Source organism: Thalia democratica, chromosome 1 (genome assembly GCF_965202585.1).
Source record: "Thalia democratica chromosome 1, ktThaDemo2.hap1.1, whole genome shotgun sequence".
In the NCBI taxonomy this organism is placed as follows: Eukaryota; Metazoa; Chordata; class Thaliacea; order Salpida; family Salpidae; genus Thalia; species Thalia democratica.
In genome coordinates this window covers 69,735,744-69,797,960 of record NC_139165.1, presented here as the reverse complement: position 1 = coordinate 69,797,960, position 62,217 = coordinate 69,735,744, and the positions used below count along the sequence as shown (strand labels likewise).

General features: G+C 26.5%; 1 protein-coding gene across 6 annotated transcripts; it reads left to right on the top strand.

The window, feature by feature from the left end:
• Positions 1-13,851: 13,851 nt before the first annotated feature.
• LOC145849202 (uncharacterized) lies at positions 13,852-51,577 on the top strand. 6 transcript variants are annotated; one of them, XM_082954318.1, is made up of 50 exons: positions 13,852-14,011; positions 16,137-16,198; positions 16,605-16,694; positions 17,021-17,098; positions 17,518-17,610; positions 18,289-18,455; positions 19,047-19,073; positions 19,976-20,091; positions 20,405-20,514; positions 20,724-20,903; positions 23,309-23,514; positions 23,785-23,923; positions 24,782-24,924; positions 25,067-25,379; positions 26,208-26,417; positions 27,017-27,213; positions 27,568-27,727; positions 28,918-29,088; positions 29,376-29,591; positions 30,700-30,899; positions 31,202-31,376; positions 31,580-31,786; positions 32,027-32,242; positions 33,015-33,220; positions 33,453-33,798; positions 34,746-35,581; positions 36,559-36,739; positions 38,271-38,450; positions 38,766-38,864; positions 39,256-39,276; positions 41,261-41,398; positions 41,505-41,657; positions 42,635-42,796; positions 43,735-43,868; positions 44,702-44,774; positions 44,917-45,042; positions 45,157-45,326; positions 45,517-45,676; positions 45,948-46,055; positions 46,256-46,453; positions 46,772-46,822; positions 47,654-47,818; positions 48,045-48,217; positions 48,358-48,476; positions 48,614-48,804; positions 49,054-49,216; positions 49,545-49,702; positions 50,263-50,373; positions 50,605-50,722; positions 50,813-51,577. In XM_082954318.1, the coding sequence occupies exons 1-50, from the start codon at positions 13,912-13,914 to the stop codon at positions 51,229-51,231; spliced, it is 8,535 nt and encodes a 2,844-aa protein (XP_082810444.1). In that variant the 5' UTR covers positions 13,852-13,911; the 3' UTR covers positions 51,232-51,577. The 6 variants fall into 6 exon arrangements, with proteins under 6 accessions (XP_082810444.1, XP_082810446.1, XP_082810448.1 ...); XM_082954320.1 differs by lacking the exon at positions 19,047-19,073; XM_082954322.1 differs by lacking the exon at positions 38,766-38,864.
• Positions 51,578-62,217: the final 10,640 nt, after the last annotated feature.

Below are 62,217 nucleotides of genomic sequence, written 5' to 3'. Positions count from 1 at the left end.
TTACTCTATCGCTCTTGTTATCTTACCCTTACAGACTTTTATAAGTCGTAATCAAACTACTCTTTAAAAACTTGCTTGCGGGCCAATCTTTATTAAAACGTCTTCCGCAGGTCTAGTTTTTTCAAATTATTTTTAGTGAACAACAAAAAATTATACTTTAAACCTAAATTGTGATAAAATAATCAATAGTAGAGCACTAGTAATGAGTAAGTATAAAATTAAGAGCCTAATTGTAAGCATTTAACACAAAAAATTTCTTATTACTGTTTTAAAAGAGGTATGTTTTGAGCTGAAAAGTATCTCGTAGGCCGCAGATTTTAGCTTTAAGGGTCACATTTGGTCCGCAGGCTGCAGTTTGCCGACCCCTGCTCTATTTAAAACAACAAAACATTAAGAATACTCTAAAGATAATGAAAAAGTCAAAACCTATTTCATATTAGCATTTTATATTTATTTAAGTCTTATCTTCTTTCCAGTTTATAATTAAAATTGTTCCTGTGTCTGCATGAGTTCATTATTTCTGTTCTATTTTTGAATATAGTTCCTGTCGAATTCAAGTATTTATAGGGCTTCTTTTAAGCACAACCTGCATGTTTCTGTTCCTGGTATTTTTCAAGTTAATTTGTAATTCTTGTATTCAATTTTAAATTTGATTAGTAAAGTTGTGTTACATTTATATTATTTCTGATTAAACGATTGCCTTAATTTGTTAATTATTACTATTGTGTTAAATTTAATTTGTTTTCTTAAATACTTAGTTTTATTAGTTTTTCATTATTTCAGCTTGCTTTGACACGAAAAAATACTGAAGAGCGTGTCCGAAAAGTACTTCTATTTTGTATTTTGTTTGTAATAAACTTTAATTTTAAATTTGTGTATTAGTTTTAAAAGTTCAGTGGCTTGTTTGTACTGGAGATTATTTTTGTCATCGGGTTTACTAATTGTTATTCTGTAAGTTGCTATTAATTTTTTAATGTATAATATTGATTAAATTTCTGTTTTATTTATTGCCTGGTAAATAAAACTTTCGGCTTCACATTTTACTCCTTCCAGGGGCATGTTTGCTTCTTTCTACAGTTACATGAATTATCTTTATTATCTTTATTGTGTTTTATCGGTTTTTCGTTATGGTTTTTTATTTTAGTTTCGGTATTTGGCTTACAGCTGTAACTTGGTTTCATATTGTTTTTATTTAAGTATTTTTTTAGTTTACTATTTAATTTTTTTTTTTTAATTTACTATTTTCTCTAAAATGTTTATTGACTATTTGAAGATTTTTTTTAACCTTTGTTTGTTTTTACGGATTTACAGTACGGAGGAGTAAACTATATAATTTTTCTTTTTGTGATTCTTTTTTGGTTTTAATTATTCAGTATAGTTAAATCATAATTGTATCCGTTTATTCTTTAAAGCATTATTATAGTCTTTCGTTATGTTATTGAACAATAAAATAAATTTATTATTAAATTAGTTATTTGTTACTTTTATGTTTAGAAAGTCTTGTCTCTATCATTTTTGGGATTTGTTTGAGTATAGTTGTTAGGTGGTTGATTTTAAATTTTGGTTAAGAAGGTTAAAATTAAGATCTAAGAGGGGTTTTCTATAATTAAATTTAGGCGATATATATAGTAAGTTTTTGCATGTCTTTCTTTATTTTTTCTATATCTACATTGCTAAAATTCTTTTCTATAGCTATTAGTCCATCGTCTCTGTATAGTCCTAAAATTAATTTTGGAAAGATAGTATATAGTCCTGTAGAATGCATAACCCAATTAATTTATAAATTTCTGCTCCTTGTTTTCCACATAAAAACTAAGTTTTAATTTTTTTTTCTCTATACTTCTTTTTGGGTATATAATACTAATTTCTATGCATTTATAATTAACTCAACTTTTTGATTTGTACAACTAAAAATAAGCCATATATACAATATAACATTTGAATGGAATTTATAAGAATTTCACTGCTGATCTAGAAAAAAGTAAAGTCATTCATAAGTTCAAATGCCACTGTGATAGTGTGTATATCAGCAGAACTTCCCAGAGACTTCATATTAGAAGAGACCAACATATTTCAAAATTCCTTAGAAGCTGGATGGACACGGGTTTGAATAAACCATTTAAAAGGTCATCAGCGATTGCTGAACACTTATCAAACAATTATGACTGTGTTACAAATTATAACAATGTTATTTTTCAATTTTAAGTAAAGCACGTAATGAATATGATCTAAGAGTTTTAGAATCTTTATTTATAAAAACGTTTAGACCTAATTTATGCAAGCAAAAGTATGTTTATAAATCTTATCTATATAAGTTGTTATAATTTTTTTTGCCTTTGTCGCTTTTTTTATCTTATATTGTGTTATTTTACTTACTGTTTGTTTTAAGTTTATTTTTGTACGTATGCTTATGCTAGTTAAATTATTTATTAATTAATACTATGTAATTATAAACGGTTAATCTATCTCTTATTAATTTCGCTTAATTTTGCTTATTTTTACCAATTAAGTATTTTTGATGAAATTATAAATGTTTACTTACTCAAAATTGAATTTAAAAATTAGTTGCTAACAAAAGTAGTTGATAAGGGTTAGCTGAAATATTTTTTACTTGTTTGCCCAATAAAATTTTTTTTGTATGAATCTTGTCTCAAGTTTTTATTTAGTATATGTAGTACTAAAAAGTTATTAAAAAGCTCAAAAATATTTTTTTTACATAATCGCACAGTTTACTTTTTTTTTGTTTTCAATTCTAGTTTAATATATTTACTTTTCAAAATATAATTTAGCTTAAGTTTGCAACAAATTATTTATCAAATGGTTTTTAGAAAAAAAAATTGTTTGAATTTATTTTAAAGACCTTTTTATCCATAAAATATTTTTTATTTGAAATATGTCACATTTTTATTTAGCCTAAGTTTTGTTACTTTTAGACATAGTTTTTAAGTTGTTTTTTCTACTAAAAACTAGAAGTAAAATTTACTTATATAAAAACAGAAATTCAACTTTTATAAAATAAGTAACTTTAGAACATCATTTGAGAAAAAAGTAAATTATTAAAACTTACTAAAACAATTCTTTATTCATATAAAACTTACTGTACACAGTTATCAAAATCCAAAGATAACTTAATTAAAAATTATTGATAATAATTATTCAATTCAAACTAGCTATTCATATGAGATATTTTATAGCTAAAAAAATGTTTATTTTAGTTTTAACCAATTATTTTTGAAGATATTATTTACATTTAAAAAAAGTTTTGGTATAAGCTTCTTAATATGCATAATTTTTATCATTGTTGCTATGCTGTCGTTGATGAATTAACATTTTCCTTAAAAATTAAAAAAAAGCATAAAATAAACCTTTCAAAATTAAAAAAAATTTTTTTATTCTTGTCTTGCTGCTTTATACAAGTTTCGAGTTAATGATAATTACATAACTATAATAATAATAATATCAAACTTATGGTATACATACTATGTTTTTAATATGTGATTGAAAATTTATAAAAAAACTAATTTCCACAGTTTAATGAAATATGAGTTTCATTATTTATTAATAGTATGTTGTAAGCTTTAAGAACAAAAATTATATGAAACTTCAATCTAAAAGAGTTCCACTATTAGTAAGTTTGCATTGTCTTTATTAAATGCTTAATTAGTTTTAAAAAACAACAATTATTGCTTTTTAATGTGTTATTTTAGCTAAAAAGACATATTATATTTATCATAACCTTAAGTCTTAAAAATTAACCAGTTTAAAAAAAAAACAAGTAAAAAAAAAGTTGTTGTCAGCAAAAAAACGAATTTTTAAATCCAAATACTCTTTTTATTTTATTGGCGTAAAATAGGCAATTAGCTGTAATTTAGATTTTATTTCAATTTTTGTTATTTTATATAGATTCAAAGTAACACTTTGTATAATCTCTCGTAAGGTTTTTTAGTTTACAGTTTATTTTAAAAACTAAAAAGACGTGTACTGTACGTACTTTTTTTAATTTGAGTAAGTTCTTAAAAGTAAATTAATGAACGAGTTTATGACTATTACAAAATGCTTAAGTAGGTTTTTAAACATTCTTTTTGCGTATGTAACAAAACAAGTTATTATAATTTATAAATCGTTATACACTAACAATTTAAAACAAATGTAATTAGCTCATTGAAAGTAGTCTGTACAGTGGTAAAACAATACAAACTGTTTGTTTTAATTTAATTTTGAAAGTTTTCATTAGTAAAAACCTTTAAGAAGTATAAAAAGAGATCCTAGTTAGTTTTGTTATCACTTAAACCAGGGATCGGCAAACTGCGGCCCGCGAAGGTTAAATCTGCGGCCCGCGAGCATGTTATTTTTTTGAATGGAATGCGGCCCGCAATAGAAAATTTTGCGGCCCGCGAGCATGTAAATGTGGCCCGCTGAGCAAAAATATATTTTAAGTTAGATTTGTTTGATTAATTTAGTTTTAAGTTCCTGTCTAACATTTTAAACAACTAAAAGGCTTTACTGATTTAGCTTAAAAATGTGAAAAAGACAGGTTAGCATTCCACCAGGTTTTGTTTCTCAATTTCATAATAACTTTTTTCATACAACAGCAAATTATTTTCTGAGAAAAGAGTGTAAAACGTGCTTTAAATTAGTAAGATAGTTGTATAATACCTATTTTGGAAAAACTAAATGCAAATGTTTTCCATTTTGTACAAAAGTAATGCACAATAGTTAACTGAAATATCATTTCTTTACAGTTTTTTTTTCACACGTTTTTTATACTTAAGTTTCTATTACAGATGTTCTAATACTAAATGTTATATTCTACTTTACACTAAAAAAGTTAAAATAACATAATAATAATAGTACTAAAAAAATAAGAATAATTATAATAATATCAATAATAATAATAATAATAATAATAATAATAATAATAATAATAATAATAATAATAATAATAATAATAATAATAATAATAATAATAATAATAATAATAATAATAATAATAATAATAATAATAATAATAATAATAATAATAATAATAATAATAATAATAATAATAATAATAATAATAATAATAATAATAATAATAATAATAATAATAATAATAATAATAATAATAATAATAATAATAATAATAACAATAACAATAACAATAATAATAATAATTATAATAATAATAATAATAATAATAATAATAATAATAATAATAATAATAATAATAATAATAATAATAATAATAATAATAATAATAATAATAATAATAATAATAATAATAGTAATAATAAGAAGAAGATATAAGTTTAATTTTATTTTGGTCTTGACTCTTTTGATTTGTTAGAAGTTTTCTTTGCATTTTAAATTAATTCCTATGCACACTAATAAACAAAGATGCTCATATTTTAAACTAATTTTCATTTGATACTTAACGAGATAAAATTTAGTTTGTGCATAATTTTCTAACATTATTGTTTGTACATGTAATATCTAAGTGTGTACAGACACATTTAAACAATATATATGAAAAAAATTAAAAAAAGTTTTTGTTAGGTATACTTTTTGATTTTTCAAAGAATGTTTTTTGGCAAAATAAATTAGTTTTTAAGCGTTGCATACTAAACATTTAAATTATAAACAGTTGCTGTTTTTTTGGAACTACCTATTTAATACAAACTAGATTGAAAAATGGTAATTTATTAAGTTTTACATTTTTAATCAAAATAGCTAAAATTCGACCAAATAAACAAATAAAAATTCTCACACTTAGACTAAGACTATTTGAAGACTTCAAATCTCAGGCCAATTTAGTCATTTTTTAGTTTTTGGTTTGAATTGTTTTTGTTTTATAAAATATCAGGCTAGTTTTGGTCCCTCGGACTGACTTTTTTGCTTTAAAGAGTGGTAAATTAGATTTATGATTAATGTTTTGTTCAATGCAAAATGTTGGTTTGAATTAAAACATATTTTAAATTTTAAGTCTTGCCGCTGATATAATTTGAATTATTATTTGTAGTAAATGTATATGTACATAAAAGTGTGAACAAATAAAGTTGACAAAAAATTCCGTTAAAGCTTTAAATTTGACAATTTATACTTAAAACATCTGTAAAAGCTTTGAATTTAAAAATTATCGGAAAAACCTGGAATTTTATTTAATTGTTACATGTAAAGTAATGAAATTTCGATTTGACAGCAAAAATGTACCATTTAAATATTCTTAATAAAAAAACCCATTTATAGTAGCTAAACCTTATCTTTTGAATTTTTTTATATTATCTAAGGAAGGTTTTTTTTTTACCTTTAACTAATAATATGCTGAAAATAGAAGCAAAAAGTTGTACTTTTAAAAACTTTATATTGGTGCATTGCACTTTTGCTTTTAAAATGTATTTACCTATTGTTGTGCTTTGTATTTGAACTAAGCCTAGAAATTCTTCTAAAATGTCAAAATTAGTAATACCACCTGTAATAAAAACTCTAAAATGAGCAATATCTGTCGTATCAGTTTTCACATCTTAACAGATTGATTTAAATCCTAATTTGGTTTAGTCGGCTTTATAATCTTCAGACATTTCTTAAACACAACTTCTTGTTGATATTGAAGAATTAAACATTTTTTTTTACTAATCCAAACACAAATTATTTAAATAAGTTTTCAACTCTAAATGGTATCTTTTTTAATCACTTTTGCTACTTTATAACTTGCCTTAACAGTTTTTTTTATCACCCTGTAGTTACTGAAAACAATGATGTGCGTTGTTGAAACTGACTTAAGCGATTTGTTTTTTTTTTCTCTCAATAACTCCAAACTAAAGTATTATAGTTTTCATAGGTCCTTTTATAATTCACATTTGCTCTTTTTAAATGCAATACTTTTATTGCAGACAAATAATTGCTATAATGCTCAATAAAAAATAGGTTTTTTTAATTCATTAATAGCTTGATCAATTTCTATACATTTTTTTAAAAACTTAATTGTCAATTCAAGCTGAATTATAGTAATTTTTTTAATTATATAATTGATTCACTGTTTATAAACTTCGGTATGAGCTTTGTTTCAAACAGCGTTGCCAAAAAAACAGGCCAGTTTATTTTTTTTAATTCAGACTAGGTTAAAGCTGTTTAAGAACTTTTTATAAAACTCAGGTGTATCTGAAACTTATATTTCAAAAACTTTGAATAAATCTTCGAATTCTCAGAAAAGTTTTTATGACTGTAATGAAGTTTACTAATTGTAATTTTTTGTCTATTTACATATTGTGCATTTTTATAATAATGATATTTTAGTTATGTAATTAAGCTTGATTAACAGAAACTTTTTAGCTATTTTAAATTTTAATAAACTTGAAATATAATTTAAGCGTTTTGTTTTTAAAGTGGCAGCTGTGTAAAACACTAATTAATAAGTAATAAGGTATTTTATTGAAGTATTCCAGCACTAAAAAAGTTGATTTAACTTATCTACAAAATAAACAATTATTAATTTTATTTAATTAACTATTTACTGAATTTTCTAAAGAATGCAAACTATTTAAGACGCAACACCTATTTTCAAAAGTTAACCTTTTTTAAAATATGAAAAGTTGGTTCATAATATAAAAAATTTATTAAAAAAAACCCATAAATGTTTTTCAAGCTCGGTTTTTATAGAGAGTTAGGTTGTAAGTAAAATAATAAACATATTTTATAAAGTTTAACTTACTAAGTGTTTAATAAAGTACATATTTTATTAAGACTTAAGTATAATTAACAATTTAAATTCTATTCCAAAGATATTTATATATTAAATAGGCATTCTATGTGTATGTAAAATTCATTTAAAATAATAAAGTGAATAAAAGTAAAACCATCTCTGGTGTGACAAAAACTAAAGCCAAAAGATTACTCAAATACCACTAAAACTAAAACTGTGGCCCGCGAAGACTTTGAAAACTTGAAATTTGGCCCGCGAGCACAAACTGCCTGCCGACCCCTGACTTAAACAATAACATTTACCTAAAAAGCATCAAAAGTTTAGTGTAGGAAGAATTTTTTAAAGCTTTTAAAAACTTAATAAAAATATTCTTTTGTAAAAATTAAGAGTTCGAATCGTTTCTTTTAAAACTTAACTGTTTTGTGTCAAATATGTTTTAATTTTGCATTATTTTAAAATATTAAACACGAAAAGTTCTTAGCTTTCTACATTTATAAAAAGATTAAACTAAAAATTTACTATTTAATTAAAGTGTTCTTTAATGTTACAACAGTAAACACGAGCTTTTACCATTGTATTCAAAACGTGCATATTTCTTAATCATTGATGTTTTGAAGGAAGGAAAAAATAAAAATAGCAGCATAAAAGTTTAAGTTATTTAATGAATTTAAGATAAATAGCAAAAAATAAAGAACTTCATTTTATACATAATTTATTTTTTATGTACTAAGTTCATTGTTTACAGATTACATTTAAAATGTTAGTTGTACACACAGCTACAGAAAAGTTTTAGTTTTAAAATAATTAATTTTTATTCACAATAAAGTAATGAAATGAGCATATTAAAATAACAACTCTGCATAAAATAAGTTCATTTCATACAACACAAAATTACAACATTGCATACAAAATTTTTAAACAAAATGTTAGTAATGACTTAGAACAATAAAATACTTCTGTTTATTTGTGTTTTAAGAAAAAGATTTCAACTTAAAGTTGTAGTAATCTCATTCTTCGCTTTATATCTGTTTTTCTTTAAAAAATGTTGCACTAAGCTTTTGAAGATTTAGATTAAGTTTAAAACTTTATGCCTTTAAGTTAAATATAAACACAAATATTAGAAAACTGTTATATTTACTTGAATACTAGAAACAATGATTACCAGTTGTATTGTCTATTTTTCTTCATAGTTTATAGTTTTAGACAATGCTCTTTTAAATTTTCTACGAAGTCTTTGAAAAACTGTTTAGAAAAAGAGACCAAATAAATTTTACATAGTTTTTCTAAATCTATCAAAATTTGAAACATACCGACCTCTGAAATGTAGTAATTTAACAAAATAGCTTTTAATGGTAGTAAATGACAATAAATCACATTATGCTTGTTTATTACTGTTTGTTAAGTATAAAAGTTAAAATAAAAGAACCTATATTAATGACCTACATACAATTTGTCCCGGACAAGACGTTAAAAGGTATTTGTGTGTGCGACTTAATAACTGAAAGGTTTTTTCGTGCACCGGCTTCTAAGACAAAATATTTTGAGCGTCTTTTTTTGTCTTTCAGTAAACTATCACATAACAATAATATAAATTGATCAAACAACATTAAATAAAAACAGCAAACCATATTAAATGAGATTTATATTGTTTACAAAAGTTTAACTATATGTTCTGTTTTGAGTTTCTTGCGATTCTTATAAGAAATTTAAAATATACTTTTAGTTATTTTTAAACAAGCAGTTTAATGATTTTCTTTTATAACAAAAAAAGTACTAATTTCAACTCTCACCTAAAATTTAAGACTCTTTCTTAAGTATATTAAAAAAACTAAACGTGTAAAAAATCTGTTAATAAACATTTATTAAAAAAGCTTAAATACTTAGAGTTATGTTATGCTTATATACCGTTTGAAACTAAAAACTTGTTTTCCTAGTCTTTTTATTCCGTTTTATTGCAAATATATTTTGTATAAACTTAATACAAAATATAAACATAAACAACTAGAGAAAACGATTTTCTTAGTCTTAATTCACTACTAGTACAAAAAAAGAACAAACCCTTATTACATAATAGCAGTTTATTACTAAAGTCGGGAACTTTAAATTGTTTAATTCAAAACAAGTTATAATATTATAAAGATCATAGAGCAGAGCTACATCATTAGTAAAATTAAAGCACAATGATTACAAATTTGGGTTAAACTAGCTTAATGTTAGTTTAAATAACTTAGATTCAACCGCATGCTGTCTAAAAGATGCTTTTTGAAGTTATGCATGACTAAGGGTTCAAATAAAAGTTAAGAGGGAAACTTTTCTCACCATTAAAGCATGGTAGCTAAAAAGTACATGTACATTTTGATTTTATTAAGCATCTTAAAGATTAAAAGTTTTAACCTAGATATTGAACAAGCTTGTGTTGTATTAGCATGTTTTATAACTTTAGGCTTGAGAGTGTTTGAAGCACTTGTGCAGCAAATTTTTAAAAATATAGTTTGATATAATTAAAAGTACGTATATATTTTTTGTTTACTAGTAAGTTTTAATCAAATAAGGTTGAACTACTACACAGTTATTACTGAAGTTACCTGAAGGAAACTTTTAAGACCTTAACCAGGTTAATAACTTTTTGATTGGGTTTAAAAAATTGTAAACAACCTTTATTTATACCTTTTCATAATTTTTATATAATGGTTCTACAACTTTTTGGTTTCTACCTTAGTTTAGTTTTCCTACATAATTAGGTTACACTAACTTATCACCAATTTACATTAATTAGCTGTCTAAGTTTTTTTTATGCCTGAGAAGAATTACAATAAAGGAATAACAATGCCGTATTCCTTTGATAGCTCAGTTGGTAGAGCGGTGAACTGTAGCAAGACGTCACAATAAAGAAAAAAAGATGTATTTTAAAACTGAAATATACTTATAGAGTTATAATGATATTTTTATTGTTTAAACTGTAACAAATTTACTTATAGGTTTATGTTGAAGTTATTTGGAGTCTTGTAAACTATATTAATATTAATCAAAAATATTAGAAAGATATTATATTAAATAAATATTATGACAAAAAATGTGTATATATCTTTGTTTAAATTACGTATAAAAAGCTTTTAGAGGTATCATCATGACATATATCAGGGTTGCCAGTTACTCAGGATAGTTCAAAACTTTTTTTGTTTATTTGAAAAACTCAAGCTTGTTTTTTTTTTTTGTAATTCTCAGGTAAGTTTTTACAACTATAGTTTTGTTTAAGTTATGATTTTTCTCCTAAACAATGCATTCTTTTGTAACTATTATATTTTTTAAGTATTCAACCTTGATTAACGGTAATTTTGTTTGGTTTTTGACCCTTATTACTTTTCTTTTTATCATTTATTTCATAAATTCATACTGACCAAAGCTAGTTTGATGTTATGCAGGCTAGTTTTTAGTCTATCAGACTGAATTTTTTCTTCACAAAGTGGTACCCTGTTACATGTTGGTCTTGTTTGAAGTTAAAAGTCTCTGTACTTCTGTATCAAAAATTATTTGAAATATTAATCTTAAAAAATAATTATTGTTTTAATAAGTTTTATTTTTGTTATAATTTTTCTGTACACAAAATAATTATTTTGAGTTCTTTAATTTACTTTGTTTTTTATAAATAAAAGTTGTAGTATCATTTGTAGTTTTGAATATTACCTCTGTTATAAAATATTTTTCGCGAACTGGTATGGGATACCAAATAGATTATGCACCTTGCAAGCAATTGACATAATAAAATCTAAGTTTGTTTAAAATTTTAAAATTTTATTAGGTTCTGGTAAACACTTTGATAAAGAAAATTAAAAGTTATATTTTGAAATTTAATAGCTTAAATACTATTGAATTAAATGTCCAACATACTCTGCTTTATTAGTTCTTCTCAGACTATGAAAGGTGTTATATATAACAAGGTTATAACTGGGTTCTTAAATAAATAAACAAACACATAGTCCAATAGTATTATTAAAATGTTATAGGTTCTTTCTTAACAAAGACTTCAGTAATATTTGATAGTTTTGACAAATAAAATAAAAGTTTTTAAAACATGTGTAATCTTTATTCTAATACTGTTAATTGAGCATATGTTATAAAAAGCAATTTTAAAGACATTTATTTTTAATTTATTTTCATATATTTTCTATATTAAAGTTATAAATAAGTACTTTTTAATACTTTATTGCTTTTTACATTAAGTACTTTCAATTTTTATGAAAAGCAATGTTTAAAAGATATATATACATATTTAAATTTTAGGTTAGTAGAATGTTTTTATCATTAAAAATGTGTTACAGGTTATAATACATATAATAAGGTTTATTTCAAGATGTAAAACTTGAAGAACTAGAGTTTAGTGCTTATGCACTCATCAACTTCAAAACAAGTTCAAAATTTTTGTTCGATTTTATAAGATGAACTGGCTGATAATTAAAACTTTATGAAATATTAGAGCTTTATGAAACATATGTACCAGTATTTTTCAAATCGTATTTTTCCAATAAATTATATATATATATAAAGGTTTATTTCAAAATGTAAAACTTAAAGGACTCTAGTTTTGTGCTTATGCACTCATCAGCTTCAAAACAAGTTTAAAATTAATAAAGCCCCTAAGGTGGGCACAGTGTGAAAGATTTGATTTATCAAGTTAAATAACTTAATTATATATATATATATATATATATATATATATATATAAGATGTAACGTTAAAAGGCGTTAAATCCTGGAGATCCTGATAAGCTAAGCTTATCGGAATATATACCACAGATGTTCTTGTGCTAAAACTTTATTTCAACTAACGGCGTTTGACTGCTCTCAAATAAATTTAAGGAGAGATCTACGGAGTCTCAAAAAGCTTAGATCATTCTTAGAGCTTTTTGAGACTCCGTAGATCTGTTCTTAAATTTATTTGAGAGCAGTCAAACGCCGTTAGTTGAAATAAAGTTTTAGCACAAGAACATCTGTGGTATATATATATATATATATATATATATAATAAGGTTAATGTTCAAACTTGAACACCTTCTACTGGGCCCACTTGAAGGGCTTTTAAATAATGAAACATATGTTCCAGTATTTTAAAAATCGTCATTTTAATAAATTATATTTAATTATATATTATATATTAAAATTTTTATAAAAAGTTCTGGTCGATAGTGCTCAACAAATTGAATTGGAGCTAAATATTTATTTACTTATATAAAAACAATATTTAATTACATACAAAACAGTTGTCCTATCTATTGTTTTTGTATGAATAAATAAATATATATGTATATATGTATGTTAGTAAGTACTCTTCATTAGTTAGTTTTTTGGTTTTAATAGCTCTGTTGAAGTGTATTAACCTGTTAACATACAGAAACATGTGTTAGTGTAATAAAGAATACTTTTTAATTTGTTCTTATTATGTATATATTTTAGAATAGAGTTAATAATGATTTCAAATAGATATTTGCTAACTAAAAGTAATATTTTAATAAAGTTGAGGTTATTATTGTTAATGTACAAGTTTTTTATTAGTAAATATTTATTTAATTACTTCTTTACAATAACTTATGATATATTAAGTGATAAAGCTTTGGGCTCTACATTGTTTTATAAAATAATTTAGTTTTTAGTTTTTATTATTCTTAGTTTTGTCTTATAAATTATCTAATGTAAAAATATTTAATTGTATTTGTTTTAAAATGTGTTGTGTAAAGTTTTGATAAGAAGAAAATTAAAGTAAAAATGAAAAATATTATTATGAAGTGTTAATAATAACTTAAAACCTAAAGTTAGTTTTAAAAGAAACTTATAAAACTTGTCATTGAAAAGTATACTTATGAAGTTTATTAAAATTAATGAAACTTTTTATTTAATCAAAAACAGTACTTGTACTTTTTACTGGTTTAGTTTAGTTAACTAAATTTGGGTAAAAATTCTAACACAACTAATAAAGATGTATTAATAGTTTTATTAATAAGGTAACATTAAAAACTATCCTTCTCATATTAGTATTGTATTCTGATGATGAGAATTGCTAAAAATATATCTAGTTTATTGAATTGTGTGTCCTGGTTTTCATATAAAATAATTATCCTTACAAGGTTATTGAGTTTTTTACATTTAATAATAAAAACAAAAACTTATTTTTCAGGTTAGAGTAGTGATTTTAGTGTTGTACTTTGCATGCTATTTATTGTGATTTAAAATATAAAGAAAATGTCTTCTCCAAGGAAGCCTCCTTCGCCTGTTAATTCAAGTAATAAAATAAAAGATGAAGAAGAAGACAATATTAGAAACTTGATGATCAAATATAGTGGTTAGTTTTTTTTGATATTGAACTTTAACCTAATTATTGCTTTTTTCCCTATTTTACTTGAAAAATATGTTCTAAATTCTCAAAAAAGTTTAGTTTGATGAAAATCTTAAATTAATGTAAGTATTTTAATTTAAAAGTGTTCTATAATAAAATAAAATTTCCTTTTTTATTTAAACTATGTCGTATCTGCTCTAGCTAATTTATAATTAGTTTTATTGCTGTTTCTAAATTGTGCTGAGCATGCTAAGAATTGTTTACTTATTGTCTCTATAAAGTTAGAAGTTATTGTTGTAATTAGTATTTTAAGAAAATGTAATAAGAACTTTGTAAAACCTCAATTATAAAACTTTTTCATTGTAGAGTTATACCTCTTGTATTGATCATTATTATTTTTTTCTGAATAATAAATTCTTAAGCTTACTGATGTTTAAAGATTTTTTATTATTGTTATATCATTAAGCCATATCTACGTTTATTTTTAAATAGTTTAAACAAAAGTCTTTTGGTTAATTAATATCTATGTTTTTGCTTTTCAATTAAAGTTTATATTCTTACACTTCTTTCTAGTTTTCTCTAAAATTAAATAGAAAAAACATAACTACAGAAGTTTATGTGCAAAACTTAACATTTAAGCTTAACTAATTAAAAATGCAGTTTAGCAACTCAAATATAGACAGTAAGCAGCTAGAGAGCATAAAGTACAAAAGTTTTTAAACAAACATGTTTGCACAAATGTGTCATCATCAAAACGAATTTACTTTTTTTTTTGTTTATTGTGCTTTTAGCTTAACAAATGGATGCATTCCATGGGATGGTTTCTGTTTATGCTACTTTTAGTTTTATTGTCAAGTTTTTATGATCATTGTTGAAAAATTTTTGGTTTGGCACGTTCCAAGTTTTATTGTATTATTCACATGATCAATGTCAGTAGCCTTTTAAGAAAAAGTAGCAAGTTTAAAGTTTTAAGTGTTCATGTATGTGTTATAAAGTTTACAATGGTTTAATTGTTTCAATTCAGAGCTAGTTGTTTAATGTTTTTTTAATATTAACTGAAAGTTTTGTTTTAGATTTATTGGTAAATTTTGACATTTAAAAAATATTTTTAAGTTGACAAAATTAATCTTAAGCTTAGGTAGTAGTTGTAAAAGTTATTAAAATATACAATCAACTAATTAGTTTTTGTTACTTCAAACTAGTTTACTAGGTTATATAGACTGCTAGAAAATTAAATCTAAACAAGCTGAACTTAAGTTTAAGTTAAAACGTGCATAAAAAACAATGCTTATTTAAACAATTGTCTTATTTCAATTAAAAAAAACATGGTTGCACAATGAATATATTTATGATTGATTGAAAAGTTTATATTTTATTCAAATTCAAAGTTCATGAAATTGTTTACCATTTCATTGTTTTAATGTTTTCTTCAATTGTTTATGCTGTCAAAGTTTTTCACACAATTTTGTATAAATTCAATAAAGTATTGATAATAACTTCAGTATTAAGTGCGACGAACATGAACTTAACATGCATTTCCGTGGTAGCTACGTTTCATCTAAAAGTTTTAAGAGCTTTTTTCAACTTGTGCGTTATGATGTAAAAAACACAAGTTTTTCATCATTTAACATATGTTTTGTTAAGCTAATGGTGCGGCTATGTACTTGAAATTTGCATGGCAAGATTAATCATGCCAGCTCAATAATTTGGAGTTAAAATTTATAATTATTTACACAGGATTAAGTTTAAATAAGACTGTATCTTAAAATAAGTTGTTATTTTGTTTGAGACAAAGGTTTAAAGTTTTTTTGTGTTTAATCGTCGACAATGTTTCGAAAAAGAGGGACTGATGGTTATGAGATTAGTCGTAAAAGATATGCAGGTTTTATTTTTTTAATAGAAATTTAAATGGTTTTTTATATTTTAGTGATAAAATATGAGTATGCTTGTTATAAAAGTTTGAGTTGGTTTGTACGACTAGAGTATAGCTTGAACAAAACTTTTTGTTTCACTGAACTTTTTTAATTAAGTTTATTTTAAGCCTAACAGCAGAATTTTATTTTTTTATTAATTTAGTAATTGTTAAATACCTTTTTTTTTAGTTCCAAGTTGCAATGATTTTTTTTTACAGATGAAAGGGACGAAGTACAGAAAAAAACTTTCACTAAATGGATGAATAGATATTTAACACAAGTAAGTTTAAACTTAAAAAAAGAAATCAAAAATATTAGGTTTTTTTGTGAGTTTATTTTGCTTTGTATGTTTGGTGATTGACAAATATCATAAATGCTGTTAGATTGAGTATTTTTAAGTTTATGGAAACCTTAAATTTATGAAAAAAATTGTTAATTTGCTAAATACAACATACTAATATTAAATTTATTTAGACAAAGGCAACGTCGTTTTACCCTACAGGGATGTTCAGGCCTTTCTTTTATTGGGAGTTTTTAATAAAATATAGGCCTGAAGGTCCTGTAGGGTGAAATAACGTTGCCTTTCTTGAATAAATTTAATATTAATATTGTCTCCGAAATAAGTTTTGTCCAGACCTTTTGTGCTAAAGAAATACCCTTTACATTAACCTAAATACAACATACAGAGACAACGTAGAGTCGAAAATTTATACGAAGACCTTCGGGATGGAACGCGTCTCATCACATTGCTGGAAATTCTGTGCAAATGCAAACTTGTTAGTTGAAACTATTAATTGCGTCTCCTTGAAAACATGCTAACTTTACTCTTGCTAAAGTAAAAAAAAAAACTACAATTAGTGCTTGAATCTGGTGTCAACTTACCTGGTTTGACCTATAAAAAATATGAGACTTCTAGTTTTAGTTTTGTTACTACAAAATATTTCACACACAAATTAGTCACGTTTTCATAATCCGTACAACTTCCGCAAGCTCGATAATCTTGATCTTCACGCCTGAATGGGCACGCGTCTGCAGCACGTGTTGCTAATTACCATAAGTTGCTGCTCGATTGATCTTTATGTTAATATTTTTGCTTCCGTAGCGACGGGAACGCGGACTGATGCGAATTCATCATCTTCAAAACGTCAGGAACGCCCTCGACTACCTCAAAAGCCGCCAGGTGAGCTGAGTTGTTCTTTGCGCTTTTATATTTGCGTTTGATGAGTTTTCCTGAAAGTAAACTCTTCACTTAGTTCTAACTTAGATAGTCAGATGTAATGTAAGTTGATACTTTTTAAGAATTTTCAAAATAAAAGTAAGTTTTTAACTTTATGGTTTTAAAAGCTTAAAAAAAGATTTTTACTAAACAAGTAAACTTTGATTACATAGTTTCTAAATTAAAAGCCTAGTTTAGATTCTTTGATATTTAATATCCTAATATTTTTAATCAATTGGATACAAATTAAATGTTGTTTAAAATTAATTTTATCAGATAGATGTCTGTATTTAGTAGGTATAGTAGTTTAAGGAATATAAATTAAAATAAACAGTTTTTTAACTTTGTCGTTGAACATAAAAAACAAATCATTTTAATTACAGATAAAATTAGTTAACATACGTAGTGATGATATAGTCGATGGAAATCCCAAACTGACATTAGGTCTCATATGGATTATTATTCTCTCACTTCAAGTTAGTTGCTTATTAAAAAAGTATTATATAGTTAAACATTTACTATTTAGTTTACATTTTATTGTGCATACTTCCTAACAATAAAAATAGTTTTAAATAAAAAAAAGCAAACGTCTGTGTTTTGGATACATTAAGCTACGTATTTCTTTTCTTGATGTTACTATATTAGAACTAAAGTTTTAAGTTCAGCATAATAGTTTAGTATATTTTGGTTTTTTGACGGTTAGTTGTATCTTTTTTTGTCCAAAAATTAATTATAATGTTGTTTATTTTCACTATTAGTATTTTTTAAACATAACGAAAGCGAGATAAGAATATTCAAAGTTATCTATAATAGTTTTCTTATAAACATTCTAACGAAAAAAGTGTATTGGAATATACATTAATATCACATTACTTGCTTTATTCAACAAAAGCGAGATGTACTTTATGATTGTAATTATAAACTGCAGCTACTCACTTTAAAACAAACCGTTAATGCAACACATGAACAATATAACATTGTACTTAACTTTAATAAAATTTGTTAAAAAATAAGTATTACTTAAGCTTATACAGCTTCTGAAGAATATTGTTTTTTTTTATGGATCGAAAAGTCACTAAAAAATTAAGCTTTTTAAATTTTTAAGTAAAAAATTCACTGGATAAGAGCCAGTTCTTAACAAAAAATAATTGCAGATAGAAGACATAGTAGTGACTGACGACGATGGAAAGGAGTTGTCAGCGAAAGCGGGTCTGCTCATGTGGGCGCAGAAGCACGTTGAGGACGATGACATCAAGTTGAACAACTTTCACACTTGCTGGAAGGACGGCAAGGTTTTCAACGCCATCATCAACAGACACAGGTGAGATTTTCATCAGGGTTGTTGCGGAAAATGAAATGAATTTTCGGTGTATAATTTCCAAGCGCTAAGCCTTTTTTCTCGTGGTTTAGACACAAAGTCTTCCACTTAATGTTGCAGATAAAATTTTTACTGCGGTTTTATGGAGAATTATTTGCACCTTTTTGCTCATCTTATGTTTTTAATTTGATTACAAGTGTACTACTTCTAAAAATATTTCTTAACTTATCAAGAATTAATTAAGTTAAGTAAAGTTTAACAATGCTACTGATACAAGCGTGTATTATTTGTCTAAATTAAAGCTAAGTGTTTTATGTTCACGTGTTTTGTTTATTTTGAACTTTAAATAGTAGGTATTTAAATTAAGAAATTAGCTGTTTAAGTCATGCTTGTTTGTTTGATAATACTTTACTAGCAAGTAGTTAAAAAAAGTTTAACATTAGCTAGCTGGTTATTATTGCACTTAAATCTTTTAATTCAATAAATAAATTTCTAAAGTTTCGCTATATTCACATGTATTTTAAACAGCACAAAAGAAAAAATAAATTGGTACAAAATGTTGACCAAACTTATAAATTAAAGTTTTTATTGCAGAAAAAAAGGACACGATTCTGCAAATGGGTAATTTAAATTAAATAAACTAATTGTATTGTATAGCAAGGGTCAGACAAAATATATGTATGAAAGTTGTATTTTGCCTGTTGTACTTATGCTTAACTTGCTTATAAAAACGTTTGATTTTTTTATTTTTAGTGGTAAGATAAGTAGTAAATAGATTTCCTTTTTTTATAATGTTACTTGTTCTCAACTCTTAATAAGAAGTTCGATATTTAACCATGTAATGAACGCTTTTTAAAGTAAATTTCCTACGTTTTAAGTTTGAAAAAGTTTTTCTGTGTTACTAACTTCTGTTAGTATCTACTAATAAGTATTTTTTTGAACTTTACAAAACATTCGTTACTAATTTCCAACTAAAAATTTTATAGAAGCGTTTGAAAATGATTTTCTTAAATTAATAGATCTTTCGTTTAATTTTTGATAAGTAAATTTCAAGTTATATTTTTACTGTAAAAAGCTTGTGTTTTTGATGCATAAAATTATTTAGCTGATAAGTTTGTTTTCATATGTTTGGTAGTTTTTAACCTTGTTTACAAAACTTAGAACACAGTTGTTTACTTACCGCATTTAATAAATATTGAATGTCTTGATAACTTTAAGGTTTTAAATCATAATTATTTTTTCAAATTATGCTTACCCTGTTTTTGAATTGCTAGTTTTTAGCTTAACTGAAAGTGGTGGAACGTACAACTGATAAAGAATAAAGAATTATGTTTACTATTAGTATATATTTGTTAATCATAAAAAAAAAACTTACCTTGCCTTTTACTTAACATAAAAATTTTAAATATTGCCATCCATACTTTTAAATTTCTACTGAAATAAACTATTTAATTCAAGTTTACATGATAAAAGTTTAACAATCTATATACTAAATTGTTTAAATGAGGTGAATATACAATCAGGCCCGACCTGATAGACATGCGTGAGGTGCAACAGAGAACAAACTACGAAAATTTGAAATCCGCCTTCAAAATTGCTGAAGAAGAGTTGGGCGTTGAAGCGCTGCTTGACCCTGAAGGTTTTATCAAGTTTTTACAACTTTTTATTTTGTTATAAAGCTTAACATTTAATTATTTAAATTCTACTTGTTGATATTAGCTAATAATAGTTTGTGAATAATTTGTGTGTTCAAAGATGTCATTTGAAAGTAGAATAATGAGTAGAAACTATTTATTTTATTCATAAGTAGAGACTGACTTAAGCATTTGTTAAAATTGTCAGTTGTTCTTGAGTTTTTTTGAGCTTCATTTTATGGCAAAAAATTGATCAAAAAAATGTAGTTTTCAAACATTTGTTAAAGTGATAGTAAATCCATCAATATTTTTTTTCAGATTTCGAACTTCAAACGCCAGATGAACGTTCCATTGTGACGTATGTGTCAGCTCTCTTCGAAAAATTTCCCGAAGTTCCTGTCAAACCTCAAAAAGTTACATATTTAGAAGTTTGTTTTTGTTTAAATTTTCTTTGAAAAAAAATTACAACTGGTATTTTATCAAGTCAAAGTTTTGCTGTCATTAATTAAATTTTTTAATTTAAATAGTCAATACATTACACTTCTTTTTATTTTTTATCAATTTTAGTTTAGTTTTTAAGTCTTGGCAGTCAGTTTGAAAATAAAATTCTTAGATAACATTAAGTATTTTTATTCAGGAATACAAGCTAAAAATAGAAAGTTTTTCGCTCGAGCTCAAGCAGCTTTCTGACTGGCTTAAAGAAAATTCGAGCGAGCAACTTGATAAAGAATTAGCTGCCGCTAAATGTGAAGAAAAATACACAGAAATAAAAAATAAACTGAATAATTTCCAGCAAGGAGAACTCAAAGATAAATTAGTACGTTTTGTTACTTTGTTTGTTTTTTAGGGCGTGTTTTTTAATCACAACGAAGTGTTTTTATTGCAAATTATTCTTCAAGTTTAAAACTTCTACCTTGATATTGCTTGAAAAATTTAATAATAACAAAATATATTTATTTTAAAACTTACAAAAAAAGTTTACGTGGTTGTAAAACTTTACAATGACACTATAATTGCGTTTGATTTGACCTTTATATATTATTATAATTTAATTAGTACCACACTCTGTGCTTTTTAATTTTATCTTATAAAAATTCAGTCAATCTCGATCAGCTTTATTCAAGCTGTTTTCTTTTCTTTTTTATTTGTTCCCAAAATCTTTCGGATAAACCACAAAGCTGCATGCAGACAAGTGGGCTCAGCAGACAAAAAGCAAGATAAAAGGCTGCTAACAAACGAAAGAAGCCGTTGGCCACAGCGTGAAATGAACTCTTGCTTATAAACTGAACTAATGAAATATTTATCCAAGCGCCAGGTAGAAGCCCCATCAACGCTTTTCTCCTGCGTCACAGTGATCATAACTTGCTGAAAATTAACCAGCAGTTGGAGAAATTCATTGTTGCGTCGCTGTACAGAAAGTTGCTGGTATTCTCCTATGTCGCTGCCGCGGCCTTCACTTAACATAATTAATACAGGAAAGCTTTCTTTCTTCTCGTATTTTCTGGCGTTCGCCATAACAGCTGCTTTGGATGCGTGTGTTTTTGCTATCTGTGTTAGTGTTAAAATAGTTTTCTAAGTTCTATTTTTACTCTGCATACTTTAATTCTTTTATTCAAATTTTTGTTTTGCAGTCGAATATCTATTTGTTTTTGGTTTTTATATGGATTCAATTTAAGATTAATATGTGTAAAATAATATTTTAATTCTGACAAAATGCCTGGTATTTTCGCTGGCACCTGCAAGCAGGTATAAAGTTGAACATAATCACGTTTGTTTATAGAATGTGGTCAATATGGTGAAGTAATAAATCTAGTTTAATCTATGGTATTAACTGTATTTAAACCTTGGATTGGTGTCTTTTTTAAAGCTTCGATGAATTTTCACAATATAACTTGCGGTAAAGCGTAAAGATTTATGCTGTAAAAATAACTATGCTTATGTATGTATACATATAAATAGCATGAAACCTTAATAACTTTTAGCTAATAAGTATGAACTTTAGAAAAGCTAAACATTAAAAAAATATTTGTATAGGTAAAAACAACATGCATTTGCTAACATAAAGGTAAAAATAATAAAATTAAACTATAAGCGTTCAATGAGTAAAATTATTTTTTAAAAGTTTAGTTTTTTTGATAGAAAACTGTTTGTATGTCTTGTCACGTCACTTAACAAGCAATCGATACGTCATAATTGCTAGCAGTTTTCTTAAAAACGCTTAGTAACCTTATAAGGCAGACCTTTGAGGCTTTAGTTGAGCTCAGGTGGATAGAATAAACACTTTCGTCGAAAGTTAAATGTTTAAACAGTAGGCTACTTGCTTAAATTCTGAATTTTTTGTAATTTTACTAGATTAAATCGCGACGTGCTTTACATAGGCGTTTAATATTTACTCAGAGCTTACAAATGTTGGAAAGTTTCAATAAAATGGGCGTACTTAAATAAAAAAAAATAAACACAAGTTTTCCATTAAAACCTTGAAAAAGTTGTGTGACCATTACACTTTACCGTTGCTTCGGGCTGTTTTTATGTTTATTGATGTCAATCTTAAATTTCTTGTTTAACAACTGAACGCTATTTAAAAATAGATCGTTAAAATTGGCTTTATGAGTATAAAATATCTTGTCATAATTTTAAGTGTTATGTTTATTTTTCAAATAAGTTCAGTGTGGCCAAAAATTTTGTTAATACTCCAAACCGGATGGTTAAGTAATTTCATACAAAGCTAGCTAAGATAATTATAACTACAACCAAAAACTAGCTTTTTAAATTTTTTTGACATGCACTTGTATAGTGCACAGAAAATATTTTGTGTTATGAAACATTAAAAAAACTGCAACAATTTTCTTGTTTAGTTTTAATTTTATTATTGTGTTAATTTTAAAAGCTGTTAATATATAATAAGTTTGTAAGATATGCATGTAAACAAAAATTATTATATAACAACTTAGATTTAATTAAATTAAGTAGACCCAAAATATTCTTCAATGCACGACATTTTTGAAGGTTGACTGTTTACATTTAAAAAAGTTTTAAAACAACTTTTTATGTTACATATAGTTATTACAACTTTGCTTCATGTAATAGTTGTTTACGCTAGTTCATGAAGTAAATGGACGACATTTACTCTTTGAATTGAAGATAAAACAAAACAATTTTTTACTTTAAAAACTTATAAGAAACATATACAAAGCAGGTAGTATAACCATATTATTAATATAGAAAGAATTAGAAGAATTACAAGTGAAGCTAAAACAATTAGACGATTTAAAAAGTAAACTAGACCAAAATGATGAAAATCTTAATGAGGAAGAAAACAAAAACTTTCAGTCCTGTCATGAAAATTTGAAGGATGTTTCTCAACAACTCGATAAACTCAAGTCTAGCTGTTCCATCACTCTTTCAAAAGCTAAACAGCAAGCTACTAGGTTGGTATTTTTTTGACGTTTTTGTATTATGATTTCAATAGGTTATACTAAATAAGTATTTTTGTAGCCACTTAAGTTTCCTTAAAAAATTATTGAAATAATTCCAAATTATTTTTTTAAAATTGTAGTTTACTTGTATTCAAAGCCATACAAAACTTATATATTAGATCAAAAATTGTGCAGCTTTTTAAAAAGTCAGTTATTTTTATAAAACGTAAAGACTTTATACCTAGTAATAAATAGTATGTGAAAGTATCATATTAAAAATAGGTTAAACAAGAAAAAGAAAAGGGAAGCTAAACGAAATGAAAAAGTTGAAAAACTTAATAAATTTGAAGAAAATAGTTTGGGAGACTTATTTATGGCTTCAACACCCAAAGAAATTAGCAACCAAATATTAAGACTCAAAGTTAGTTTGCATTTTTATTATTATCAAATTGTTTTGAAGTGTAAGTTAAGTAAATAGGATTAGAGTTATTTTTTGTTCATTTATTGTTTAAAGCTTATAAACTAACCAGTTTTGTTTCATGCTTCTCCGATTTTTTAAACTAAACATAGAATATTAAAACTTTTTAAACATTCAACGTATTATTTTTCAAATTTTTATTCTAGTAAGTTATTATTTTTAGTTATAAAATTTCATTTCTTTAATCTAAATGTATAGCATATGAATTAAAATTTTTATAATGTTATGACTGTTTATTTAAGTTTGAGTTTGTTTAGTTTAAATAGTTAATTTTACTGAAAAAAATACACTTTATAATCAACTTTTTTAGTATAAAAAGGTTTTGTATTAAAAAAATTAATTACACCATTTTCTTTAATTAATATTCAAAATTGTACTGAGTTTCAAATATCTCTGTAGTAAAAATGAAGTTAAGTAAAGTTTGATATTGAATTGAGAATTTTTGCCAGCTTAAACTTTTGTGATTTTATTGAATATGTCGACGATTGAACTAAATAAACAACTTAAAAGCTTCACAATAGCTCTTATGGCGTAGTTATTTGCTTAATTGTTTGAAACCTTTTGTAGTAGAACACCTAAAAAACAAATCAGTTTTTATTTAAACCCAAGCTTTTCAAATCAGCTAAAGGATGAAATAAACAAATGTACAAATAGTATGCCAAATTTTAAGATTACAAAATAAAGTATACACCCCTATTCAATTTGTATTTAATCAGAAAGTGCGTTTTGAAGTTCATCTGTTGTTTAAAGACTTTTATAATTTTAACACTTATCCCTATCTAAACTTATTATAAATCGTAGGAACTTGAGAAGGAGCTTCCGCTTGCGTCACCTGGTGAAGAAACTTCGTCGTCATCTTCCTCCGATGACGAATCAACTGGTGACATTGGTAAAAATGACGTCACTAAGAAGCATGAAAAAATAAAGAATAAAATAAACAAAAAGTTAGATTTTTTATTATATAGTCTAAATTATGTCTTTTTACCAAAATACCAATGTTATGATTTATATTGCTTTGTGTTCTATGTTTAAATTAAATAGTTAATGTATTTCATGCTTTTGAATATAACTTTTAAATTTATTCAGATTGGAACTTTCACACGAGGCACGTGAAATTCTGCATGACGTTACCACGAAATGTGACGAGTATCAGCGGTGGATTGACGTCAACCATAAACGCTTCAACGATTCGATGACTTCGCAATCCGGAACTGATGACAACGTCACGTCCCTGGAAAACATTATTGATGACTGTGATGCCATGATAGGAAAATGTGACGACTTGTTTGCTAAATGTGCCAATTTCAATGTTGCAGCTCGTAATTATGACGTCACTGTGAATAATGACGATGGTTACCAAAGAAAATGCAACCAAAGAAATACAGCCGTGCAAAAAAGAGTAATAAAATATTTTCACACTACAAATTAAATTTTTGCAAAAAATAAAAACTTGTTAAACTACATACTGAGTAATAAAGAATGTCAAGCATTATTTTTTTCAAACTTCTGCAAACAATAAGCTGTTTTCTCCACAAATAGTACTGTTTATAGTTTCTTATTGTACCGTACACATTTAAATAGCATATTGTATAGGAAGTGATTTATCACCCTCACACCCTAAATTTCGACAATGTTTTTGAAATAACATTAACGTTACTCTATAATAGTTTTGTTTTGCTTGATTTAAGCTGTTTACTGAAGATGATAAGCAAAAAAAACTGAAAATTTTATTACTATGTTGAAATAGACAAACCTTACACTATCAATATTATTTTAATCTATTAAAATGATTTCAATTTTCTATTTTGTTACAAATATCTAAATTATTGTTTTAAACTGTTTGATCTCATATGAAACAAATTTGATTAGCCTATTTATCTTTACATTTTAAAGATCGTCACATTTGTAAAAATTTTGTAACTAAGTAAAATAACATTTCTAATTGAAAAAACACTTTTTAACTACCATCATTCTTTGTATAGAATTTGTTATATAGGGTAAAAAAATTGTATTTTGTACTTATTCTAATGTTATGTCCTTATTTGTGCAAGAAATTTGATATGCTATCATAAATTTACTCTATAAAGTTTATGTTATACTTAACTAAAATTCAATCTCTACCAGACTCGCTTTTATACCTTTAAGTTCTTTCTCATTCTCAATATTAAATAATTCTTTTAGCACATAAATCTAAAAATAATGTATACAAATATTTATTATCTTGCAGCCCAACGAGATCCTGTCGGCATTGAGCATGTTACGCACGAACGCGTCCAGCGAACTCGTACTCAGGAAAGACATCCAGGATTCGGTGAACCGTGACCGCCAGTCGAGCTGCTTGTCCTCCATCGAAATTCTGCTAAAGTTCGAGTCGATTCACAATCAGAACACCTTTGTTCACGTGGAAGGCATTGAGGAGCAAATACAACTTTTCAAGGTTGGATGATGTATATAGCTTGGAAAATTTTATTTTGTTTAGGAACAAATATTTTCGAAAGTAGTAATCTAAAGTGTTTCAATTTTTAGAGCTTAAAAATAAGTTTGCAGTTTGCTAACTTGTTTTGGTTACTTTTTGTTTTAAATGTGTATTACTACAATACTCTAAGGAAGCCTTGGTACATAAAACATCAAGACACTTGTAAAGTAGTGTCTGTTTTATGTAAAATAAGTGTTGCTATAGGTTAAATATAAATTTTAGGGCACTTGAAACTAAAATAAAAAAAAAAAAAAAGCTATTTTTTTATGTTGATCTTAAAGTCTGTAGTGCAAGGTTTTCTTCCATTCAAACTTAAGTAAAACTTTATTTTAAGATTTGTTTATTAGTAGTATGGTATATATTTTATCGTACATATTTATAATTTAAATATATAATATCGTATTTAATTATAATTCTGTATTTATTTTCTTATAAACTTTTTTTTTATTAACCGTTAAAAGAGATCTTTTAAAATGTACACATAGAAATTTAAATGTTTTTGAAGTATAACTTAATCAGTTAGTAATTTTTGTTTGGCTTATTAACTTAATTGTTTTAAGGACCTCGACGGAGAAATACCTTCGAGTGAAGCAACTTTTTCATCGCTTCTGGACAAATGTCCTCATGATGTCAACATGACAGTTCGTCAGGTGATGACGTCTACAGTTAGTGACGTCATTCCTGAAAACGAAATGGAGACGACAATAGAAGAAATTAATACAAGGTGGCAGCATGCTAAACAAAACACTAAAGAAAAGTTAGTTTTAACTTATTTGTTTAAATAAAGATATTTTACTGCTTGTAAATAGCTATAATAAACTTTTGGTTTTTTTTTTATGCACAGTATGTTAAAAAGATCAAACATTGACTTTTAACGAGTCTAAATCTTTAGTTTAGTGTAGATACTTGTTATGAAAATAAAAATAAGCAATTAAGAAACAAAAAAATCTCTTTAAAGGCTTGTTATTTGTGACACTTTAAAAGTTTTATTTCTTAATTTTGGGACAAAAGCTATATCTATGCGAAAAATAAACACATATTTTTAATCTTAAGTAAATAAAGTTCTACAAATTTTTTTTTTTTAACACATTATAATAACTATTTATTATAGGCTCAAATTCCTGCTGATTTGCCGAGCAAAGTTGCTCTTCATCAACGGAGAAGTCGATCAGCATCGCAATTGGCTGGATGAAAACAGTGACGTCAGTTGCATCACGAACTGTGACGTCACAAATCCGATTCAACTGGACCAAGCTGTTCAGGAGATAAAGGTTTTGTTACTTAATACAGATTACTTCAATTTTTTTTTTGTTTTTAACACACGTTTTTAACATAGTTTTTAATACACTAACATATATGTATCAGTAAAAATGACAAATATTATAAACTAAATTATATTTTTGTCACAAAATTTTGAGATATCTAATATTAGAAAAGTTCTTAATTTTTTTTCTATTACGTACTATTGAGATTCTAGTGGCAAAGAGTATATAATTTAAAAGATTACCGTGCATATTTTAATTTTGTTAATAAATTATGAGTTTAATTTTAGAACTTATAGTTTTTATACAGCTTAAAATAAAAAATATCAATTATGTAATAAATGGATTTCGTTTGTCTAGGTTGTTTGCTAAGTTATTGTTTTTATTCTATTTCTCACCTCTTAAATGCATGGTGGACATTTACAAAAAAAAAATAAAAAATGTATTTTCTGTAGTGGTGTATTTGAGTTACTTATAAACTTTTATTTAGTTTTCTTTATATTAATTATTAATATGTGACTGTAACATATGTATAAGTTTTGTATTGAAACTATTTTCTTTAATTAAACAGTTTTTAAGTGAATAAATGAATAAAGTTTTATAAGGTAAAAAAAATATTTATAGTTACTATGAATAAAATTAGAACAATATAATAATTATTTTTACTTAATTTTTAGCAGTAGAATATGTTTTAAAAGTTTTTTTCATGTTTCATCAAACACCGCTAAAATTTTGTTTAATATTCAATAATTAATAATTAGAAATGGTTGTTTTTTTAGCACTTTGAATTATTAAAAAAAAACACAATTAAAAAAAGTTAACTAAATAAAATTCTCTCGCGTTAGCTCTTATCAAACTCTATCATTTTTACCACAAATGCTAACTTCACTATGAACTGACGCGTATATAAACAAGCCGCGTCGCATTAATTCTTGAATTGAAATGATGTTATAGTATTCGGATATGGGTCTGAAATTATCTTGAAGACGTATTGGTACTCTGATCAATTCCACATAATTTTTTCCTTAACCAATTTTTTGCAAATATTAGCTGAAAACATATGAAAAACTAAAATTTTAATTTATATTAAACATGTTTGATAATATATAAATTTGACTATGTTGTTTGTAAAAAGCACATATATGATTCTTGTCTTTGGAAACTAGTATCTTATTGATCTAACTATTTTTTAATACTAGAAATTGAAGTCTGTTTTGGAGATTCGGTTGAAACAGCAAGGCAATCTTCGAAACAACTTCGCCCAATTTCAACAAGCTGCTGCTCGTTTCCATGACGACAATGATGTCATTGATGACGGGGAAAATGTTCCTGATGAAGTTGCTGAAAAATACAAGCCAGTAGAAAATAAGGTAACGATTTTACTACTAAACTTTTCATAGATTTAATTATTATAAATAAGTTATAATTTGTAGAGTTTTTATAGTTATTGAAAACAAATCAAATATATTAATTTATACTGAACATAATTAATAACCATCCAATGATGGTTATACATAATTAAAACATAATTAATAACTAAATTATTTTTCAGTTCTTGTTACAAATGATCTATCAAGTGTTAGCCAAATGAATGTTCAGAATTTAAAAATAAGTTTAAAACTGAAAACAAAAATATTCTATGTCAAACAAATTTCAGATCACAACCTTGATAGTTGACCACGAAAATTTTCGAAGCCAATTGCAGCTGCAACTCGACAGTAAGGGAAAAATACTGGATGACGCAAAATCTCATGACGTCATGCTGATCAGTGACGCGTATCGAGTGTTGCGTAGCTGCGAGAAGGCGCTGGTGGACTGCCTGCCGTTTCCATGCCAACGAGAAAGGCTGGACGAATACTTGGACGCACTCAATGTATGTTTGGTCTTTAATGCTTAAGTAGAAAAAAAACAGTATAATTGTTAGAATATGAACTTCTGAAACATCGTTGCCAAGTATATGTTTACTATAAGTTAAGTCTATGAGTCACGTTTTAGTAAAATATTAGAATCGATTTTTTGCTATACTTTTTACTTATAAAAAAATTTTTTTTTGTTACTAAGTGCATTATATTTTTTGTTGTTTAAAATAAAATAAGTAGCAACAAACTAAAGTATAAAAATAACACTCTATAGAAAAATATTATATTTTACTTTAATTTGTAATAAGTTAAGAATATATAATGAAATATAACAAGCATTTGTCAAGCAATAAAAGTTTTCAAAAAAATAAAACAAACAGCTGTAGTTAATTTGAAAATTTTCCAACCTCTTTAGTATTGATATGCTATTATTAGCTAGCTGATTATGTTTTAAATCATAGATTCAGCTGTCAATAAGCAGTATAAGTATTTGTTTGTTGCCATTTAATTTTCTACTCTTTTGTAAGTTATATTTATCTAGCGATAGAAACAAAAAAGAAGTATATTAAGCCTGAAATTGAATTAAAAAAGTTAACATATTAATTAACTAAAATTATTTATTGTTTATAAGAAAGTAGCAGTAATAAAATCATTTTCCTAATAAATCAGAACTTTTTTATAATTAAGTTAAGAAAAAAAGAAGATACTTTGTTAACTTAAAACTAATTTTATTCAATGTTTTTATATAGATGTTTGTCTTAAGACTAACTTCAGCTCAAAGTTTGAAAGTCTATTATCTAAAGTAAATAAGTTTGGTAATTCAGTTAGTAATTGGGTACTAACAACACTAAACTTAAGTTAGAAAAGTTTTACTGTTGTTTCAAATTATCAAAAAAATTCCTATTTACTATAAATGTCTTTCCTTTGATACTGATGTATATAATAAGTTAGGTGTGTGAGACAAAAAGGTTCTGATCAAATATTATACATGATAAAAAAATACTTTTGGTTATGTTTACCTGAAAATCAAATGTATGTGAAATTTATCTGAATTATAACTACTAAACAGTAAACTAAGTAATTAATTATAAGAGCTATTTCAACTATAGAAATATTTTACAGAAATTACAGCTTGAGATTGAAGCTAACGACGCTAAATTTGAAGAAGAACTACCGCAGCGTTACCACGACAACATGCAAATGAGGCTACTCGACATACAACATCTAATTGATGACGTCATTTTAGATGATGATGTCATAGTTGTGTCGGTCGAAGAGCTGGTTGAACGGTGGACTGTCGTCAGAAATCAGTTTAAACCCAGGTTAGATTTGAAAAATCTACAACAACTATATTAATGATAAGAATAAAGTAAGTTTTAATGTTGGTGTTGTTTTTTATAATTTAATTAGTTTTTAAGTTTTTGTATCGTATAATTAAAAAAAAAGTTAATTGCTTTAAATTAGTTTAATAAACTTTTTTTACTTCGGTGTGATTGCTTTATTGGTTGAAATAGTTTTTAATCTAGTTTAAAATAATTTTTAAAATAAGTTTTTAAATTAACCGTATGTTTGCAAATACATTTTTTATTACAAGCTGTTAAAGATATAGACATTGACTTTTCAGAACAAAATGCCTAGGAGAAGGAAGAATTGAAATAGAGCAACTCAAATCGTCAATTGAAGATCATCAAGAGTGGATAAAAAACAACCAGGACAGATGTTCTATTGTGAAGCACGTTGATTCCCATGTTACGAAGGTCGACTCTGTTCAAACAGCTGAAGAAACAAACAGATTGAAGGTTTTGTTGATTCATTGACTAACTATATTTTGTTTAACTATATGTTATATTTGTAATAAATTAATTGTTACATTATAAGCTAAGTATTTTTTTTAAATTCCTGATTTGAATAAAATATTCTAAATGAAAATTTTATATTAAATTTGTTTAATCTTGTAATACAAATTTTTATAAACCAAAATAAAACTTATAAAATTCATTAGGAATTTAAAGAAGAAGTGGAGCTTCAGTTGTCGAAATGTGCGAAGCTAGATGAGGTTACGGGTTGTTTGGAAGAGACTGCTTCATCTTACGACAGGGAGTGTTACAAGTTCGCCAGCGGAATTCCCGAGATGAGCTTGGTTTCGGACAACTTGGACGATTTGTGCGAACAATCTTCCAGATCTAGACAACGGGATTTGTACTCTCAAGTTAGTGCTTGTTTTAAATAAGTAGTTGTCGTTTTTAAGTTTAAATGCAAAATCCTATCAAAGTTGATGTTTTTATTAGTAATTTAACAAATAACGCATAACAATTTAAACAGTTTTAAGTGCTCAAAAACTTGTTTTTATAACTCTTAATAAAAACAGTTTTAATTTTTTTTTGTCTAATTTTTAAATTGTTATATGTTAAAAGAATATGATAGTTATTGATATATGAAAATTAATCAGGTTAGCCGGTTAAAGTCTCGATACGAATCTCTTTTAAAGTCATTGGATACAAATGTTAAAAAGTTGAGTAGTACTTGCGAGAACGCTCAAAAACGCGAGAGTCAAATTTGCAAGCAAGCTTACCTCATTCTCAAAAGCAAGGAAAGAAATCTCGACAATTATGACGTCATTTCAGCTGACGTAGACAGAGTTGAAGATATGAAGAAGTTGCTTCAAGTAATGTTTCTTAAAATTACTTCTTACTTTAGTTTACCCGAAAACAGACTATTCAATACTACTTTTAAGTTTTAGAAACGTTTTTTAGATGACTAGATAGTTTTCATCTGTTAATTCATTAAAACTAAATATTTTTACACTCACTCTTTTAATCAAAAAGCTTAAACCAAATCGTGCTGTTAGTCAACATACTATCTTGATTTTGCGCTAGAAACATCTTTAAAGAAATATATAGACTTTAATTGTTTATTTTTCAGTCATTTAAAATCAAAGTAGTTAGTCTTCTATTAGAAATTTATACTCCCTATGTCTGTATGGTCTATAAAAGTATTAAAGATATGCCTAAAAGTTATACACGTTTGAGACAAAAATAAAAGTTTAAAACAATTCATTTTAAAATCTTGTTTACGAAATTTAAAAAGTATTCCGCTCGTAAATATAGTAGCATTAAAAGTTGTGAAATAACTTCTTAACCAAGCTACAGATAAACTTGTGCAAGATTGCAGCAGATAATTGCTGCAATGCAGCTTCGTGTGAAAACCACGTGCGTCGTGTTACCGAAAAACACAAATTTTGTAGATAAAATTAAACTTATCTAGAATACTTTTTTATCTTAGAACTACTCTTAATTCCAGTTTATTTTCTTGGAAAGAGTCAATACATGATTAAAAAGTTTATGTTTAATTATTAAAGGTTAATAGTAAATAAAAATGAAATTCAGCAGTCACTAGATTAAAAAAAGTATGCTTTATTCATTTAATGTGTTTTTTAGGAGCTCGAAGACGAAACAGCAGTGTGTGAGTCAACTTTTTCCACTATGACGTCATACTGCCCTAATCACAAGCAGCGAATGGTCGCACTGTACGAACCGCATCATACGTCATCGGTGAACGATGAGGAGTATCCTCTGCCCGATAACGTAACAATAGAAGAAATCGTAGATCGTTGGAATGACAGCAAGAAACAAACTACTGACAGGTAATTTATTTGTATCATATTTTTAATACTAAAGAAGTTATTTTTTTTTTTTACTACTTATTTTAAATGTTTTGTTCATAAGAGAGTTGTGAATAATGTTTTTAAAATGATTTATTTTAAAGTTACACAAATCTTTTTAAATTTAATTAAATTATCAAAGAAATATTCTAATGCTAATCTATATAGGGATTTTTAAAACTTATAAAAACATGTTTACAAAATCAACAAACAGATTGAAGCTGGTGAAGGAAATTGAACCGCTTTTACGCGAACTCGTCTCAAAACTTTCCAAGCACCGGAAGTGGCTGGACGAAAACTCAACGACGTGCAACTTTATAAAATCCAGCGGAAACAACAACGCCACCCCAAAAAAAAATGGTAACCATGACGTAAAAAGCTCTTCTTCGTCGTCATCTAACAGTGAAAACTCCGAGAGTGACGTCATAAACGGAAACGATGGCAGCGGTGACGCGCAGCCGGGAACAAATGGGAAAGTTAACAAAAGCAGTAAGAAGAAAAACTGTAAAAAATTGAAGAGAAGTCCTTCAATGACAAGGAAATTAAAAGAAAAGACCGAAGTTTGTGGCGTTGATCTTTTATAAATAATTTTTGTGTTTTATGATTATTTTTCAAGTTATATAATTTGTTTCATAACGTTTCTTTCCTACTTGATACTGTAAAGAATCACGGATAAATTGATAGAGTGTATATTGATTTCAACAATGTCTTTAAATTTTATGTTTTCTTAATTATTTAAGCAATGTTTTAACAAGTTTTTAAAATCTATTCTATGTACATGTAAATATTTTTTCTCACATTATAAGAGTTAAAAACTTCGGTCTAAACTGTTTTAGCTTAGCTTATATAAAATAAAGAGTTTGGTAAAACTATCATCAAAAACAAAGAATGTGCTAAAACTTTACAAAAGTTCGGAAGTATCATAAAAGCACTCTGTACAAAATTTTAGATGACTTTAGTAAACTTTCACCTTGGCAACCGATTTTATAAAAACTACCCCAATGCAAAAATTTACTGTGAAAGTTTTTTTGTCAAATTTGTTAATTTTAGGTAATTTTTATCACTTTTTGTAACTTTTTTGAATTTCCAGTTTTTTTTCTAAAACAAGAAATTCCACCATAAAACTTTCTTTAATTTTTTATTATTATTCACATGGTGTGACAACTAGCCACATGTAAAATAAATTTGAGCTTAAAACTCCAAGGTTGCAGTTTTCGGACCCCATACATTTTGCATTGGGATGGTTTTTATAAAATCGGTTGGTGCCAAGGTGAAAGTTTCTTAAAATCATCTAAAATTTTGAAAAGAGTTTTTATATGATATTTCCAAAACATAAAAATTTTTCCACCAGGAAAATCAAAAGTAGCTGTAAAAATAATCACCCTAATATATATCTCAGTTACAAAACCAGCTTAATTCCGCAAATTTCAACAATTTATTGCTATTAAAAGATTCAAAAACAACTATATATTTAAAGTTTTTCACTGATCAAATTATATATTTGTAGAAATTGTTGTGGGAACTCTCGGATCGTCTGACGGATTCGGGCGATCTCCTCGACATGAACAAGCGCGTGTCGGCCATGAGCGAGGAATTTGACAAGATCGTCAGCAATGACCGCAGCACCAGGAGAAAGAGGAGGAGGTCGCGTCACCACACCGTCACGTCATCGTCCACTTCGGAATCCTCATCTTCCTCGTCCTCCAGCGGAAAAAGCGACGACCAGTCGCAAGCCGGCGCAAGGAGAAAGCGGAAGCTGCCGCGGAAGAAGCGCAGGTCGAAGCGCCTTGCCGACTCGCTCAACGGCAACGGCGGAAAAATGACGTCACTCGACCTTTCCTCGCAGGTTGCCGACGTCATCAGCCGGTACAACGAGATGCGGGAGGAGGTTGCAAAGCAACATGGCAAGCTGGCGCGGGAGCACGACGCGAACGTGGCCAATCAGCTGCGAGCCTTTGCCGCATGCAAGAGCCACTTGACGGCGGCGCGCGACTTCGACGACGACCAATCGAACGGCAGCTCGCTTCCCGTCACGGTCGACCGGCTGCAAATGTTACGTCATCACTTTGACCTCATGACGTCACAGTTCACGGAGGACAAAGAGGCCAAGGATGACTTCGACAAATTAGACAGGGTATTCCCCGATAAAAACGCGCGGGTTCTGCAGCACGCCACTCCGAGCTCGACGAGCGGCGACAGCGATTCCCTTATGACGTCACCGACTCCTCCGAACAGAGGAGACATGCTTCCGGTGGTGATTGACGGAGTGAGAATTTCTCCCGAGGCGACTGCGGGCAAGCTGGTTGCAAAGTGGAACAAATTGAAGGCTGAAACTAAGGAAAGGTAAGTTAATTAATTAAGGAAAAAATAGACTTCGAGTTTAACTATTATTAGCGTTATTAAACTTAAAATTAGTTTTATTTATAAGTGTTGCATCTATAACTATATTGTATAAAAAAGCAATGATAAATCTACAAAAAAACTAAAATTTAACGTACATACTTAAAAAGTTCGTATAAAGTTAAAATGTAATTAGTTCTAAATTTTTAGTATTGAAATTGAAAGGCCAGTATTATGTTAACATAGCCTTGAACATAAAAATTATTTGCTAAGTGCATGTTAAGTCTGTTCTTAATCTAAAAATTGTATTTAAATTCTTGTGCACGTGTTGAAATTTCAAACCGCATAATTATTTAATAAGGATGTTAAAATCTTGTTTACGGTTTTCTATTTTATTACTTTTCTTGTTTAACTGGATTAGTGGTATGATGGCAAGTATACAAATTGCATTATAAGGTTAGATATGCGTTTAAATTTAAATTTTCATGCATTTAGATAAATTTTTCTTTTACATGCAAACTTATTGTTTTTAGAGTAAAAGTTGTGAGTTGCTTGCAATTAACTTACTTTTTTTAAACATTTTTTATTTTGAACTATTTTTTATCAGCAGTAATTGGAAAAAATATTTTTTGATAATTTTAACTACATAATTTTTTAGTTTTTAAACGTAACCTTCTTAAAGGTATGTATATATTTTATATTAAACATACGTTTTCCTGATCTAAAACGGTTAGCATCGTTTAAATAAAGCAAGTGTTTATAGATTATAGTTTATAAACTTTGTAATTCAACATAAAATGTTCTTGTTTATATAGGTTTTAAATAAGGAAATTAAACAATAGTTTTATTAATGTATAGTATAAAGTTTTACTAAACAAAACTATAATAATAAATAAATACATTTATAAAAGTTCAACGTTACTTACTCTCTTTAAAAATCTAAAATTTAGTTTGCCAATTATTGTCAAACAATTCACCAGGAGCGAATTAGCGGATCAGGCTCTGGAAAAACTGCAGCAGCTGGAACCGGAAGTGCAGGAACACGTGACGTGGCTGCAGGAAAATTCTCACAAAATTGAGGACGATGACGTCATAGACGAACTGGACGCGTTGCCGTTGGAAGATTGTGACGTGTTGGAAAACGAAATCAACAAAATGAAGGTTTGTTTTTGTTACTTGATTGTTTTATAAGCTGAGTGCTTAAACATTTAGTAAAAAAAACTGCTTTTTTTAGACTCTTATTGTTATTAAATCATCAAACTCCTCGAAATTAAAATTATAAACACAGTTTATCATTTAGTTCTATTAATTAATTAATTATTACGCTGGCAAAATCATAATTAGAAAGATTAGAATTAAAAAGCAAAGTTGTATACTTATTTAACTTACATCAATTTAGAAAAAGTAGTCTGAAAAGATATTTGCGTAAACTACATTTTTACTCGTTATGTCTTCTAATGACAATTATGTGAATATTTCTTTAGCAAAAATTTTTGTAGTAATGTTTAATTTTAATTAATTTCACGTGATTTAAATATAATTATCTAAAAAAGTAGGTTTTAAATTACATTTAGAAACATTCCGATCCGCTAATCAGAATATAGGCTTTATTTGTATAGTTTTAAAGCACGCAAAAAATCAATGTTTAATTATGTGACGACTACACGTGAATTGAATTAATCTTAATTTGATGCAGTCCAAGATGTATAATTAGTCCAAGCTTTATATATTCCTCTGAAAAATGTCTGTAATACATAAAAACTAAGACCTTGAAACGTGAATTGAACTATGGTGTATTTTGTTTTTAGTTGTTATAGTTTTCGTTATAAAAAAAACTCACACTAAAGGTATATCAGATAGCGTAAATATCAATTTAATCATGCGGTTTATTATTTCTGCTTTGCGGTTTGTAATCAAATGATTTAATAATTTCGACATCAATCACTTTCACACTGAACACAGGCGAAATTGCAAGTAATTTGTAATTTACTGCCGATATAGCTCTTGAATTGAATAAAGTAGCTTTGAAACCGCAGATATAATGAAACGTGTACTCTGTCGGCAATTAAATGACTTAAAAGATTTTTTCTTGGAAATGATTTATTTCAGCTCTTACTTAATTATAAAAGCATATGTTTTTGTTGATTTACAATAGTTGGTGTTTTAAGTATTTAGAACTTATGTTAAAATGATAAACTATGTTTTTCAGTACTTGAACTAAAAATTTCTAAATCCGTTTAAAGTTTTTCCTATTGATTAACCATAATGGAATGTGATGTTTTACAAAAAACTTTATGTGAACATAAATAATATTTTCAAGAAACAAGTTTTTTTCCCACGATTTTTAATGTGCTTTTACTTTTGTTTATTTTTAGTTATCTCTACTTCCTTTGTTTACTTTAAAATAAGAATGTTTTGACATAAAGTTAATACTTGAAAAAAAAAATATTAAAAAAATTAATTTCTTTCACTAGTCATTGCCTATTTTTTTCTTTAAAAATAGTTCTATGAATGTTGTTAGTTCTTAATTCAAATTTATTTTGTTTTTCCACAGTTAATTATTTATTTGTAGTAAACTAAAAATTTATATTTTATATTGGCTTTTTTTAAAACTCTACAAGTTTCATAAAAGAACATTTACTTAAGTTTTATTTTGAACACTAATTAGAAAAAAAAAACTTTGTACTTAAAGAACTTGGCATCCGAGGTTCGCGCGAGATTGGAAAAGTCCCGTCTGATGTTTCAATTAACCGGAGAGTACGACGGATTTGCGAGGAAGTATTATCTGATAACATCGCCCCCGTTGTCGTCCGGTAACCATGACAACGCAGAAGAAGAATCCAGGAAGCGAATGGAAGTGGTTGAAAAGAAGGTATTTGAAATTTTAATGAATGATATGTTAAATAAATAAATAAAATAACAGGTGTTTTCTTTTGTTGTACTACTAAACATCATCTGAAAATTAGTTTATTAATTTTTTATTGATAACTTTTTTTTTTCTTTTTACGCTTGTCAAAATAATCAGAATAAATTACCTATAACTGTATGTATTACAACTACAACCTGTAACAAACTTATAAAATTAATCTATTTTCTATAACAACCATTTTCTAACATTAATTTAGTTTATGTATGGTGTTAATGGAAAACTAAATGCATGACAAACTAATAATTAATATCTCGCAAGGTGAAAGAAGTTGTTAAGAAGTACGAAGATTTGAGCAAGCAGACTGTTAGAGTGTGCAAACTGCAACAGGAAAAACTGGAAAGTGCCAGAATGAAAAAAGTAGGTTGCATGGGCGTTAATGTGCATGCAAATTTCATGTTTTTGATATTAAAAAATGTATAAATACTTTAAATGTATTTATTTTTGTTCAAAAACTTTTAAGAAAAGTTTTAATTTTTTTTTTATTATTAAACACTCACTTTAAACATTGTTTTAAGTGAAAATAATTTGAGTTTTGTATTTGTAAAAAGTTATCATTTTTACATTATTTAGATAAAACTAGTTAAATTATATTAAAATAAATTACCAAGTTTAAATTGAAATATTTATTTAAAAATTAAATGAGTACTTATCTATCAAATATTACAATATCTAGTATAAAAATAAGAAATATATACTGAATATTTTAGCATACATAAGCAAAACAATTTAACTTGAATTTTGACCACAGGATTACACTCAAATAGAAATGGTAAGAAATTTAATAACCACTTGACAAAAATTTCTTTATTTTTGTTTTGCTTTTAACACTTTAGTCTGATACTAATGGCACTTTTTATACTTTTTCAATTAAGTAAAGCTTTGAACAACAACTTTAGACTTCCTTTCACTATCAAGTTAATACACACTTAAAAATAAATTAGTTTTGATATGAATATTAAAATTTTGAGACTTTTTTAAAATTATGTCTAAGACTAAAGTTTTTGTTAAAAGCAACTTTAAACATATCATACTCCTAGAATAAAAAAAAAAATTCATAGAGTTTAAGTTTCTCAGCATGGTTATGGGTTTTAAATCTTCATTGTTAATTTTTTTTTAAGTTTAACAGTTATTTTGCTAGTATTTTTTGCATCTATAAATTTCAAACTTTTCTGTTTTGAGTTAACCAAGACCTGGTTTAGATTTGAATTTTATAAAAATGATGAACTACTTGTCTATTTGAAAGTATTGTAAACGAAATAAATGCACGGATATGTTTCAATAATTGCGCTTTATGAACTTGTGAAGTTACTTTTTTGTTTTGTTTTTATTTGTAATATAAATCTTTTTGATTCGATTTTCTTAACCTTTGTACTTTAATTAAAAAAAAGTCTTTTTTTGATGTTTCTGTCCACAACTAACTTATAGGTTTTTGATTATGAATAATCGTGAAGTTGTAATATTCTTTTATAGTAGGTTGTGACCTAACATGTTTATAGAAAAAGTAAAAAATATTGAAAAATAAAATCTACTGTTAAGCATGCTCTTTCTTTTTAAATTCTTTATGTGATAAAAAACAAGAAAAACAGAATATTGATTTACATATAAAACATTTGTTTTTATCTGTGAGTGCTTATTTTCATTTTGAGCTTGTTTAACTTTTAAGTTTTTTCCTTTTTTTCTTTTTCTATTTGTTTTTGAATTACTTATTAGCCAATGAGTATTGTGGAGATGTACTAAAAACTGACTTTATAAAGTTTGTAATAAATTTAAAAGTTAAAGTAACTTTAAAAATAAAGCTTAAAATAGTTTTTTAAAAAAATTAAAAAACTACATTTTTGTTAGTGGTGAAGTTAATTTAAATCAATGAATTTTGATTTAAGGGTTTTTTTTAGTACGTAATATATTAAAAATTAAACAAAATGTATAGTATTTAAGTATTTAAATATCATTCAGAGTTAAACGATTTAGACAAAGTACTTTTATTTAACAGTTATTTTTTTAGGTATATAAATTTCATGTCTATAAAGTTATTTATTAGGGTAATTAATTTATTATTTTGAGATATTTTTTAATAATAAATTAAAAAGTTTATCTGTCCTAAACGTGAATGAATTTTCAATCCAATACTTTTTAAGCTAAATCATAAGTATAATTTTCTTTTTTAATGATATTAAATTGTTTTTAACTGGTCTAAATTTTGATTAAAACACAAATAAAAATAACTTGTAAAATTTTAGTTATATCGATACAATAAAACTTGGTTTATTAGAGTTTATAGTTTTGCTACTAAACAAAATCTTTGATAAATATTTTCCGAGATTATATTTAAAGTTTTTTGTGGGTATAAATTATTATAACATATATATATTAACAAACATTACGTTTAACAATACTTAACTTTAAAATATGAATGCTTTAAAATTTACCATTGTCTTAAAGTAATAACAGATAATTAATACTTTTAGTAAATAAAATAACTTCTAAATAAATAAATAATAAAGTTGAGGATCGAAATATTTATTTTAGTTTTGTCATATTTTAAGTCTGTACAAGGGTTAAATGAAAAGTTTAAAGAGTAATCATCAAGTGTAAACTTTGAAAACTTAAGTAGATTGTTTTTTGTAAAATGTATTCATAAGTATCAAAATAAAGAATTGTTTTTAGAAGACAATAGTTTACTGCATAAGTTAATGGCTAATTTGAAACTGTATACAGTTTAGTTATGAAGCAATTTGATTTCTACATTTATTCAGATCGACGACGAGCGAGTGTTCGAGGAAAAGGAGAACCAGTTATCAAGGTGGATCGAGTCACGTGGCAAGGACGTTATGACGTCACAGGTGGAATCCGGGTTGTGCCCAAGCGTTCTTGAACAACTGGACAATATGCAGGTTTAATCTATTATATACTACTTTGTAGTCTTTAATTAAAATTAATGATAAACAAATAAAGAATAACAAGATAAAAAAAACAAATGATAAAAACAAACAAACGAAGGTAATGGAAAATGAAATGGAAGACAAAAGACAGGAGTTAATTTCACTCTATGGGATTCCCCGCGTGATGGGTTCCGTCGACGGAAAAGACGACGAAATTCACCCCCTCGCCGCTGAGTTCAATAAAATAGTGGATACTATTGAGAAGAACAAGGTTTTTAATTATGTAAACTTAAAAACTATAGTTTTATAGAAAATAAACAGTTAGTTGTTGGTTTTATGATTTAGTTAGTTAGAGGTTTTCTCTTCATTTATGATTAAAAAATAAATTGATAAAGAAGAAACATTGAAGTTTAACTTTAAATAATACCAGAAGTTTGTTAATTTAAACTATTGTTATATATCACTCCATAAGTTATTATATAGTTTTATCTTAAAACAAAGCAACATTAAAAGTAATTTGTTCAATTCCTAACAATTAGTTTTCAGGTTAATATCTAAACTACTTATGTTTAAAACATAAAAAATTGACTAAATTTATTTTTGTCTGTTTTTTTTTTGTAAATTATAAAATAGACATAGAGCAATGGTAAAATTTTTTTCAAAAAACTGTAAAAGAAAAGTATGTTCAGCATATTTCTCACTTTTAATCTACAGTCTAGTTTGTCGCAATGGTTTATTAAAATCTATTTTCAATTAAAATCAGTGTTTTTAAGCTACAAGTTTTCTGAGAACAATAATAATTAAACTTGTTACCAATCCACAATGACATAAGTGTTTATTTAAAGTCCCAGTGACTTTCAGCTTAAGTTTATTGATATTACCGCCAAATTGTCATTAGATCGAGACACACAGCTGGTGATGCGAACTTAAGTCGGAAGTTGTAACTACATAAAGTTTTTAATCTCAACACCGCAAAACAGTTTGAAGCAAGCGCCTTTTGTTTTTGGTGTAATAAAGGAGTGTGATGTAATTACATGTTCACATACTAAAGCTTTATAAAAATGTTCAATTAAATTTCAGATACTAATAAAATATTGTTAGATTTTTTGATAAGGCGCCTTGCGCGTCTTTGAAAAAAACTAAGCTGAAATTTTACATAAATTTTATTTTAAACGGTGGAATTCAAATTGACATTTAATTTGTAATCTCATTAAATCGTTTACGTGGTTTAGAACATAAAGTTTGCAGGAGAAACTTCAAGAGTATTTGGAAGACGGCAGAAAGTTCGAAGTGAATTTCGAAGCATTCCAGTCGTGGCTGGGCAGAGCTGAAAGTTACCTGAATAAAGAGGTGGAAAGAAGTTTTTCAGTTCAGGAAGAACATCTTCAGGATAGATATGATGACATGACTGTAAGTTGTTTTAGTTATGTATTCAAGGGAGCGTTTTCGTCAGTACAATATGTTTGAAATAGTTTTTTTTTTTCTGACCAACTATCACTAGAAATAAACAACCTAAAATTATTTGTTTTTAAAGAAAGTTAATTTTATAACTTTATGAAATTTTAGTAAAATTTTTGTGATGCTATTAATTTTCAAAATTATTTTGTACAATAAAAAGTGGCTGGTGTACAACACTTTGTTGAACTTTGTACAAAACAGTAGTAACTTGAACTAATAATGGTTTTAAGCGAGGAGCTTTTTATGCGCTATGAAGCTATAAACAAACACGAAACGTTGAACAAGTGCGGCTTTGATGGTACCGAAAAGTTGCCCACAAATAAAACTTTGTTTCATAAAGTACTTACTTTTTAATGCGGTTTTGTACAGACAGGATTAAAAAGTTATCTGACAGTTAATTTTGATAAATTAATTTATTTTTTCAAATTTTATGAGCGTAGTTTTAGCATTTTACTTTAAAGTAATTACAAGCTGAAGTTTTTTTAAGATAATAAATAGATTTTTCTAAATTGAAGATTATATATATTTGGTTTATTTTGTAGGAAAAAAATGATTAAAAACAGTTTTTGGTTAAAATTGCTATTTAAAGAAATAATTTAAAAGAATTTAATGTAGAGCTACTTAAATCTAACTTAATTAGTGTAAAGTTATTCAAAAAAAGTTCTAACTTTGTTTACTGAAGACATTTTTTCACAGTTTTACACATTTAAATACTTAAAACAAAACAAACTTAGTTCAATTAAAGGAAAAACTTTTATTTTTTTAAATGAGTAACTAACTATTCAAAGCTGTAATCATAGAAATAAATAAAAAGTTATACGAAATATCAGCAAATGTTTTTATTTTTGAATTTAGTGAAATTAGTGCAGTTAAAAATACTAATTTAACAGAAATTTGAAAACGATATTGGAGACAAGCGGAAAGATTTGGAAGATTTGAGCGAGCTTGCCAGCAAAATCAGATACTTTGCCAGCAGACAGGACTCGCTTGCGGTCAAAAATAAAATGGTATCTCTCAGAGGAAGGTTTGTGTAGTTATTAATATCTATATGTTATATAATTCCTTTACTTTTGACATGGTATGCAAATGATTTTTTTGAACGCTTTATTTAAGTATAAAATATATTAGAAAATATACTTTGCTGTAAATAACATTAACGTTTTACTTGATAATAATTATTTTAATTTTATTATGAGTAACTGCACACAATAATTAAGTATATAATTTATTATTAGCTTGAAGTTGTATGAAGTTTTATTATATTTACACATGTCTATTTTTTGTTTTCCACTTTTAAGTGCTGTTGCTAATTCAAGTGTTTTTGTTGAAGTGTTTTCGAGAAACACTCAAACTTGAAATGTTCTTGATGTTTTTTTTCATAAGATTTTGTTTACTTTAATCTACCTAAGGTTTTAAAGATTTAAAAAAAATCGAAAGCGCTTATCATTTGAAAAGTGTTTTTTTTTAAATATAATAGTACTAAAAGTTATTTTCATTTTATTTTGTGTATTTTATAATGTACTTTTTTTTATGAGACTTTTCTTTAGGGTAAAATTACATAATAATGTAAAAAATATAATATTTGGTAACCTTTTTTTTAATTAACCTTGTTATGTTATAACTTTTATAATTTCATGCTTAAAAAATACATTAAAATGTTACAAGTAGAATTTTTTTTATACACTCAAATTTCAATTTATACTACTTTGAGGAAAGTTTTAAAACACTTTAGTTATTATCAATTACTTATATTAAATATATCAAATGTAATAAACCAATATCTGGTTATATTTAAAATTACAATTTGTTTATTATGTTTATACAACATTATATATTAACACATGCTATTTACTTCAGGTGGCAAAAGTTGGAGCCTGATTCAAACGAGCATTTCAATAACATTGCAAGTTTGCTGAAACAAATTCAAGAAGTTTGCATTATTATTATTACTTTTATTTATTTTTCAAAATTAATCATCTAAAAGTTTAATTCCAGTTTCTATAATCGAAAATTATAATCATATTCAGTAAATGATGTGATATACTGTTTCAAGTAGTATTTTAACGTTGCAGTTTGAGGACGAGCGGAATGATTTAATCGCTTGGTGTCAGCAGATAGGCCGCAACGTCATTGAAAACTGCAGCTTGCCCGAAAGCCTTGAGCGTGACGTCATAATCAACTACGTTGCATACCATGACGTTTGTTTCTTCAATAAATAATAGTTAATTAGATTTATTGTAAAAAAAATTCAAATAAAACGGTTGTTAACATGTTTCAACTGTTAAATCTTATATCAACATATTTAACAACAGCAAGTCGTCGACGAAATGGCGGAACGAAAGAACGATTACGAGTCAGTTGTGAAAGAGGGAAAGAACCTGTCGGGAAAAACCCACTTTAGAGAAGACAGGGAGGAACTGAAGGGAAGAATCGACGAACTGAAGACCGCTTGGAAGGTGATGCAAGATGATGTCAGATCCGCGTTGGTTTTTTTTGAAGATTTGTTATTTTTATTTTTTCATTTTGTTGAAACTTAACAGAAATGATAAACTTTTTTTATTCATCTGTAGTTTTTGTTTAGTTTAAATATCATTAGTTTTTTTTAATTGAAATCATAATTTGCTCACCAATTTAGACGTTACGCCAATAAAATTTATCATAACAAACAACAGTCGCAACGACGTGGATGAATGGGCGGTGTTTTCTTCCAAGCTGTACGATTACATTGAGAAGATCGAGACGTGGCTGCACAACACTCAGAAGGAACTGGAATCTCAGGGAAGGTGCAACGGAGATTTGCAAACTGTGGAGTTCCTCCTTAACGAGAACAAGGTATTTGAGTATGGCGCTTTATAACTAAGTATAGAGAGTTTGTATTGAATCAGCTGCGTTCCTTTCTTAATTAATTTCAACAAGTTTAAGTTCAAAACAAAATAAAACCAGTGATTTTAAACATGTAAATTATTTTATCCTAAAAATATTTTTAATAACTTTATATCAATGTACAATACACAAGTTTCTATTGAATTAAAAGTAAATAAATCCAAGCAAAGTGTTTATTTAGCGGCTTAACAAAATAACATTTTATCAACTATTTGTTTAGGTGAAACTTGGTGAACTAACAACAAGATGCGAGAACTTGGAGCAGATGAGGAGCATGGTTGAGGAAGATTACAAGAAAGATGATCAGTGGTGCCGAGACACTGTTGATGTATGTAATTGTTTATATTTTTTTAGTCCTTACGAAAAAGAGTCTTTATTATTTACTGTTTTTTGCGATGATTTTTTTGAAATAAGTTTAAGACTTGATATTTAAATTAAAAAAAAAATTTAAAAGTTGTTTTTTAGTGTTTTAATATTTGCCAAGCTATGATGTATTTGTTACATTGAAAACTATATTTTTTGGTTTAGCGTCTATCAAATAAATGGGACGTGGTAGCAGAGCTCATCAAGCAGCGGCAGGAAAAGTTGAACAAATGTTTGTTGGAATCGCAGAGCTTGCAGCACAAATACGACCAGTTTGTCGAACGAATGCTCATCTTCACTAACACCAACGACAACCACTGTGACGTAATAACTAGCTCGAGGCCCAACGATGACGTTATAAGAGTAAGAACTGTTCGGAATTTTGTTTAAAGTTTTGACTAAACGATTACAAGTTGTTCATTATATAACACATACTGAAAAAAAAACCTTACGTAAATTAAAATCGAAATACAGACTATAATTGTTTAATTCAATTTCAATTTTTTTCGAAAAAACTTTATTCTCGGATTTTAACGCCTTAATATTTAATTTTAAAACTAATATCCTAATCGACAAAAGTATTTAGCTTCAGCACATTTCAATTTTGGTTATTTTATTATATATGAAATATTTTGTACTTAACTTTTGTACCACCAAGCTTTTAATTACTGACGTCATCAGAACTCAAACGAAGACATTCCAGCCGACCTGGGAATGAAAAACTTGGCTGCGGTGAGACCCGTAGTTGTATGACGTCATGTAGTGACGTAGCTGATAATTTGTCATCATAATAAATTATCTAAAAACTATTAGTTTATCTAGCAGTCAGTATGCAAGTTTTCTACTATTGGAAAATTGCATCTTTTGTAGAAGTTTTTAATATAAGCCCTGTAGACTCTGCTGTATATAATTTATACTGTAATTGTACATACTTAGTTTTGAATTAAATTAGTTTTAGAGCAATGCATACTGATAAATCAAATAAAAGCTGAATGTCGTGTTTTTGTAATTTATTAGCTTTATAATTCTTAGTTAATAGTTCTTTAAAATTTTAAATTAAATTTGAAATGCATAATGTTTCTGTATTTAATTAGAAAATAAAGTTGCTAGTTTATCTCAAAAATCAAGAAAACAGTTTCAAAATATAAGAGTTGTCTTCCAATTACTATTGTTTAATTTTTTTTTGTATGCGTTCTTGTGTTGTTAATTATTATACATTGACTTTCTTACTTCAAATTAAATCAGCTTAAAAAATATGTTAAGTATTTTGAAAAAAAAAACCGCATATGGTAAGTATCATTGCAATTGCAATTATATAAAATATCAGTTTGTAATAATTTTTTATTAAGTCCAGTGATGCATTAGTTTTTAGAATATTTACCTTAGTTTTTAAAATATTTTAAACCATAAAACAGTTTTTATAAGAATTTTAATTGAAGTTTCATTATTCAAAAATATGCAAATGCAACACAATTCTCTTTTTTTTGTGACATAGACATTTTCGTACTGTAAGTTTTGTGCATGCAGACTTTTGTAGCTGAATAAATTTTCTTTTTTCCACAGAAACTAGAAACAATTTGGGAGGAGAACGAAGAAGAGTTGGAGAAGGAGCGGGAAAATTTGTTCGAAATTAATGAGCAGATAACAGAGCTGATTGAAACTTCTCACCCTGATGCGATTCCCGTGTTGCAAGAAATGATCGCTCAGTTAGAAACCTGCTATGACCACGTATGTGGCATTTATAAATTGTTTTTTTATAATTTGTTATTTACAAGTTTTATTTTTTACTATACATCATTAATACTAGCCTACTATACCTAGAGGCTTTTTAGAATGTACTTGATAAATTTTAATTTTTATCTCAAAATTATCGCTTCTTATGTTTTTTTATTTTGGAATAAGATCTTTTTTAATTAGAATCGGTAAAAATTTATCTGAATCAAATTTGGTGCAGGCGTCTAAGTCGAACAGCGATCTGTCGCTGAAGCTGAAGCAAGAGAAAGACGAGATGAGAAAAGAAGTTGAGAGACTGGAGAAGTTCCAACTGTGGCTGAACAATGTGGCGAGAGATTTGAAGGAAAAAGAAGACAATGAGCAGGATGGAATTCCAAATGATCAGTTGGACAGGTATCTGTTTGGTTTTATTACTTACTGAAATATATGCGTTTTATTGATTTTTATATTTAGCATGTAAATAGAAAACTACTAAATTAGTCACTACGTGCAAATAAAGACAGCTCAAACAAAACCATATCTTGTCATTTCAGGCTTTGCGATGAGCACAAAGAGTTTCAAAAGCAACTGGCGGAAGCTCAGCACGAGTATGACGTCATAACGGCGATGAATAAGCGGAACAAATCCGACCACAGTCTGTCCTCAGCCATCGGTAAGATTAGAATAATGAAGGTATAATAATAAAAAAAAACTCATTTAAGATAAAACAACAGCTAATCGTGTGTGTAAGAGTAAATATTAATAAAAAAACTAAAGTTACAAACTCATAAACTGATAATGATGTCACAGACAACGCGTCCACTACGTCGTCGTCAGCTTCTACGTCATCCATATCTCACTCGCACAATTTCGACGACTCAACGTCGATGAAGTTGAGGAAGTTGCAGGACCAGTGGAAGTTGGTGTGGTTCGCCACACTTGAGCGACAGAAGAAGTTGGACGATGCGAAGGAGCACAGGAGAAGAAATATGTCGCCAGAGGTCGGTAGAGACCTTTCTTTTGTTCTAATTGATCATATTTTTATTTTAGTTTTTTGTTATTGAATATCGAACAACAAACCAACTAAAATAAAAGTAAGATCAATTAGAATATAGTTTAGTTTACTTAAACACTTGCACGAAATTATAAAGTGTACGTATACTGCATACCAAAAATATTTTGTCTTATAATATCTACTAAACTTTTTATTCTGTTAACAATACAATAAAGTTTTTCTTAAAACGATACAGGAGGAGGCTGCGGAGTTGGAGTTCTTCGACGATTGGAGGAAGAGGTACATGAAGTGGAAGAAGCAGAGGAAGTTGCGGATGATGGATCTGTTCAGATCCGTGGACACTGATCAGAGCGGCAGGTTGACCCACGAGCAGTTTACATCGAACATCATCAAATCAAGTTTGAATAAACACGTTTCCAGCTAACAGTTTGTTGTTTATAGGTAAAAAAAAACTTATTATTTTTCAATGGAGGTTGAAGTTTTTATTTCAAAAACAAATCTGATTGCACATAGCTTTTTTAAAAGACCGTTTTTTAATGAAGAGCGACTAAAATTTAGAAAAAAATTTATACAGCTTGACATATTTTTAATCATGTTATTTTACAACTTGCATTAATTTATTACTAACTGTGTTTTTCATCTACAAAAAACTCAAATCTTACAGTTTAACTCCCTACTTTGACGATTATCAAGTTTATTTTTACAAGCTCATAACTTTTCTCACAGGCTTCCGTACCAATCGGGACGAAATGGCTCGGGTTTGCAGCATTTTCGATCGAGACGGCGACGGATTCATCGATTATTACGAGTTCATATCTGCACTTTATCCGAACGGAAAAAACAAAAAGACCAGCAACGATGATGATGAATACGTGGAAGATGAAGTAAGTTTTTGCTTAATACTAATTTTTTTTTTGTACTTTAAATTCATTAATTAGTTTACAATTAGTTATATATCTAGTAGAAAGAGTATTGTTCTAGATAGCATTTTTTCTGAATGTTTTAGGTTGAAAATAAATGTAAACAAAATTTAGTTTTGTTTTAAAATCAATAAAGATAAAGTCAGTTATGTTTTTAGTTTTAGTTGTACATATGAGTTAGAAAAAGTTGTTTTAGTTTTTATGTTAAAGTCAAATGAGCAGTTTTAATATATTTTTTAATTTAGGTGGTAGAGAAAATTATAGAAGAGGTTAGTTTGTTCAGTTATTTTTTCAAGAAAAATCGAAAATGATTATGTAAATGAGTTCGGTTTTATTTTTAGCCGTTATGTAGCTTAAAACCATTGTTTTTTTTTTCTTATTTTTTATTTACTTTACTTTTAGTTTTCACAAGGTAATGTAAGTTTAACTAGTCGACCATATAGTTTATCGAGAGAATAGTTTTACTTTATTTTGTGTTTTAAGAATTCTGTCAATTAAAATTAAATTATACTTTTTTCTTCCAGGTCTGCAGACAAGTATCTTCTTGCAAATGTTGTAAGAAATTTTACGTGGAAAGAGTTCATGTTAAACCGAAAAATCTGAACCAAAAATCAGGACTCATGTTTCATTACAAGGTTATTTAGTTTTACAATTTTTAAACATTGTTTTTTTATAGTATATTTGTTTTTAATTATTATGTATATGTTGAAATTAAACATTGAAGTTTTAAATGATTTGCTGCGCAATTGTTATTTTAAAGTTGTGATAAAACTCTGTTATAAGGTGTCACAGTATTTTTATATGTTAAAACTTACAAATCTTCCAAAATAAATTCATATATAACTAACAATTTCACACATTTTCAGTTTGGAGACGGCCACCAACTACGACTGGTCAGAGTGCTCAGCTCAGTTGTCATGGTGAGAATCGGGGGTGGTTGGCAGGCACTTGAAGAATTTCTTACCAAAAACGATCCTTGCAGAGGTGATTTATCACTTGGTTCATTATTATGACTTCAACTATATAAGTTATGTAATATATGTAAATTTTATTTATTACGAAAAATTTATACAGCAAAGGGACGAACAAACCACGAAATATATGAGAAAATGGTTCTGCCTTCGGGGAGTACCCAGTCGATGACTCCGTTCAAGCGGAACCGCACAAGCCTGGCAACCCCGTCGCCACAACAACAGACGCCGAGGCAGCGTCACACCACCATCGCCCGCCCCACCTTCACCACATCCAACATGGGGAAGTCCCCCAGGACTCCATCTACCGGCAAGAAGTCAATGACGCCGTCGCGGTCAACCATCGCTCTGGGGGCTTCACCTTTGCTGAAAAACGGGAAGCAGTTCGGAGGCAGCTCAGAGTCGCTCAACAGCACAGCAAGCGGCAGAAGCTCGATAGCCAGCGGCAGAATATCGCGGCTGGCCCAGCCAAAAGTGCGAAAGAGCCGCAGCTCGCTTCCTGTGCCTAACAACCGGAAGTAGCCACGTGACGTCACAATGTAAGCAAACTTTGAAACTGTGCTTGATACTTGATTCATATACGACGAAGCTGTGTCTAAATTTCGTGTCGTCGGTTTGAACTTTTTGATTTCGATCTATTTTATATGTGTTTTTTAATCGTTTAGTTGCAATTGAGTTCCAGGTTAGGGAATTTAACCCACCTTTATATTGTTTGTTGTTTTCCCGTTTAGTAGTATTTTTAATTTAGTTACTTTCAACTTGTACTGTTGATTTTAATTGTTGTTACTTTATTTACAAACTTTTTTCGCTTTTTTTTGTTCATCATGCTCTCTGCGTTTAGCGCTTAGAAATACAAAGACATTAGACTGATAAATTTTGTTTTCATATTTGCTTGTTTTTTATATTTTAATAAGGTAATTTCTAGTGAGAGATACAGTTGACTATTTGTTTTTATAAAACAACAAGTTAGTTCTGTAAAGACATTGTCTATAAGCCGCATTACTTAAACTTTAGCAACTATATAAAGTAATTTACAAATTAAATTTACGTAGTAAAAGTATGAAATTTAAATGAGAAAAATATCATATAACACAGTCCATCTTCGCACAATAAACTCCAATAATAATAACATTATATAGCAGTGATGTCAGATCTATTTAGTAAAGAAAAAAAATCAGTATACAAAAATACTGGTAGAAAATGTTTGAAAAAATACTTTTAATGGTCATAAATAAAAATGTCAGTAGGTGCATTTAAATATAATTGAATAAGTATTTTTGAAAAGTAGGCTAACTATGAACTAAAATACATTTCCTTTTAGAAATGTACGTTTAAACAAACTTTAATTAAAAATTAGTATTTAAATTAGTATTTTTGAAACGTAGGCTAACTAAGAACTAAAATACTTTACTTTTTAGAAATGTACGTTTAAACAAACTTTAATTCGTCTTTCCACATTTTTTGATGAAATTTCAACTTTAACAACATAGACATTGTCTCCACTAGTTATACTAAACAATAATAATTCAAAAATGTTTATAGTATTGTAGAGCAATAAAATAGTATGTTCAAATACAGAATAGCAAACGGTCTCTAAGCTGTATTAACATCTCATATTGATGTAACCCATTCACTAACTTGCTACAAATTCTAAGTTTTTTAGTCGTAGAACACTAAACAAATTTTGTGTATCAAGCTACTTAAGGTGAGATTCAAATTGATTGGTATTTACCTTTTGATTATCATTACAAAGTTTTAATGCTTTGCCTATGCGATAAAAACTGTTAGACGAAAAACACGTATTACTTAATAGGATAATAGACGCTTAACAAAAGTATTAAAAACTAGCAAAATAAAAATATTAGACGAAGGTTTTCGACTGAAAATGATTTTTAAATTTAACCAAACAAAATTGCTGAACGAAAATTTTAAGTAGTAAGATGTTATAAAAAACTATATTAAAAAATAAAAATAGTTTATTTACACTAATTATAAGACTTTAAAAAATTGATAAGTTATAAAAAAGAATCTATGAAAAATAAAAAGTAATTAAGCATTACTTAATTGTACAGTACAAAATAAATTTTATAGAGGTTAAGTATGTAAGATGGATTTTTATGGAGTTTTTCTTGTATGTTTTTGGTTTTAAGTGTAACAATTAGTGTGATTAAGTTTAATACACTGATAAATAAGAATGTTTTATTTCAAATAAATTTAATATTTTAAAGCTATAAAACAATGTATCGCTTTTTTAGACATCTTTACTTATAACTTTTCCTTGCATAACATAAACTTGATATATAAATAGAAAGTTCTTCACTTTTCTTTTTATAGTAAATCTTAAGGAGACTTGTAAGTTTAAGAGCACAATCCGACGCTGAAAACCTCGTCCATTTGAAAACTTGTTGTTGGAAAAAATCTAAAATAACAAGCTTTTATATCTAGTTTTGTAAATAAACTTATACTTTTGTTAATAAAAATTTTGGGTCTGAAAATTTTTTAAAAGATAAGTTTTATATATACATTTGCTTTTAACTATTTACAACAAAATTTATATATTATTTCTGTTTTATACTGGTGTTTAATAAACTTTTGCTTAATTATAATTAATTGATGCCCACTGTTTTTTACGAGGAGACGATCATTTCTAACTTCCGAACATTTCAAACTTGATCATTACAAACTTTAACTTTTATGCACTTCGGATTTTTCTAAATTGATCTTTCTAAACTGTTTAAATAATTTTTTTAAAGCTTCAGGAAAATAAAACTTTCAAAATTTATGTAATTTTTTAGTATTTTTTTTTATTTATCAGAAGTTGAATAAAGTTGTGAAAACTTTTTGTTATCACTAAATCTTTTTTGTTAGTAGCTTTATAACTTTTTCGTAAATATAAATCAGAAAATGCTAATTTAGATAATTAAACTAGCATTTAAAGTTTTTTAGTAAAAATTACATATGTGGTTTTAGACTAATTTCCTGATGTCTGTGCTGCCTCAAAAATAAAATAAATAAAAACAGAAGCTAATCTAGTAAACTAAAATTGTTTTTTAGCTAGAAATTTACATATATTAATAGATATAAATGTCTGTACTTACTAAACTATTAAACAATTATTGTTAAATTAACAGAATTGAAAAATCAAAATCGTTAGTTTCACTTTAGAACTAGATCCCTTTAAAATCAGCTGTTAGATTGTTTAATTAAATAACCATTGTGATGTCATAGCAAATTCATAAGAACTATTTTGTAAAAAGAAACCTTAAATTAATTTGCATAAAGTTTTCAATAAAAAATGCTAGCATAAGTACATATAAGAAAATTATGCACTGTTCTAAACTAGAAACTAAAATTTTAATTCAAAATATTCAATAGTAAATACTAAAGTTAAACTACACTTAGTTTCTCGCTGAAATCAAGACATTTATAATTTATAAGTGTTATTTAGTATGTTTTACTATTCTTTAATTTGAACTAATTAGGAGCTTTTGTTAGGAACAGTCTTCAAATTAAATTGTATTATAGCAGATTGTATTCTAACAAATAATATGTAGCTAAGAATGCTAATAATAACAGCTTAGGGTATAAACTAATACAAATTTATAGATATCAAATATAGAAATTAAATTGTCAAAACAAGTTGTTGTGATGGTTATAGAAATTAATATTAAAAGTGTGTAAGTTTATTCAGATGATTTTTTAGAGAATACAACTACTATTTTTAATTCCTATACCTCAATAATTTATTTAGTGTTACAATACTGATTTATTTTATTTTAGTTTTTTTTTTTGTTAAGATAAAAAACGTTCATGGAAATTATGAGTTATACTTTCCATTCGATCTAGTTTAATTTTTTGCTTGGTAGTTCTAAAAAACATTCAAATTTACTTTTGTTTTATTGTTTTATGAACGACAAAAAAAATCGCTCAAAATATTTGGTTTTAGGACCTGGTGCACGAATGACCTTCCGGTTATCGAGTCGCAAACCACTTGGATAGCTTTTAACGTCTTGTTCAGGACTGTGTGTTTATGTGTGGGACATAAATTGAATTGAAAGTGGGACATAAACTAAATCTCTATAACGTAGTTAAATTGCAGTAACCTTATCACTGTAAGTTGTTTTTTTCCAATATATTTTTGAAACCTTGCAATGCAACATAACTATTAGATTTGTTAATTCTACTTTATCGACTTTGCCTCTTTAAATTTTTGTTGATCTTTATTCAAAATAGAAATAATATTTTTTGTTTACATTTTATAAACGAACTTATCTACCGGAGTGGAATAAATAGTATATTAAAAGTTTAATGTAGCATTCTGTTTAAAGTTTTTAAGAACTTTGGTAGAACAAAAAGTATGACTTTTAAAACATTACAACTAGGACAAAGTCAGCTAAAATCTATATAATAAAAATAGTTTATATACCACTTATATCTATTTATAATCTTGCTTTTTAAAATATTGAGAGATGAAAGGTAGTAAGAAAGCAGGTTTGTTTCACCATTATCTCTAAAATAGTGACCCAATACGCTTCCGTTGTACAACTCTACAAACAGAACATCATGTTTTTATCCGTGTATGAACAGTGAATTGAACAACATTGAGATCAACAACTTTAGTAATTAAAAATTTCAACTAATAGAAATTTTAGTTCTGTTATAGTAAAACAAAGTTTTAACGCTAAGTTTTGTTTTAAGCAGTGTAAACTTTGTTAGTTTTAAGATAGCAAAGATAAACCTGTTGATTTGTTTAAAAAACTGATTCAAAAAAGCTTTGCTTTAATTTCAAAGCAATTTTTCTTTCTGTTTAATTAGAAACTATTATCATTATTTGAAACTTTAATGGTAAAAATTTAATACAAAACTTTATATGTATTTTATAAAACATAGCTGAAAAATAAAGTAATTTAAATTTAACTTTCGTTTTTATGAATAAAAATACGTTAAAAATAAATAAAACTTACCAAAGTACACAAATAAATAATTAAAATCATATTTTAGAATATTTTTAACGATACAAATAAATAATATAATGTTTAGTTTAATTTTACAACGTATGAAATGGTCTAAAATCCACATACAGTTTTTAATTACTTTGTATGTAAAAATTAAAATATATCTCAACTTAAAGCTCATTTACTACTTACTATTCACTACATTTTTTATTAAGCAATGTTTATTTTGAAAACTCACTAGAAGAAAAAAGAAGCCTACATATAGACTCTTATTATCATTTTTATCATTATACTGATTTCGAAACTTAACTAAAATTTATAATTTACCATAAATTAAACCTTAAGATTAAAATTTAATTTGTTTTGTTTTTAAGTAAAAATTAGTTTTTAATAACGTCTGTTTCCGTGACTTTTATATCTTTTTAGATTTTTTATTTAAGCACTGACGAGGTCTTTGACTGAAACTTAGTTTGCACAATAAAATCTTGAAGAATAAAAGGTAAGATGGGTTAGGGGTAAGAGTAAAATTAAAAAAAAAAGCTAAAAAATTTATTGACCCAGCTTTTTTTTCAGCTTTTTTTATTTAGACTTTAGACTTGAAACCGTTTAACTTTCTATAAATTTTAGAGTTCTTGGCACAATACTTTACTAAATACTGTTAAGCAGGGTTGTCAGAATGCTATACTTGATACGCCAAATAAACACTGAATATTTATTAAACTTTTTTTTGTTTTAATTTTAATTATAATGCTCGAGTAGTTTTTTCATAAATAAGTGTAAATCAAAATAGCGACCCTGTCAAAAATACAATTCAACTAAAAGTATTTTTAGAATGGACATAGCTGAAGATTTTTTAGACAGTCATTTTACATTTTTATACAAAAAAAAAAAAGAAACTGTTCAGTTTTAATCCTTATGCATAGCTTATTTTTAGTCATAAGGTGATCTTTAAAAAAGATTAGTATGATTGATAGAGTCACATTACAACTGTTTCATTAAAAAAAGATGTTTTAACATTAACCAATAGAAAAAACTTTTTTAATCGTAAAACAGCTTCAAAAAACGACAAGTTAGATTATAATAGTAAAACTTTGTACTAATTAAAAAAAAAGGTAAACAAATGCTTACTGAACTATATAAAGTTTGATAAAAAACTTCCTCCAAGGAAAAACTTTCCGGTTACTCAAGTCGTACTCGTACACAACTCGGATACAGTTTAATGTCTTGTTTAATCTTTTACTTTAGTTTTAATAATATTTTTCTAAATGATGATTATAGTTTGTCAAACATGTAATAAAGAAAATATTTAAAAACTAACAAAAAAACTTTTAAAAGAAATGTTCATTATATTTGATTACTTAAAAAGGATGTAACTGATTATTAATTACTGTAAATAGATACTACAACTGTAAGTTTGACTTGTTATTATTAATAAAAAAAGATTTATTGAGCACTATGTTTTTTTTTTGTTTTACTTTAAACTTTGCATTCAAAGTATTATAAAGAAAAAAAAAAAACTGGACGCAAATTTAAATTTGTTTTAATTAAGACTCTTCATTGAAAAGTCTTCGTTTTAGGGTAATATTAGTGGTAAAAATGGTTTTAATCATTGTTCAAAATTCATTGCACATGGCCCAAATGTTGAACATAAAATATATTGCTTGAATGGCTAAAAACAGACAGTTCCCAATTAAAAAACAAACTACATAGTTCATTAAAAGATATGTAAAAATTCTGTATTGTTATTAAAATTTGTTCAAGTATTATGTTACAAATTTTAATTTTATGTGTGAATTGATTTTTTTGGTCCTAATGACAACTTTGAAGACTCTTTTGAATGTTATAATATGAAAACTCAGTGGTCTAAACGTTAACAAATAAATAAAAAATGAGAAAAATTTACATTACAATTGAGTTCCTACATATTTATTGGATGTAAACCATTGTGATGTGTTCTAATTGATCCAAAAAAAATTAATGAATTTTGTTTTTATCTTAATTATATAAAATTCTATTTTAGGAAGCTAAAATATAAGCCAATATCCAATAAAAAAATAAAATTAAGTAACTCTTAATAACAATTTGTGTTTTTGTAAAAACATAAAATTTAATGCTTTTAAGGATAACTGAATAGCATGTAGTAAAATATCCAAAAGCTTCTGTTACTTCTACTATTATTAAAACTTTACATAACTTTTGATATGTAAGTGAATAAAGTTTTAAAGTTTCATTGGTTATTCATGGTAGTTGCAAGCTTAAAAGGCTTAAAGTAAATAAGTCACAAAAGTTTTTTTTCCTACTTTTTTGAGCCATTAAAAAATTTTTTTTAAGTCTAATTAAAAAAAAAGTTTTTTTTTTTAATTTTTAACCAAAAGTTTTTTTGTTCACTCATAATTATTTTCAAATATTTAAAAATTTAGTCGTGCATATTTTTATTAATATTGTAAATTAAAAGCTTATTAATTTGTTTAAATTTTGTTGTATGTACATTTGGATTTTTATTAATGTTATAAACTTATTTTTTATAATGTTGAAGTATTATTTAAAATTATTAAGTATAAATAAAATGTTTTGTTGTTAAGTATAGATTTTTTGTTTGTTTGTGTATATAAGTAAAGCTTAATTTATTTTTTGTATATTTAGTAGTTTTGCCTTTTTTAAAACTTGTTGTTTTTATTTTATTGTTTTTAATAGCCGTTTATTTCATTGATAATGTCAAATAAATGATGAAAGCTTGGTGAATATATATTTTGGCTTATTTTTCATTTGACGTTTATTTCTGAGCTATATAGCCTTTCAAAATGAATTTGAAACTCTTTAACTGTCTGAAATAGTAGATAATTGGCATTTGTTCTGACCCTGGATATGGCTTACTTGATTTCCAATTTATTGTCACTGTTATTATTATTAATAGTATTTTTTATGCTTAATACTAACATTAATGTTTTGATAAGCTACTGTATCTTTCTGTAAAAAAATATAATTTTTTATATTTATATTCTTTCTATATGACTTAAATTAGACATCAAATAAATTCTTTTTAAGGTGTTTTCTGAACTAGTAGTAACATCATTAGTATATAGTAACCTTTACAAATTAAGGGCATAAGGGGGCTCCACCTAGTTCTTTACAATTTGGTCTTATTTAGTAGAGTTTCATCTGAGCTATCAGATATTTTTAATCGTTTAAAAAAGTCAAAGTAACTTTTTAGATATAAGTGATCTAAGTCGGTGTGCTCAATAAGTTCCTAGTAGAAGGAGCAAACTACTAAAATTAAAAAAAGACTATTTCATTAAAAGTAACCTTCTTTTTTTACTGCTGTTCTTCAAATTTTCACAAGTCTATTACTAAAATTTAAATTAATTTAATGCAGCAATTTTTTGCGGTCCATACGTTTGATTTGGAAACTTTTTACAGAAGTTAGAATACCTCAATAGTTGAATAAGATTTTTAAATACTATAGAAACTGTCTTGTAGTTTGTACTAAAAGCTTTCATATGAGAGCCAATGTTATTATTATTTTATAAACATTGCACCCCCTATGCCCTTAACAAAAGTATAACTTAAATTAAAATCAAAATATTAAAGCATTTTTTCAGCATTATAACATAGTAATCAAATTAATTGAAAAAGAAAGTTAATGTTATAGCTATGTTTGAATGTTCTCTGCACTGTAGATTAAATTTTATTTACATGGTATAAAATACTGTTTTTTAGAATTTTTTATTTTAACAAACAAGATGGCTATTTTACCTAGAAAACTCTGGAGTTTTAAAATTAAGACAATAAGAAATCTTAAAAACTAAAGAGTTTTGCACAAAAAATATGGAAAATCCTTGACTTTTGAACAAATTTTATATATAAAAAAATTAAGTTTAGATTATATTGAAAATGTTTATTTAATAAAATAAAATTTCATACATTTTTTAGAGTTTTATTTTTTATTCAACTTATTTAATGTAGCATTACAATAACTTTTCAGTATTTTTATATTATTTATAACTTTCAATAAATTTTATACTTAAAAAAATCTGGAAGAAGTTTCTAATAAAACAAGTGGGCAGTGTGAACAAAGAAAAATATGAGTATGAATAACTTAGAAAATAAATAAAAACTACCTGTGTTTGCTGCTAGATTCTTTCTTCTGAATTAGTTTAAAGTTGCTTGAATTATAATGAATATAAGTTTGTAATAGTCTATGGAAATAATAGCCATTTGGTCTTTTAAACACTTTTGTACAGACTTCAATGTTAATTTTCTTGGATTTTTTAAGGTATTCACTAAATAGATTTATGCAAATTGTATATTTTATTTCCGACTGGTTTCGGTGGCAAGAGATTGCAACCTTTTCAAGCAAAAAATAAAATAAGGTAATCACTATAATATATACATTTTATTATTTTTAGGCTAGTGACTTAAATTCAAAATATAATGTTTAAAACATTAAATGCACACATGTTAAAAAATGGGTCCATAATTTCCAAAGTATTTATTTTTAAATAAATTAAAAAAGTTTCTGATAATTTTAGAAAATTCTGCAAATGATTTTTTAAAACACTAAATTAAAATAATCTGTAAAATTCTTGGAGAAAGTAGATGTTGATAAAAAAGCTCTTATGCAGGGTTGTCACAAGGTCAGGAAAAGTCAGGAAATCAAGAAAAGTCAGGAAAAACTAAAAAAAATGACATAAGTCAGGGAAAAATGGGGATTTAAGAAAAAAGTCAGGAAATTTGACAAAATTTAAAAAATAGTCAGATTTTGTTAGTTTAAATTTACAAAGTTTCTTATTTTCCAAAGCCTTCAAACGGTAAAAAACTAATTAAAGTAACTTTGAAGACAAATTAAAATTAGAAAATTTTCCAAGAAATTAACAAAATTATATAATTCCAATGCCAATATTTGGTATAATTAATAAAATGTTCTTTTTAAAACTGCAAAACTTTTCTATTAACATATTGAACAACTACCAACTAACGGTCTCAGTTTACCAAAACTTGTGGTCTGATGATCGAATTGGCATGATCATCTCTTTTGTTTAAATTAAGAGTTTATATTAGAAAAGTCAGGAAAATTTTAGTAAAACGCCAGGATAAGTCAGGAAATTATTCTCAGCTTGATCTGTGGCAACCCTGCTTATGTTTGTGCCTTCTACCTCTTAAATAATCTGTTAGTTTTACCAACTTTTGGTCCTTATTTTTGAAAAACTAACTACTGAAGTTTTTATAGATATAAAATGTATTTGGTAGCTGATTAAAAGTCTTCCAAGTAAGGCCAACAATCAAAAAACAAATAAAATTATCTTCCTATATTTGGTAGAGTGAAAAAATGTTAACAGCATAGATTTTTTTTCCAATTTTACCTTCTTCCGATGAAACTTAACTAAAAAATAGTTTGTTGTCTATTGTACCTAAATTTTCATAATAAAAACAAGGTTGCCATTTATTTGGGATTACTGAGGCTAGTTTGGATATTTTTCTTAAATCTCAAGATAGTTTTTTATAATTTGTTTATGTTGAGTTCTTTTGTTACTGTTTTGGTATTTAAAGGTAATTTAACTTGACTAAAAGATGAGGCAACATATTTTTATACAGTTTAAAGCAAAATTTTAATAAAAAAAGTTTTAGTAAAAAAACAATATAATATGGTAATGTTTTATAATGGCCATTATAATGACTTTTATAGCAATTTTTACTTTCCTTTAACTAAAAATAATTCAATAAGTTTTAGAAGAAAATTTACTAAAACTATAAATACAATTTTTATTAAATAGTTTTGATGTAAGACTAAAAAAAAATGATTTATTTCCCATTAAACCCTTTTAATAATCTAAAGTTAATTAAGAAAGTTAGGGGGGATTAAGGGCTGATATTGCCTCCTTTTGGAAACCATTCATTTTGTAAAAAAAAATTTCTGGATCAAAGGTTATTGCTTAAAAAGGGGAAAAGTTCTAGTTGGAAAATCATAACTTGGATTGTTTATATACATGCCTAGAACTTGATTAAAAAATTCTATTTACACTGTTTTTACATTGAATTTAATATTTTTTATATTGTACATTTTCTTCATTGATTAGTTACACACTTTAATTTCAGGAAAATATGTTTACTACTGTACTTTGAATGAGTACCTTACAGTTTTGAGACAAATTTTACCCTTTTCATACCATATGGTAGTTAATAAATATTTATATTTTAAATAAAAATATGCTATAGTATGTTAACTTTTAAAGCTATTTGAAAATATATAGTTATTTGTATTAACTAAAAAAAAGATTGCTCAATTTACTGAAATGTGAAGAGCTTATTTAGATAAAGATGTGCAAATTAAATATTTTATTTACTACCAGGTTTTGGTGGCAAAAAATTGAGTATCTATGAAGTAATTTAAACTTAATAATATGTGAGCTATGTGTATAAAAGATGTTATTTAAAATAACTGATAAAATCATTTTATTAATAATTTAAATTAAATTGTTTAACAAAAGATCATTAAGTTATTTAAAAAAATATTTGTTCCCATTTATTTTTGTGTTTTAGTGTATACCTTATGCGG

What these genes read in the sequence shown, in the direction of transcription:
- LOC145849202 (XM_082954318.1), top strand. Translation starts at nt 13,912, where the DNA reads ATGTCTTCTCCAAGGAAGCCTCCTTCGCCTGTTAATTCAAGTAATAAA. An exon ending in AATACTTGGACGCACTCAAT is followed by an intron (nt 29,592 to 30,699) that starts GTATGTTTGGTC and finishes AATATTTTACAG; the next exon opens with AAATTACAGCTTGAGATTGA. An exon ending in CAAGATGATGTCAGATCCGC is followed by an intron (nt 45,327 to 45,516) that starts GTTGGTTTTTTT and finishes AACAAACAACAG; the next exon opens with TCGCAACGACGTGGATGAAT.